Source organism: Kogia breviceps, chromosome 1 (genome assembly GCF_026419965.1).
Source record: "Kogia breviceps isolate mKogBre1 chromosome 1, mKogBre1 haplotype 1, whole genome shotgun sequence".
Taxonomy (NCBI): Eukaryota; Metazoa; Chordata; class Mammalia; order Artiodactyla; family Physeteridae; genus Kogia; species Kogia breviceps.
The window spans coordinates 128,003,985-128,070,274 of record NC_081310.1 but is presented as its reverse complement, the minus strand read 5'-3'; the positions used below and the strand labels follow the sequence as shown (position 1 = coordinate 128,070,274).

At 38.2% G+C, this 66,290-nt stretch overlaps 2 protein-coding genes across 2 annotated transcripts; one reads left to right on the top strand and one right to left on the bottom strand.

The window, feature by feature from the left end:
- The first annotated feature begins 37,912 nt into the window (after positions 1-37,912).
- RPF1 (ribosome production factor 1 homolog) lies at positions 37,913-57,429 on the top strand. Its single transcript, XM_059047549.2, has 9 exons — positions 37,913-38,181; positions 38,991-39,047; positions 41,408-41,488; positions 49,871-49,966; positions 50,549-50,702; positions 55,404-55,486; positions 56,079-56,260; positions 56,435-56,561; positions 57,197-57,429. The coding sequence occupies exons 1-9, from the start codon at positions 37,954-37,956 to the stop codon at positions 57,236-57,238; spliced, it is 1,050 nt and encodes a 349-aa protein (XP_058903532.1). The 5' UTR covers positions 37,913-37,953; the 3' UTR covers positions 57,239-57,429.
- A 717-nt stretch (positions 57,430-58,146) lies between these two features.
- Positions 58,147-66,028, bottom strand: GNG5 (G protein subunit gamma 5). The gene is made up of 3 exons (XM_059047615.2): positions 65,841-66,028; positions 62,145-62,289; positions 58,147-58,448 (listed from the first exon to the last, which is right to left on the bottom strand). The coding sequence occupies exons 1-2, from the start codon at positions 65,919-65,921 to the stop codon at positions 62,164-62,166; spliced, it is 207 nt and encodes a 68-aa protein (XP_058903598.1). The 5' UTR covers positions 65,922-66,028; the 3' UTR covers positions 58,147-58,448; positions 62,145-62,163.
- Positions 66,029-66,290: the final 262 nt, after the last annotated feature.

Below are 66,290 nucleotides of genomic sequence, written 5' to 3'. Positions count from 1 at the left end.
AATTCATTACCTTTGAACAGAAGTTGCAAGAAACCCAACACAAATGCATTTATAAAACTCCACTGGAAGGTGCTCTGTTTGAATATTCACTCAATACAACCTTGTTTCAGATCAGGATTTTGCCTTCCATAGGAAGATTTTCTTTCAAGAGTGCTTTTAAAAAGGTAACTTTAAATGAAAAAGGTAGCCATTTAAATTCTACAGCTTTTGAATTCTACAACTTGTTTCAGCTGGAATTGAAATCTTACTTCATTTAAATTAAGTCTGCAGGTATCCAGGGCTTTGTTGGCAGTGCCAGTGTTGAGGATTGAGGATTTCCCTTCTCCTGCTCTATCAGTATCTTATTAATTCACTCTTAGAGATAAAGGTATTGACTAGGTATGCCATGGAGATCAGAGTCACAGCGGAACTAAATCACAAATCAACTAGAGTAATGAGTTTTCTTGTAAAACTAACTCTCAATTATCCCCTATGTGGATTACTATTTGGTAGATTTTCCACATGGAATGTTAATACCAAGCGGACTTTCTCCTGCTATTAGCACTCTCTCAAACCCACTCTGCCTATCCCCAGCTGGTGAGTGTAAAGTAATTTTAAATGCCACTCACCTAAAGCAAATCATAGCCCGTGTGCCACAACTACTGAAACCCGTGCACCTAGAGCCCATGCTCCACAACAAGAGAAGCCACTGCAATGAGAAGCCCACGTGCCACAACAAAGAGTAGCCCCCACTACTCGCCGCAACTAGAGAAAGCCCACGTGCAGCAATGAAGACCCAATGCAGCCAAAACTTAATTAATTAATTAATTTTTTAAAAATAAAGCAAATCATAAATGGGAAAGGAAATCCTCTACAGGTCAGGAATGCAATGCATCCCAAGGCCAAATAAGCTACTCACTCAAAGTCTTGAATAATTAGCACCACAGTCCTGCTTCCTATAATACAGAAAGACTGGTTGCTAGTAGAACTGTACCTTTCTCGAAGACAGATGATATTTTGGAAGCATACTTCTAAAAGTCTAATCTAGGACCCTGAGTGACACAATACTTGCATTTTCACAAGTGGATTCTGGGAAACAGGGCATGTTTAGGGCCCTTATTGTATTCTGAGAAGTAAAACCAAGGAGCATTCTTCCAAGTGTTGCTTATCTTCTCCTTTTCAGCTTTCCCTGTATTCCAAACCAAAGTTGTGTAAAAGGAAAATCAAGATGGTGTTGGTATTGCTAATAGAGCTCTCTAAAATAGAGCTGGGAGGCCATTGAGGAAGTGTGACAATGTATGTCTCAGCCCAGATGAAATCTGAACTTTGACCACTTATTGTCTTAACACAGGCATCCAGAACATCTTCCCCATATTCCAGAAACTCAAAATATTTACTGGATGCTTACCCTAAAATAACTCATGACAGCTTATCCCTTAAAGATAATATTTCCTTTCTTGTATCATAGTCGATCATAATTCCTGCCAGACAGTTTTAACAACCTTGTGGCTTTTGCCTTTGTAAGCCCCTGACTCTTTCTCTTTCCTGGAACACTCTTTTGGTTCTACCAAATCTGTGCCTCCTGAACTGCGGTCCTTGAAAACCCAAATAAAGCTCTTTGTTCTTTGCAGACTTGATGCTGATTACTGTTGGACATTTGACACGTGTCTTAACTTAATGGAAAGTAGTAAAATTTTCCAATCTCAGGATAATATGGGCATGGCTTACTATTAAAAAGCAGGACTTAAAAAAAAATTTGAACAGTCAAGGGATTTCCCTGGTGGTCCAGTAGTTAGGACTTTGCCTTCCAATGCAGGGGGTATGGGTTCAATTGATCCCTGGTTGGGGAGCTAAGATCACACATGCCTCGCAGCCAAAAAACCAAAACATAAAACAGAAGCAGTATTGTAACAAATTCAATAAAGACTTTTAAAATGGGCCACATCAAAAAAAATTTTTTTTAATAAATAAATACAATTTTAAAAAATTGAACACTCAAAATACTACAAAATCCATTGAGGCCAGATATGATATTTTTCTATTATGCATGAGTTAAGAACGCTTAAAAATTCACTCTTGATTAACAACAAAGACAAGGAAACTGGGGCAGTGGGGAGGCGAAATGAGGGGGAAGTTTACAAGGAGACCTAATGCTTTGCTTCAACATATAAATCACTAAAATTCAAGAAATGAGTCATTGAGTACAGGAATATCCTAGTGACTACTACGTGAGTTTAGGTTGAATGCTTTTGTTAGAGAATATTACTGTTGCCCTTTGTGCCACTGACCATTAATGAGTGTGTATCTGACCATAGCTGCAACATTATTTGCACTCCAGGTTCTTTCCAGAAGTATAATTTTGCACATGCTGCTGCCAAATTCACATTGGCAGCTCACTGACCAGAAATAATATTGAATAAGAGTTGCCCCCCAAAATATGCTGTCCATTTATTTCCCTTGATTAGTGATTTTTCACTTTTTAAAGGCAAAGATCTTTCTTCAAAACAAATCTTATTTAGAATCCCAATTTTTAAATAGATAAAATAAGGCTACCCTGGTTGAAATGAGAGTGGAGGCTCAGAGCCACTTTTACACCCACCACTTCCCAGCCCTCAGACTGCAGAAAAACATCTGTTCAACCCTAGGCTTCTGCAAGCAGTGGTTTGAATCCATTGCTCAAGATACTCTTAATTTTATTACTGGATTAAACCAATGTTCAGAGAGATACATATTTGAAAAGTGATTTGGGCCTTTGCAGAATTGTCTTAAAGTATGGAATTAAATTTATTCATATTGCATTGTTACCTTATTGTTTAATTAAATTAGATTTACTTAAAAAGTAACCCAAGGACCAAGAGTTATATTTAGTATAGTGACCAAAAGTGTAGACTTTGGAACTAGACTGACCAGGTTTCAAATCCTGGCACTCCCATTTACTAATTGCATGATCTCATGCAAGTTACTTGACTTCCCATTGCCTTTGCTTCCTCATCTGTAAAAAGGAGATGAGGACAATAATAGTATGCACCTCAGAAAATGCTGTATTATAATGCTGTGTATAAATGATGAATAAATGAATTTGAGTATATAAAGAAATCAGAAGACTGTTATAAAATGAAATAAAGTGAACAGCCATGGAAAATTCTTTCCTTTAGCCCTCAGTATTAAGAAAATTTATCTTTCACCATACACTGTATATTTTTATTATGAAAACATTGTGATTCTTATAAATGACTATGACTTCTTCTTTATTGTGGCAAAATATAAGGACGTCTCTACTTCTCCCTTCAGGGCCCATGGGAGACAAAACTAGATCACTACTCACTGAAACCATGTTAAGCCTCAGAGTATTTTACAAGTAATCCACATAACTACTACTATGTCAAAGCTGGCATGTAAGTAAAACTTACTACTCTCCCTGGGTTACAAGTGCTCTTTCCATTAAACCACACTGCATTCTAGGTGGAGGAGCAAGAGCAAAGAAATAAATACAAATGGTGAAAAACTGAAACCATTTCCACTAAGATCAGGAACAAGACAAGGTTGCCCACTCTCATCACTATTATTCAACAGAGTTTTGGAATTTTTAGCCACACCAATCAGAGAAGAAAAAGAAACAAAAGGAATCCAAATCAGAAAAGAAGAAATAAAGCTGTCACTGTTTGCAGATGACTTGATACTATACATAGAGAATCCTAAAGATGCTACCAGAAAACTACTAGAGCTAATCAATGAATTTGGTAAACTAGCAGGATACAAAATTAATGCACAGAAATCTCTTGCATTCCTATACACTAATGATGAAAAATTGGAAAGTGAAATTGAGGAAACACTCCCATTTACCACTGCAACAAAAGGAATAAAATATCTAGGAATAAACCTACCTAAGGAGACAAAAGACCTGTACTCAGAAAATTATAAGACACTGATGAAAGAAATCAAAGATGATACAAATAGATGGAGAGATATACCATGTTCTTGGATTGGAAGAATCAACATTGTGAAAATGACTCTACTACCCAAAGCAATCTACAGATTCAATGCAATCCCTATCAAATCACCAATGACATTTTTCACAGAACTAGAACAAAAAATTTCACAATTTGTATGGAAACACAAAAGACCCCGAATAGCCAAAGCAATCTTGAGAAAGAAAAATGGAGCTGGGGAATCAGGTTCCCTGACTTCAGACTATACTACAAAGCTAAAGTAATCAAGACAGTATAGTACTGGCACAAAAACAGAAATATAGATCAATGGAACAGGATAGAAAGCCCAGAGATAAACCCAGGCACATATGGTCACTTCATCTTTGATAAATAGGCAAGAATATAAAGTGAAGAAAAGACAGCCTCTTCAATAAGTGGTGCTGGGAAAACTGGACAGCTACATGTAAAAGAATGAAATTAGAACACTCCCTAACACTATACACAAAAATAAACTCAAAATGGATTAAAGACCTAAATGTAAGCCCAGACCCTATAAAACTCTTAGAGGAAAACATAGGCCTAGTACTCTATGACATACATCACAGCAAGATCCTTTTTGACCCACCTCCTAGAGAAATGGAAATAAAAACAAAAATAAACAAATGGGACCTAATGAAACTTAAAAGCTTTTGCACAGCAAAGGAAACCATAAACAAGACAAAAAGGCGACCCTCAGAATGGGAGAAAATATTTTCAAATGAAGCAACTGACAAAGGATTAATCTCCAAAATTTACAAGCACCTCATGCAGCTCAATATCAAATAAACAAACAACCCAATCCAAAAATGGTCAGAAGACCTAAATAGACATTTCTCCAAAGAAGATATAGATTGCCAACAAACACATGAAAGAATGCTCAACATCATTAATCATTAGAGAAATGCAAATCAAAACTACAATGAGATATCATCTCACACCAGTCAGAATGGCCATCATCAAAAAATCTAGAAACAATAAATGCTGGAGAGGGTGTGGAGAAAAGGGAACCCTCTTGCACTGTTGGTGGGAATGTAAATTGATACAGCCACCATGGAGAACAGTATGGAGGTTCCTTAAAAAACTAAAAACAGAACTACCATACAACCCAGCAATCCCACTACTGGGCATATACCCTGAGAAAACCATAATTCAAAAATAGTCATGTACCACAATGTTCATTGCAGCTGTATTTACAATAGCCAGGAAATGGAAGCAACCTAAGTGTCCATCATCAGATGAATGGATAAAGAAGATGTGGCACATATATACAATGGACTATTACTCAGCCATAAAAAGAAACTAAATTGAGTTATTTGTAGTAAGGTGGATGGACCTAGAGAGTCTGTCACACAGAGTGAAGTCAGAAAGAGAAAAACAAATACTGTGTGCTAAGGCATACATATGGAATGTAAAAAAAAAAAAAAAAAAAAAAGTGGTCATGAAGAATCTAGGGGCAAGATGGGAATAAAGACACAGACCTACTAGAGAATGGACTTGAGGATATGGGGAGGGGGAAGGGTAAGCTGGGACAAAGTGAGAGAGTGGCATGGTCATATATACACTACCAAACGTAAAACAGATAGCTAGTGGGAAGCAGCCGCATAGCACAGGGAGATCAGCTTGGTGCTTTGTGACCACCTAGAGGGGTGGGATAGGGAGGGTGGGATAGGGAGGGTGGGAGGGTGGGAGGGAGGGAGATGCAAGAGGAAAGAGATATGGGGATATATGTATATGTATAACTGATTCACTTTGTTATAAAGCAGAAACTAACACACCATTGGAAAGCAATTATACCACAATAAAGATGTTTAAAAAATAAATAAATAAGTAATCTTATCAAAGGCAAAAAAAAAAAAAGGAAAGGAATACAGAGCATGTTTATAAAATAGTAAATAAAAGACAGCATAGGTTTTTATTTATCAAAGATTAATATTAACTTGTGCACCAGTACTTTAAAATATTAACTATTAATATTAAATAATATAAACCTCATAATAACCCTTTGAGGTAGATTCTCTTATCCTTATTTCACAGGTAAGGAAACTGAGGCAGAGAGAAGTTAGTAAACATGCTCAAGAGCACACAGCTAGTAAATGGTTACTCAGGCAGTCCAGCTGCAGATGAGGCCTCTCTTCGGGAGTAAGGAAGAGAGAATGTCAGAGCCCGGCTTTAAGAGGATTAATCTGCTAGCAGGAAGTAGGATGGACATGGAGGAGTAAACAGTAATAATTACTATTATGTGTTGAATATCTATATGCTACGCAATCTACTGAGTATTTTATATACATTCTGTCATTTAATTTTCACAACAAATCTTTGGGGCCAATAAAATTATGATTCCCATTTTACAGATAAGGTAACTAAGAGTCAGGGAGATTAAGCAATGACACATGGGTACTAAGTGGCAGAGCTAGGACTCAAACCAGTTTTGCCTGACTCCAAACCTGTGTTCTTAACTGCTCACAAAATATGACTTTATGTGACATATATGAAAAACAGGAGTGAAGAAAGAACACTGATATAAGATATATTGCAAAGAAGTAATCCATGGAGTTTAGCAACTGCTCCAATGTATCAGAGAAGTGTGGGGAGGGAAGTCAAAGATGACTCAAGTTTGAAGTGTGAGTAACATAGAGAATAGGGACAGTGTTCAAAGAGAGCGAAAAGTCAGGAAGAGCCGGCCTCTGACAGCATGATGAGTTCATACTTAGACAACACTGCTTCCAGAGCAGGAAAACAGTGTGTAGAGCACAGTGTTATTATTTTCACATTAGTTTATGTTACTCATCCGTCAGATTTTCCAAAAACCCATGCAGAGGCAGGACTGGAACTCCTGCTTCTTGACTGAACAGATTTTTCTAACCTCCTTTACCATTTGAACAATAAGCATGATTTTAAAAGTGGTCAGAAGGAAAAGAAATTAAAGAAAGGTGTTAGTTTCTTAAGGAACAGGGTAGGCTTTTTCTCTAGGAGTCTCCAGTCTGTGTTCAATCATAAAGCAACTAACACATGCTTCTGCACAACAGCTACCAATATTTTAGCAAGAGATATGCAAGGAATATCAAAATGGGCAGTGCCACCTCAGCAGAAATAGAAGTTCCACTTTTTTGTGAAAACTTCTGTTTCTTCTATACTCACCAACACCACAACCACCATCACTAGCACCACCACCACAAGATAATGAGGGGAATTTTTCTGAGAAAAAAATTCATGATTGATAAAAATGTCAGGTTTCTGCTCTTAATTAGTTGTTGACCTAGGCAAGTAACTTGACTTTTCTGTGCTCACCTAGTTCCCTCCTCTATAGACTAGGTAGGTTGTCTAGATTCTATTTATCTCAGACTTAACTTTTACTGAACTGATGCTACAGTTCTTTCCAATGTTTTATATTCCGTTATTCAAAAAAAGGTAGACAGGAGGGACCAAAGGTCTTGAACCTAAATAGAACATTAAAGCTCAAAGTACTGCTACTGTTCATTTCATGCAATTCCGTCAGTTTATAAACCAAAAAAATGAGACACAGTGTCTTTATTCAGCTGGTCAGCAACAAAGTCCACTCTAGAAATGAGATCCTGATTCACAATCTTGTGCTTTTCCCACTACACCACCGTGTCTTTTCTAACTGGCTGGTTTAGAAATATTTGCCTTGGATGAACTCAGAGTAAGTTACTGGGAAAAAAAAAAAACAAACAACAAACAAAAACACACAAAGCCTCACTGACCAGAGAGAGATTTATGTGTAGGACTTAAAGTTCTTATGAAATGAAATCTCATAACACTTCAACTGAGACATAAAAGTATAAGATTGTGTTATGCGAGGTTCTTTGGTGGAGTAAAATGGCAAAAGCCTCAGACAGAACTCCTGGTCTCACCGCTGCAGGCATTGCATAACCTTGGAAAAGTTGCACTGAAGTCTCAGCTCCTGTGACTACAAAAGGAAAGAGATGGTACCTTTCTAACTGGGAATGCCCACAGCCAAATCTGCAGTTGGTTCCCACTTTGACTTTGCTGCTGGAAAAGCAAACGAGAAAAAAAGATGTTCTGAGGTAGGCAGACAGGAAAGAAAGTGGGTGACAGAGGGTGCCAGCCAAGTCCTCCACCAGGTCCCCATCTTCAATTCCCTCTTTCTTTACTGCTGACTCTAAGAAGCATACAGAAATAGAGGAACAGTAAATAGAAAATTCAAAAATGGAAACTCTAGTGAGAGTTAGCTGGCACTGGCTAAGGAGCTTTCTGCAGAAGTACATGCTGCCTGCACCAAGGGCTAGCTCTGCTCACAACCTCTGTGCTGAGCTGTGAGGCTTAATACAATCATCTGGTGGACACCTTGGAACTCCTTAGAGATAGGCACGAAATGAACACAGAAAAGACTAATAAAACTAATTCATTGTTTTTATAGATGGGAGTCTTTTTATCTTCTAAACAAGAGTGAAGACCAAAAGATGAAATTAACTACATATCTCCTTTGAGGTAAAAACAATCTGGAACATAAAATAGCTGTCCACTCTGAACATAAAGGAATATTCCTCCTCTGTCACTTGGGCGCTTCAAGTCTTCCAAGGGGTTCTTTTCTTAATGATGGTCTTTATGCTGTTCACAATCCCAGATCCAATATTCTTAGTATATCTCTTACCCTAAAATGAATTTTTCAAAAAAAATCACACTAATATTCATTTATTCATTCACCAACAAATATTTATGAGTGCCTCCAATGTGCCAGGCACTGTTTTGGGTGCTAGGGATATAGCACTGAATGAAATAGACTAAAATCCTGAGGTCATGGAGCTTATATTCTGGTTGAAATCTCTCTCACTTTATTTTCAAAGTGCCCAATTTGATAGATGTTTGTTGAATAAATGAATGATAAATAGTATTGGGGATAACCTGTGAGAATTAGATGAATTACAGTATAAAGATGGGCTGTGAGCTATATAAACCTAAGATAAAATATATTTTAAAAAAGAACTACAGGAACATCGAAGCACATAACATTTGCTAGCATAAATAATGCTACCTTTATCTCATGGTAGCCTCTCCTTAGAAGGCAAACCCATAGTAAAAGGAATGAACTAGGCTTTCTTTGCCATCACTCTTGAACAAAATACCATTTATATTACTATTGGCTACATTCATATCCAAGAAAAGAGCTAAACCCAAACAAAAATTTTCAAATAATACCAAGGAGATGCAGGTAAAAAAACAAAATATAAACATGAACAAGACTAGAAAATGACTTTATGAGGTCCAGAGTACAAGCTACCTCCATCCTGAGGAGAGTAGTAAGAGGTGGGTTCAAATCCTGATTCCCTCCTTGGGTCATCCTCTCAGGCAGTCCCTCACAAGAAGGATAACTTCACTACCAGTAATGATATAGTAGCTAGAAGCAGTTCTTGTTTAATTAGAGGATCCCAAGTACTGATGAGCAATAGATCTAATATATATATTTAAAGAACATGTACAAAACCATCATTACTTTTGTGAAATGTCCTGTGTCCGCTAAAATGTCCTGTATCAGAAAGGCTTGGGGAGGGGGAGAAAAATGGGGGAGGGGGGCAGGTGTAAAAGGAGGAGAGGAGGCATAAGTGACACTGGTAAAATTTTTTGTTGATGAACTCTAATCTTTTGCCTTTTAAAACTTTCAAAATATTTTGAGTGTTGGTTCTCTTCTTCTTCTCTTTCAAGTTTTCATTCTTCTCTCCAGCTTTCTTTATTGTCTTTTTTTCCTTTTGGTTCCTTTTCCTTCTACTTTGTCTCCATCTTCTACATATTGCAAAGCTCCAAGTTTCTATGGCTAAGAAAGGAATGATACTAGAAGAGAGACTGACAGTGTGACCAGGATTAGAGGCTGAACCATTTATCACCCTTGAGCCCTGCTTCTATGAGAATGACTATATAACCTGGTAAAAAATATCACAGAATGTGGCAGAGATAGAGACTTAGGAAAGAAAGTCCACCATTATAAAGACCAGTCATGAAAAATTTTAAAACACTCACAGTCATTTGTTGCACCTCCATACACTCCATCATTTGGATTTGATATTACATAAAAGCATACAGGAAGCTTTGAATGCCAGAAGGTGTGCATGAAGGATATGACTAAGAACAACACCTTGCCAAAAGCCAATGTTTAAGATGGACAGGTTGTGCCCCATACATTCTGACGGGAAGTGTGGCTTCCCAGAGCTCTTTCCGATGATTTGGAAAATGCATGAATATTGTTCATCTTGTGACATAGACACAATCATTGCTGGCAGTACAGTGACTAAAAACAGCCACTATGTACCCAGGAAAACAACCCAATTACACCTCGTAATAAATCTACAATCTCCATCTATGAGTAATATAAAATGAAGCAAAATACACAAACAGAAAAAACAATAAAGAATAATGAAGCTATCTTGAAAGGTACCATTATTTTTATTGTTAAACTACTGGAATATTTCAAAGTGTTAATCTCTTTTCTTTTCCTTCTTTCTTTTCTTTTCCTCCTTTGTGTCTTTTCATTTTTCTTTTACCTTCAACCTGCTTTCCAATTCAGGCACGTAGAAAATGATGCATTTATTGCCTCCTAGTAGCTTTGGGACAAGATGGAAAGCAGAAGAGGTCTGCAAATCTTTTTCATTATTCTTTCAGGATCTTAAGAGAACACAATGGCTTTGTGAAGGGGATGAATGCTTCTGTGCTAAACATAGAAAAAGTGTTTTGGCCAGAAATAAAAAGGGAAGAAGACTGTTATATACAGAGATTCCCTCTGTTCTAGGTTGGTGGCTGAGCGGAGAAGAGAGAGAGAGGGAGGTCTGCAGGTACTGAGAGCAAAGCAAACCTGAGCCCACGTCCTGCCAGCATACTAATGCAGCAGCGAGACCCAGAGAGAAAAGAGCTGCCTGCTGTGTGTCTAGGCTGGGAAGAGCACAACAATGTAAGTACAAAATTTCCAGGTAAAGGTAAAGCAGATGATCCCTGCAGGTGACGTATAAACTAAGGTTTTTAGCTTGGAAGCAAACTGCACCTGGTTTGAGCAACAAAAGAATGTATTATCTCAAAAGTGGAATTTGCTGGAAGGTTATAGGGAAGTTTAAGGAACCAAAAGCAATCTGGGAAGATCTAGCTTCAGAAAGGGGAAGATTGCAGTAATTTTGATGACCTGAGTAACAGGAAGTATGGGTTTCCTTCACGGTGCTGACACCAAGTACAACAGCTACAATCTTTTCCCATCCTTGAGTCACTCCTCACAAAATTTAAATTCCTGGAGGAGCTGGAGGAAACTTACTCAGATCCCTTGCTCAACTTTCAGCTAAGGAAGGTAGAATAACTTGTCTGATAATTGCAGGAGGTGGTAGGCATTGGAAGGGTTAACTGCTGAAAGGAAAATCAAATGCTGTTACAGAAAATGACAGAAAGAATGGATGCTGGGCAGGTATAAACAATATTTGCCAACTACGGATGACCACTTTATATATATATATAAATCTCATATACATGATTAACTTTTTAAGACATTGTTCATGTGTGACAATCAGCTGGAAGAAGTTGAAGTTCAATTTGTCTGAGTACTAACTTCATCGTGTCACTCCCCTGCTTACAACTATTCATTGACTCTTCATTCTCTCCAATAAAGCTCTAAATTCCTTTATATTTCTCTAATCCTTGCCTATCCCTCCACCTTCAATTTCTTTCCTTCAGGGCACCATACATTCCCATAACACTGCAAGGAACTTGCGGTTCCTTGAATACATTATCTTATTCATATCCACTAGTCTTTACACATGCCACTTCCTTTTTTTGGAAAGGCCTTCCATATCCCTTGTCTGCCTGCAGAGCCCATTCACCCAATTTGAAAACTTCCTCTTTAGGGATACCTTCTTCTCCCTATCATCCTTTCCCCACCACTTCTCTTCTTCATCTTGGTATCCCCAGATAACTTTATTTTACTGTTGTAATTATTTGTTTATATGTTTGACTCCCCTACAGATACATGAGCTTTTGGCGGGGGTAGATTCTGAATAAATGGTCATTGAATGAACTAATGAACTTCCCAATCAGACATCAAAATTCACCCAGGGCCCACTCTGTTTGTAGTCATATACAGGAGGTGTAGTAGGGAGTGATACAGAATGTTTACTACCACATTAATTCTCCATTAAGGGTATGCAGACTACCACTGGGGAAGGAAAAATATTCTAGGTAGGACACAGGTTTTCACTAGAATCTCTGAATATGAATACTCTTCCTTTATCCACTTGCAAGCACAATGCACCATTTTCTGCCTACTTTACTTGCTGATATTACTTCTGCAAATTTTACTTGTCTTCATTTCATTTCTGTAGTGGTAAAGTTCAGAGTTCTAATTATTTATATATTTTTAATTACTAGTGAAACATTGGTTTTATATGGTGGATCATTTTATAGCATTGTCCCTAAGAATGTGGGTACAGGAGCCAGATTACCTGGGTGTGGATCCTGGTCCTGGTCAGGTGACTCTGGGCAGGAATATTTTAACTTCTCTGTGCCTCCGACACCTAATCTATAAAAGTGAGGTCCATAATAGTACCCGACGCATCGAATAGTTGAGAGGATAAATGGGTCGCAGATGTAAAGCACTTAGAACACTGCTTAGCATGTAAAAGGTGCTAAATAAATGTTAGCTACCATTCTTTTTTTTTTAACATCTTTATTGGAGTATAATTGCTTTACAATGGTGTATTAGTTTCTGCTTTCTAACAAAGTGAATCAGTTATACATATACATATGTTCCCATATCTCTTCCCTCTTGCGTCTCCCTCCCTCCCACCTTCCCCATCCACCCCCTCTAGGTGGTCACAAACCACTGAGCTGATCTCCCTGTGCTATGCGATTAGCCACCATTCTTATTGCAATAAAATGTACACCCTAACATATAACCACAATTTTTTTTGGCCATTAAAATAATACAGTAAATGAGAAGTATAATAAAAAGTGCATGAAAACATGAGTTTGTTTCTACAATAGTAGGATTCAGATTCTTTGGTGACATAATCATCAGGATATAAGAAACAATTCAAAACCACTGCAACACAGAATGACCCTTAAGGAACTGATAAATGAATGAGGGAAATAGGGTAAACACAAATCCAAATCCACCCAAGGACACTTGAACATACTTTCTCATGCAAGAGCTTAGTGACTGGGAAATAACCAAATATGAGTCCAATGAGGTTATTTAATTTGAAGTGGTTGAGAGAGGAAGGGAAAAAGGCAGGAGTTTAAAAAATCTTGAACTTTGTGAAAAACAATTTTGCCCAATTTAACATAGGGAACTAGAATGAATTAATGAATCTAGTTAATTCATGAGTCAGTATTTATATTTTCAGTCAGTCTTGTTTCCTATATCAGAGCTACAAAGTTTACTAACCTGTAGTCATGTATCAGAGAATCCCAACTCATTTACTCTGAAGCTGACTTTTGTTAAAGGAAATTTAAATAACTTATCCACTCACTGTAAGTCCAGTTGAAATGAACTTGGTGCCATATAAAACTGGCTTTCCTGGTTTTCTAAGCATTTTGGTCACTCAGTAAAAGTTATATAATAAAATACGCTGTAAGTTTGTTCAGGAGTTTCCAAATTGTCACTCTGTTTATATGGGAAGATGCTTGGAAATCCAAACTTATTTCTGTAGTTTGTGCTTATTACACGTTGACTAAGGACATTGTATGTTTTGGTAGTTATGAAAATAAGAATTGGCCCTAAAGTCCAGGGTCAAAGCCTATTGATTTTAATGATAATCAAGCCTTAAGACTACTGAAATCCTAAAATATTACCTTTCCTCCTCCCTAATCTCTTATGGTTTAGCTTTTGATGGGATGTGTATTAATGAGTAAAATCAGATTACTGGCTAGGGAAAAATAACTGTGCTATTTCAGCATGTTTGGAACAATATGTGAGGATGCCTTGGTGGGTGAGAGAGATATGTTACCTTGGAAAATGTCTTAAGTCAAATGGAATTTGGAACCTAAGGGCTTCTACAGATGATGGTAAAGCAGTAAAAATGAATATTCTTATTTTCAGTTTAGCTAAAATCTCCCCCTATGACCTTACTTCTACTACTCAAAAGGGTCAAAAACTTCCTCAATTTTCCCAAACTGAAAACTACACATCTACATAAAATTATACCAATCCTTTCTTACTTTCTTTTTTCCTAAGGCCATTGCTCTTCCTGTGCTCTGGATCCCACCTGAAATGCCACTCCCTTCTGGCTTGTAGAGTTTCTGCTGAGATATCAGCCATTAACCTTATGGGAGTTCCCTTGTATGTTATTTGTCATTTTTCCCTTGCTGCTTTCAATAATTTATCTTTGTCTTTAATTTTGGCCAGTTTCATTAGTATGTGTCTCGGCATGTTTCTCCTTGGGTTTATCCTGTATGGGGCTCTCTGTGCTTCCTGGACTTGGGTGGCTATTTCCTTTCCCATGTTAGGGAAGTTTTCGACTATAATCTTTTCAAATCTTTTCTTGTGTCCTTGCTCTCTCTCTTCTCCTTCTGGGACCCCTATAATGCGAATATTGTTGCATTTAATGTTGTCCCAGAGGACTCTTAGGCTGTTTTCATTTCTTTTCATTCTTTTTTCTTTATTCTGTTCCACAGCAGTGAATTCCACCGTTCTTTATTCCCGGTCACTTATCCGTTCTTCTGCCTCAGTTATTCTGCTATTGATTCCTTCTAGTGTATTTTTCATTTCAGTTATTGTATTGTTCATCTCTGTTTGTTTGTTGTTTAATTCTTCTAGGTCTTTGTTGAATATTTCTTGCATCTTCTCGATCTTTGCCTCCATTCTTTTTCTGAGGTCCTGGATCATCTTCACTATCATTATTCTGAATTCTTCTTCTGGAAAGTTGCCTATCTCCACTTCACTTAGTTGTTTTTCTGGGGTTTTATCTTGCTCCTTCATCTGGTACATAGCCCTCTGCCTTTTCATCTTGTCTATCTTTCTGTGAATGTGGTTTTTGTTCCACAGGCTGCAGGACTGTAATTCTTCTTGCTTCTGCTGTCTGCCCTCTGGTGAATGAGGCTATTTATGAGGCTTGTGCAAGTTTCCTGATGGGAGAGACTGGTGGTGGGTAGAGCTTGCTGTTGCTCTGGTGGGCAGAGCTCAGTAAAATTTTAATCCACTTGACTGCTGAAGGGTGGGGTTGCATTCCCTCCCTGTTGGTTGTTTGGCCTGAGGCGACCCAACACGGGAGCCTACCTGGGCTCTTTGGTGGGGCTAATTGCTGACTCTGGGAGGGCTCACGACAAGAAGTACTTCCCAGAACTTCTGCTGCCAGTGTCCTTTCCTCATGGTGAGACACAACTACCCCCTGCCTCTTCAGGAGACCCTACAACACAAGCAGGTAGGTCTGATTCAGTGTCCTATGGGATTCACTGCCCCTTCCCCCGGGTCCTGATGTGCACACTACTTTGTGTGTGCCCACCACGAGTGGAGTCTCTGTTTCACCCAGTCCTGTGGAAGTCCTGCAATCAAATCCCACTAGCCTTCAAAGTCTGATTCTCTAGGAATTCCTCCTCTCGTTGCCGGACCCCCAGGTTGGGAAGCCTGAGGTGGGGCTCAGAACCTTCACTCCAGTGGGTGGACTTCTGTGGTATAAGTGTTCTCCAGTTTGTGAGTCACCCACCGAACAGTTATGGGATTTGATTTTATTGTGATTGTGCCCCTCTTACCTTCTCATTGTGGCTTCTCCTTTGTCTTTGGATGTGGGGTATCTTTTTTGGTGAGTTCCAGTGTATTCCTGTCGATGACTGTTCAGCAGTTATTTGTGATTCTGGTGTTCTTGCAGGAGGGAGTGAGAGCACGTCTTTCTACTCCACTATCTTAAACCAATCTACAGTCGCATACTCCTTGTTTTTCTTCTACTATTCTTTCTCAGTCTCTTTTGCTGGACTTTTTTCTTTGTCCTCCTCTATTCACCCTTTACTGTTGGTGCTCCTCAAAATCAATCTTAGACCTACCATTCTTCTTATGCTATAACCTCCCTACTTGTTTACATGCATATGAGTGCTTTCAATTATTATCTATACACAAATGATTCCCAAATTTATACCTCCAGCTCAGACTTCTGAGGTCCAGGCCATATGTCTAACTGCCTACTTGATAACTCCAGTTAGAATGTTCAAAAGGCACCTCACACTGTTCAAAAGGCACCTCACACTTGAAATGTGCAAAATCAAACTCAGCGCCTGCCCTCTACCCTGACTACTTGGTCATTTTTTTGCTTTAACCTTTCCCTGTCTTGCCATCCATCCATTTTCTAGGTCAGTAATGGGGAATCATCCTTGACTCCTTTCCCTCTCACTTCCCATATCCAATATTTCAGGCTGGTATATTGTTCTCTCCCTGTGTTCTCAGAATTGCCACCAAAGCTCCAAAGCTAACAACAACAGGCTCCAAGGAACCCCCATCATCTAAAAAGTGGGTTAATGAGAAGCAGCAGAACTAGCTTTGCAAATGCAAGCATCAGTCTCCCCCACCCTCCCTTTGCATTTTATACACACACACACACACACACACACATACACACACACACACACACACACACACACACACACACACACACACACACACTAGAGTAACATAAAGAGAGTCCCTGGGGTTAAATGATGTGTCTCTTTCCCTCCCCATATGTCAAGGTAAGAAAACCAATCAAATTTCTTGTAAAGACAAGAAACGTGTGGAAGAAGGAAATACAAGGATCTCCTTGCTGCGTTGGACATCTACTTAGGCAGTGGACTTGTTAATTTGCTCTCAGCACCACCCTGAGCAGCAGAGAAACAGAACTGGAGAATAAAGGAAAGTGACATCAGTTCGAGTGGCACAGTGGTTGGATTTCCCAGACGACACCGAAGAAGAAAGCCACACTTGAAGGGAATTCCTGGTAGGTGTCCAAGAGGGCCACAGCCCAAGTGAGGGTGCCCCAACACCAAGAGGCTGTGGTGTACATTGCTAAAGTAGGGTGTCAAAAGAGGTGGTCCCTCTCACACCACGGAACTATGCAGAGGACCTTGCAGGACTCTGTGAGGAATGCCTCATTAGACAGAGGCAGCATTTGGATGCCTACCAAACAGAGTATATCATCAGCAGCTCCAATTAAGTGGGAGACATTTGTAACCTTTCCCCAGCTCTACACTCAGGCCCCATTGGCCAGGGAACAGAGGAAAACCAATAATAGAGAAGGTAAGAAAACAGACCACATGGCAACCCAACTTCCAGAGACATCTCTCAGTCCTTGGGTTATAACTGGACTGAGTGGGGGTGGGTGAAGAAAGGTTTGAATTGGGTATAAGATTGGACTAGGCCAGACAGGACATTTTAATAACAGTAAATGATCTGCAAATTATGATAATCTGCTAGAGATGCCATTAAGGAATTTGAAAGGAAACAGGATCAGCAGGTGTGAAGACAGTAGTTAGCAAGAAAAGTAGAATCTTTTCATGTTTATATCCCACTGAATTCAGTCCCTTCAATCACCTGGTACACAATCAATCATAGAGACTCCTCTCTGCTTCCAGCACTCTTGGCCCTCTCCACACAGCAGCCACAGTGCTCTTGCAAAACACAGATCTGGTCACAAAACACTCCTGGTTAAACTCTTTAGTGGCTTATCATTAACACCCCTGAGATAATGATCTAACTCCTTAACACTGCCCACAAATCCCTTATTCCAGTCTCACCTGCCCCACCTCCCTGCTCTGTACTCCACCCACTCTGGTCAGTCCAGGCCTCAGGCACACCAAGATCAGCCTTCACATATGCTGTTCCTCTGACCCAAACACCATTCCCCACTCCTCCTTTCCCACTTCCCACTCGTCTAGATTTCCATTCATACGTCACTTCCTCAGGGAACTGTTCCTTAAACTAGGCAGGTATTCCCTTGTTACACACTCTCAGAGCACAGTATACATCTTCATAACACTTATTATAATAATTACATAATTATATAATGTAATTATATAATACATAAATAATTATATGTATGTATTTGTTCAATGAAAAAAGAGCCTGAGTAGTTTTATTTACCTTTGTACTCCTGACACTTAGCACAGTAGCTAGCAATGAGAAGGCACACAAGAAATATTTGATGAATAAATGAATGAATGAGTGAATGAATGAATGAATTTCCATGCATTTACCAATGTCATTGAGTACATTTCCAACTAGGCATCACTGATCATATTTTATCCTCAGTAACAGCAACAAATGAGGTAGGGCTTACCCTCAACACAAACATTGAGCAAGTTCACCTTAGCTCTTGTCCTCCCTGGGAAATCTTCTCTGATTACAATAATATACTACTAGTAGTAATAGGAGGTACTTAGTGAGAGCACACTGAGTGCCAGACAGATTGTGCTAAAGTTTCTTTATCTATCTTATCTAATCATCACAACAATACCACGGGCTAGGTGCTTTCACTATCCACTTTTTTTTTAAAGAGAAGGAAATATAGGATTAGAGAAGTTAAGGGACTTGCCCAAAACCATACAGCTAATGTGCATTAAGATGGGACTGGAACCCAGATATGGCTGACTCTAAGACCTATGTTCCTCAACAGTTAAGATATGGAAACAATCCAAATGCCCACCAATAGATGAATGGATTAAAAAAAAGATGCAGGAGGAGGTTCAAGATGGCAGAACAGTAAGACATGGAGATCACCTTCCTCCCAACAAATACATCAGAAATACAACTACATGTGGAACTCCTACAGAACACCTACTGAATGCTGGCAGAAGACCTCAGACCTCCAAAAAGGCAAGAAACTCCCCACGTACCTGGGTAGGGCAAAAGAAAAAAGAAAAAACAGAGACAAAAGAATAGGGATGGCACCTGCACCCATGGGAGGGAGCTGTGAAGGAGGAAAGGTTTCCACACACTAGGAAGCCCCTTTGCAGGCGGAGACTGCAGGTGTTCGAAGCAGGGGGAAGCTTTGGAGCCACGGAGGAGAGCACAGCCACAGGGGTGTGGAGGGCAAAGCAGAGAGATTCCCACACAAAGGATCAGTGCCGACCAGCACTCACCAGCCTGAGAGGCTTGTCTGCTCACCTGCTAGGGCGGGCAGGGACTGGGAGCTGAGGCTCCGGCTTCAGTCGGATCCCAGGGAGAGGACTGGGATTGGCTGCATGAACACAGCCTGAAGGAGTTAGTGCACCACGACTAGCCAGGAGGGAGTCTGGGAGAAAGTCTGGAGCTGCCGAAGACGCAAGGTCTTGCCCCTTTGTTTGGCAGTGCACGAGGAGGGAGGAAAAAGAGCGCCACTTAAAAGGAGCTCCAGAGACGGGTGCGAGCCGTGGCTATCAGTACAAACCCCAGAGACCGGCATCAAACACTAAGGCTGCTGCTGCCGCCACCAAGAAGCTTGTGTGCAAGCACAGGTCACTCTCCACACCTCCCCTCCCGGGAGCCTGTGCAGCCCGCCACTAGCAGGGTCCCGTGATCCAGGGACAACTTCCCGGGGAGAACACATGGTGCGCCTCAGGCTGCTGCAACGTCACCCCACAACCGTACCCCTCCCTCCCCCCAGCCTGAGTGAGCGAGAGCCCCTGAAGCAGCTGCTCCTTTAACCCCGTCCTGTCTAAGCAAAGAACAGACGCCCTCAGGCGACCTACACGCAGAGGTGGGGCCAAATCCAAAGCTGAACCCCAGGAGCTGTACAAACAAAGAAGAGAAAGGGAAATCCCTCCCAGCAGCTTCAGGAGCAGCGGATTAAATCTCCACAATCAACTTGATGTACCCTGCATCTGTGGAATACCTTCATAGACAACAAACCATCCCAATTTGAGGAGGTGGACTTTGGGAGCAATGATATATATATTTTTTTCCCCTTTTTCTCTTTTTGTGAGTGTGTATGTGTATGTTTCTGTGTGTGACTTTGTCTGTATAGCTTTGCTTTTCCCATTTGTCCTAGGGTTGGTCTGTCCGTTTTTCTTGTTTGTTTGTTTTTGTTCTTATTTGTTTTTTTAGATGTTGGGTGTAGGAGTTTATTATTTTTTCTGTGTTGGGTCTTCATTTCTGTATGACAGCTTTCTCTAGTTGTGGCAAGCCGGGGCCACTCTTCATTGCAGTGTGCAGGCCTCTCACTGTCATGGCCTCTCTTGTTGTGGAGCATAGGCTCCAGACACGCAGACTCAGTAGTTGTGGCTCACGGGCCCAGTTGCTCTGCGGCATGTGGGATCCTCTCAGACGAGGGCTCGAACCTGTGTCCCCTGCATTAGCAGGCAAATTCTCAACCACTGTGCCACCAGGGAAGCACCGTTTTATTGTTTTTTGATTCTCCTTTTTTTAGTATAGTTTTAACACTTGTTATCATTGGTGGGTTTGTTTTTTGGTTTGGTCGTTCTCTTCTTTCTTTCCTTCATTTTTTTATTATTAAAAAATTTTTAAAAAAATAATTATCATTTATTTTAAATAACTTTATTTTATTTTCTTGTATATCTTTCCATTTTTCTCCCTTTTTTTCTGGGCCGTGTGGATGACAGGATCTTGGTGCTCTGTCCAGGCATCAAGGCAGTGCCTCTGAGGTGGGAGAGCCAAGTTCAGGAAATTGGTCCACCAGAGACGTCCCAGCTCCACGTAATATCAAATGGTGAAAATCTCCCATACATATCCATCTCAATGCCAAGACCCAGCTCCACTCAGTGACGAGCCAGCTACACCCTATGCCAAACAACTGGTAAGACAGGAACACAACCCCACCCATTAGCAGAGAGGCTGCCTAAAAGCATAATAAGATCACAGACACCCCAAAACACACCACCAGATGTGGACCTGCCCACCAGAAAGACAAGATCCAGCCTCATCCACCAAAACACAGGCACTAGTCCCCTCCACCAGGAAGCCTACACAACCCACTGAACCAACCTTAGCCACTGGGGAGACACACCAAAAAAAACAGGAACTACAAACCTGCAACCTGTGAAAAGGAGACCCCAAACACAATAATTTAAGCAAAATGAGAAGACAGAGAAACACACAGCAGACGAAGGAGCAAGGTAAAAACCTACAAGAGCTAACAAATGAAGAGGAAATAGGTAGTCTACCTGAAAAAGAATTCAGAATAATGATAGTAAAGATGATCCAAAATATTGGAAATAGAATGGAGAAAATACAAGAAATGTTTAACAAGGACCTAGAGGAACTAAGGAGCAAACAAACAATGATGAACAACACAATAAATGAAATTAAAAATTCTCTAGAAGGGATCAATAGCAGAATAACTCAGGCAGAAAAATGGATAAGTGACCTGGAAGATAAAAGAGTGGAAATAACTACTGCAGAGCAGAATAAAGAAAAAAGAATGAAAAGAATTGAGGACAGTCTCAGAGACCTCTGGGACAACATTAAACACACCAACATTCAAATTACAGGGGTCCCAGAAGAAGAAGAGAAAAAGAAAGGGACTGAGAAAATATTTGAAGAAATTATAGTTGAAAACTTCCCCAATATGAGAAAGGAAATAGTTAATCAAGTCCAGGAAGCACAGAGAGTCCCATACAGGATAAATCCAAGGAGAAACACAGGAAGACACATATTAATCACTATCAAAAATTAAATACAAAGAAAAAATATTAAAAGCAGCAAGGGAAAAACAACACATAACATACAAGGGAAGCCCCATAAGGTTAACACCTGGTCTTTCAGCAGAAACTCTGCAAGCCAGAAGGGAGTGGCAAGACATATTTAAAGTGATGAAAGGGAAAAACATAAACCAAGATTACTCTACCCAGCAAGGATCACATTCAGATTCGATGGAGAAATCAAAACCTTTGCAGACAGGTAAAAGCTAAGAGAATTCAGCACCACCAAACTACCTTTACAAAAAATGCTAAAGGCACTTCTCTAGGCAGGAAACACAAGAGAAGTAAAAGACCTACAATAACAAATCCAAAACAATTAAGAAAATGGTAATAGGAACATACATATTGATAATTACCTTAAATATAAATGGATTAAACGTTCCAACCAAAAGACACAGACTGGCTGAATGGATACAAAAACAAGACCCGTATATATGCTGTCTACAAGAGACTCACGTCAGATGTAGGGACACATACAGACTGAAAGTGAGGGGATGGAAAAAGATATTCCATGCAAATGGAGATCAAAAGAAAGCTGGAGTAGCAATTCTCGTATCAGACAAAATAGACTTTAAAACTAAGACTATTACAAGAGAAAAAGAAGGACACTACATAATGATCAAGACATCAATCCAAGAAGAAGATATAACAATGGTAAATATTTATGCACCCAACATAGGAGCACCTCAATACGTAAGGCAAATACTAACAGCCATAAAAGGGGAAATCAACAGTAACACAGGCATAGTAGGGGACTTTAACACCCCAATTTCACCAATGGACAGATGATCCAAAATGAAAATAAATAAGGAAACACAAGCTTTAAATGATATATTAAACAAGGTAGACTTAATTGATATATATAGGACATTCCATCCAAAAACTACAGAATACACTTTCTTCTCAAGTGCTCATGGAACACTCTCCAGAATAGATCATATCCTGGGTCACTAATCAAGCCTTGGAAAATTTAAGAAAATTGAAATTGTATCAAGTATCTTTTCTGACCACAACGCTATGAGACTAGATATCAATTACCGGAAAAAATCTGTAAAAAATACAAACACAGGGAGGCTAAACAATACAATACTTAATAACCAAGAGATCACTGAAGAAATCAAAGAGAAAATGAAAAAATACCTAGGAACAAATGGCAATGAAAATATGATGAACCAAAACCTATGGGATGCAGCAAAAGCAGTTCTAAGATGAAAGTTTATAGCAATACAATCCTACCTTAAGAAACAAGAAATATCTCAAATAAACAACCTAACCTTACACCTAAAGCAATTAGAGAAAGAAAAAAAAAACGCCCAAAGTTAGCAGAAGGATAGAAATCATAAAGATCAGATCAGAAATAAATAAAAAAGAAATGAAGGAAATGAAAGCAAAGATCAATAAAACTAAAAGCTGGTTCTCTGAGAAGATAAACAAAATTGATAAACCATTAGCCAGACTCATCAAGGAAAAAAAGGGAGAAGACTCAAATCAACAGAATTAGAAATGAAAAAGGAGATGTAAAAATTGACACTGCAGAAATACAAAGGATCATGAGAGATTACTACAAGCAACTCTATGCCAATAAAATGGACAACCTGGAAGAAATGGACAAATTCTTAGAAATGCACAACCTTTTGAGACTGAACCAGGAAGAAATAGAAAATATGAACAGACCAATCACAAGCACTGAAATTGAAACTGTGATTAAAAATCTTCCAACAAACAAAATCCGAGGACCAGATGGCTTCACAGGAGAATTCTATCAAACACTTAGAGAAGAGCTAACACCTATCCTTCTCAAACTCTTCCAAAATATAGCACAGGGAGGAATACTCCCAAACTCATTCTACAAGGCCACCACCACCCTGGCTACCAAACAGACAAAAATGTCACAAAGAAAGAAAACTACAGGCCTATATCACTGATGATCACAGATGAAAAAATCCTCAACAAAATACTAGCAAACAAAATCCAACAGCACATTAAAAGGATCATACACCATGATCAAGTGGGGTTTATCCCAGGATTGCAAGGATTCTTCAATATACACGAATCAATCAATGTGATAAACCACATTAACAAATTGAAGGTGAAAAACCATATGATCATCTCAAATGATGCAGAGAAAGCTTTTGACAAAATTCAATGGCTGTTTACGATAAAAACCCTCCAGAAAGTAGTCTAGAGGGAACTTAGCTCAACATAATAAAGGCCATATATGAAAAACCCACAGCTATCATCGTCTTCAATGGTGAAAAACTGAAACCATTTCCACTAAGATCAGGGACAGGACTAGGTTGCCCACTCTCATCACTATTATTCAACATAGTTTTGGAAGTTTTAGCCACAGCAACAAGAAAAGAAAAAGCAATAAAAGGAATCCAAATCAGAAAAGAAGTAAAGCTGTCACTGTTTGCAGATGACATGATACTATACATAGAGAATCCTAAAGATGCTACCAGAAAACTACTAGAGCTAATCAATGAATTTGGTAAAGTAGCAGGATACAAAATTAATTCAAAGAAATCTCTTGCATTCCTATACACTAATGATGAAAAATTGGAAAGTGAAATTAAGGAAACACTCCCATTTACCATTGCAACAAAAAGAATAAAATATCTAGGAATAAACCTATCTAAGGAGACAAAACACCTGTATGCAAAAAATTATGAGACACTGATTAAAGAAATTAAAGATGATACAAATAGATGGAGAGATATACCATGTTCTTGGATTGGAAGAATCAACATTGTGAAAATGACTCTACTACCCAAAGCAATCTACAGATTCAATGCAATCCCTATCAAATCACCAATGACATTTTTCACAGAACTAGAACAAAAATTTCACAATTTGTATGGAAACACAAAATATCCCGAAGAGCCAAAGCAATCTTGAGAAAGAAAAATGGAGCTGGGGAATCAGGTTCCCTGACTTCAGACTATACTACAAAGCTAAAGTAATCAAGACAGTATGGAACTGGCACAAAAATAGAAATATAGATCAATGGAACAGGATAGAAAGCCCAGAGAAAATCCCACGCACATATAGTCATCTTATCTTTGATAAAGGAGGCAAAAATATACAGTGGAAAAAAGACAGCCTCTTCAATAAGCGGTGCTGGGAAAACTGGACAGCTACATGTAAAATAATGAAATTAGAACACTCCCTAACACCATACACAAAAATAAACTCAAAATGGATTAAAGACCTAAATGTAAGCCCAGACACTATAAAACTCTTAGAGGAAAACATAGGCCTAGTACTCTATGACATACATCACAGCAAGATCCTTTTTGACCCACCTCCTAGAGAAATGGAAATAAAAACAAAAATAAACAAATGGGACCTAATGAAACTTAAAGCTTTGGCACAGCAAAGGAAACCCTAAACAAGATGAAAAGATGACCTTCAGAATGGGAGAAAATATTTTCAAATGAAGCAACTGACAAAGGATTAAGCTACAAAATTTACAAGCACCTCATGCAGCTCAATATCAAAAAAACAAACAACCCAATCCAAAAATGGTCAGAAGACCTAAATAGACATTTCTCCAAAGAAGATATACAGATTGCCAACAAACACATGAAAGAATGCTCAACATCATTAATCATTAGAGAAATGCAAATCAAAACTACAATGAGATATCATCTCACACCAGTCAGAATGGCCATCATCAAAAAATCTAGAAACAATAAATGCTGGAGAGGGTGTGGAGAAAAGGGAACACTCTTGCACTGCTGGTGGGAATGTAGGTTGATACAGCCACTATGAAGAATAGTATGGAGGTTCCTTAAAAAACTAAAAATAGAACTACCATACAACCCATCAATCCCACTACTGGGCATATACCCTGAGAAAACCATAATTCAAAAAGAGTCATGTACCACAATGTTCATTGCAGCTGTATTTACAATAGCCAGGACATGGAAGCAACCTAAGTGTCCATCATCAGATGAATGGATAAAGAAGATGTGGCACATGTATACAATGGAATATTACTCAGCCATAAAAAGAAATGAAACTGAGTTATTTATAATGAGGTGGATGGACCTAGGGTCTGTCATACAGAGTGAAGTAAGTCAGAAAGAGAAAAACAAATACCATATGCTGACATATATATATATGGAATCTAAAAAAAAAGATGAAAAAATGGTCATGAAGAACCTAGGGGCACGATGGGAATAAAGATACAGACCTACTACCGAATGGACTTGAGGATATGGGAAGCAGGAAGAGTAAGCTGGGACAAAGTGAGAAAGTGGCATGGTCATATACACTCTACCAAACGTAAAATAGATAGCTAGTGGGAAGCAGCCGCATAGCACAGGGAGATCAGCTCGGTGCTTTGTGACCACCTAGAGGGGTGGGATAGGGAGGTTGGGAGGAAGGGAGATGCAAGAGGCAAGAGATATGGGAATATATGTATATGTATAGCTGATTCAGTGTGTTATAAAGCAGAAACCAACACACCATTGTAAAGCAATTATACTCCAATAAAGATGTTTAAAAAAAAGATGTGGTACATATACACAATGGAATATTATTCAGCCATGAGAAAGGAGGATATCCTCCCATTTATGACAACATGGATAGACCTTGAGCACATTATGCTAAGGGAGATAAGTTAGAAAGAAAGACAAGTACTGTATGGTACCACTTGTTTGTGGAATCTAAAAAAGTTACACCTATTAAAAACAGAGTAAAATGGTGGTTACCAGGGCATGGGAGGAGGAGGTGCTGTTAAGAGAGATGGTGTTCAAGGGTATAAACTTACAATGAGTAGTAAATAAGCCTCAGAGATCTAAGCACAGTAGAATGATTTTAAGAAATAATGTTGTCCAAAAAAATTTTTTTAGAAACCTGTGTTCCTAACCATTATAATACATTGTTTCCAAAACACAGGGTTTTCTCCTCATTTAATATTTAAGATTGTATCTGGAGGTATAATCTTCTAATCCTTACAGTACTGTTCTTTTCCAGTGCTATTTAACACTTGGATTGAGATATAAGACTTCATGTTTGTATGCTTTGATTTTTCATTAAATTTTAACTTACTGGCAGAGAGGGGCCTTTTATTGTGTTTTGATTCTCTGGCTTCCTCACATGGCCCATGGTTGGCTGTGAGGGCTGAGAAATATTTATATAGAATGAATGAATAAATGAGTACTGGAACCACCTTACTTAATAGTTTATATGGACTAAACGTGCTATATTCATTAAACACAATTCCACGTTTAGGGAGACATATTTAATAAAGATGCCTATGGATCAATGCCATGACTCCTATTTAAGTGTTTGATATGATAATATAATGTTCCTCTGGAAATGTTAACATACCATGTTTTCTTATCTAGAACCTCAAACCTGACCACTTTATGTTAGATGTAGTTTCAAAACAATTGCAGAAATGTTTATGTTAATTTGAGATAAAATATTAACTAGAAAATACCTTTTATCAGCTATGTAAAGTACATTAGGTGCATCTTCATTTTGTATAAGGCTAGAAGGCACCATGCAGATAGTAAACCTCCATTTACCTGCTCAAATATTAAATCTCCTCATGAATGGTGTGAATGTAAAATCTTATTCAGGTATTTGAAAACTATTTTGTTACTGAGAAAGAAACCTGGAAGAGAAATCAATAATTCTCCTGGCTTCTGACCAACAATTTTGTAATTGTGTCAACCAAATAATTTTAAATGTATTACTTCACGTCAGGAAATCATAAAGATAATTCTTGGGGCTTCCCTGGTGGCGCAGCGGTTGTGAGTCCGCCTGCCGATGCAGGGGACGCGGGTTCGTGCCCCTGTCCGGGAGGATCCCACATGCCGCGGAGCGCGTGGGCCCGTGAGCCGTGGCCGCTGCGCCTGCACGTCTGGAGCCTGTGCTCCGCGGCGGGAGGGGCCACGGCAGTGAGAGGCCCGCGTACCGCAAAAAAAAAAAAAAAAAAAGATAATTCTTTCCCACTTACTACAATTGGGAACCCCTGAGGTAAATCTCCCTATTTAGTCATAGATATGGGAAACAATACATCAAATATATATATTTTTTGCTTAAATTCATTTTGCCAAAAGTGTATCAAGCTCTATCATCTCCACAATAGAAAACACGGGTTAAAATAATTAAATGAAAAACAAATACTGCTCTCACATTCACTGCTTCAAACTTCATGCATCTGCCTCTTTTAAAGGATCCACATTTCACTTCATCAAGTGCTTTGCTCCTGAACATTCATTGCAGAGTCAAGAAAAGAAAATGAGTTATATGCAGCTATATGAGGTTGTGTTCACTTAATCATTTACTCTAAGTAATATGGAGGGCATGACACATGGTAAGTTAAAAGAGCAATGGCCTAAGAACTACAATTTGTAGTTTAATCTGGATGCTGTTTTAAATCTCTTTGAATTTCTGTTTTCTCACTGGAAAAATGGTGAAATTCCTGCCTTGCATCTGCTTATAGGAATTTTAGGAGGACTGAGATGATATATCAGAAACACTTTGAGAATATCTAAAGTTAGCTGTATCATAATTCTTGGTATTTTTAAGTAGATTTGGCTTTATTTTACATAGATACTACTGAGGAAGACTGGAGAGATAAATGGTTCCTTCTACTACAAGCCTTTTTCAGAATTTCTCAACACATATCAACAACCAGAGCAAAATAATATTAGTGATCCTTGATTACTTTAAAAAACAAAATACAATTTTTAAAAAGCACGAAAGAAGTAAGAATGGTAACTTTCTATTCAGCTCAAAATTTATTTTAGAAATGTTAACTTCACCATGAACTATTCACCTTCAGTCTTAAGTGTATTTCATAGGGATGATTTAAATTTCTGATATTCTGGTTTCCACTGATGAATTCTGCATTTTGACAAGTTTTGATGAAGTCTATTCACTCTAGACAATTAATACAAACCTAACTTGAATAGTTGATTTTGACTTTATCCCCTTGAGTTCCTAGAACTGCCTTGATTAAATTTTAAAATGTAATTACAGGTAGCACATTGAGTCAGTCAGTTAGAGAAATCTGAGCTCTGAATGCCGACTTCCTGCAGCACACTGCATTAAGTGCTCTGGAGAAGGGTGGCGGTAGATGGGAGCAGTCATCGTGGAATGATTTAAGGATTATTATTAACACAACATATCACCAAGTACAAAGTACTCAAGTGGAAACTGTATACACAAAAGTTCAAGAAATGGAGAATAAAGGAAGCACCTTTCTTGCTTTAACTGCCTGTCCTATATATTTAGTAAATGTGTTTTGCGACTGCTAGTAGCTTTGCTGGCATCCCAAGAAAACAAATTAAACAACGTTGGTCTACTTACAAATGGGCAGCCTGGGTTGGTGCAGAGCAGTTCTTTAATTTCTTTTACCTGGTAATACTGCCACAGTTTTGTTAAGTGAAGGGTCAGGGAGAGCTTTTTTTAAGAAACTTTTTGTTTTGGAATAATTTTAGATTTACAGAAATGTTGCAAAAATAATACATAGAGTTCCTATATATCCTTACCCAGTTTCCCCTAATGTTAACATTTTGCATCGCCATAGTATATTTTTCAAAATTTAGAACCAATATTGGTACATTACTATTGACTAAACTTTGGAATTTATTCTAATTTCATTCATTTTCCACTAATGTCTTTTTCTGTTTCATGATTCAATCCATATATCACATTGCATTTAGCAGGAGTGTCTAATGTCTTGCTGCTGCAATTTTAAAAATCAGCCATTTCTGGACAATGAGGCTAATCGTCAAAATATTAATGTGAGCAGTAATAAAAATGAATTGAGTGTCCAAGAGCCACCTGGGCACACCATAGTATCAGATTCTTAACTAACTTTGGAAAAAAATAAATATGATTTTATAGGCAGTCATTAATCTCTTTTATTTACCTAAAGGTGACGATTATATCAATACAAGCTCTATCATCATTTCTAGAGGGGTTTTTTTTGTTTTTTTTTGTTCTGGGGGCCTTTTTTTTTTTTTTTTTTTTTTTAGTATATCCATGAGAACATTTTGATGTGATCATTCTTTTGGTATCACCTAGTGTAGGCACCTAGGTTTTCCAAACGAAGACATGGGAAGAGGCTGATTTGGTTCCCAGTTAAGGAAGCTTACCTTAGACACTAGAAAAATAAAAACCTTAAATGGTCGGCTTATATGTATCAGAAGATAATTATGGATCAAGACCAGTGGGCCTGCAGTTTGGGCATGCACCAGGATCACCTAGAGGGCTTATTAAAATACAGATTTCTGAGTTCCATCCCCAGAGCCTGACTCAGAGGGTCTTGGCTAGCCCAGGCATTTGCACTTCTAACAAGTTCCCAGGTGATGTGATGCTGCTGGTCCTGGTACTAAACTTTGGGAATCACTTTTGTTGATAGTTGCATGAAATAAAAATAAAGCAATTTTGTTCTGACAAGGTATAATCATAGGTCCCTGGATTTATCTGTTGCCTACCAGTCAGATAAGGGGTCTGTTAAATCTCATTTCATGTCTGTGCAAGGACTAAGTTAGAAAAATAAAACAAATATATTAGCTTTCTGCAGTAGTTCCACCAGTCTGTCTTCCCTTCAAGCAATGTAATCATTGAAAAAATAATATTGTTTTTAACAATAATATTATAAACCAACCATAAATTTTTGGCCTGAAACAAGGCCTCTGACTGATCAACGGAAATTAATATGGGTGGGGGATGTAACACACATCTTCAGCAGTGTTTCTCAGACTTTAATGTGCTTATGGATCACCTGGGGATCTTTCGGTTGGCCTGGGTGTGGACCCCGAGATTCTGCATTTCTGTCGAGCTTCCAGATGATGCCACTGCTGCTGTGCCATGGATCATACTTCAAGTTAGCTCTATATGCCTTCTGAAGGTTTTAGCAAATACAAGATGTTCTAGCATCTAGTGCTCCCTGGAGAACCCTGGAACTTCCTAGCATGTCTCTGTCATAGGAATAGTGCCTTTGACTAAGACAAACTTTGGAATATACCAATCTGCCTCTGAACTCTAGATTTTAGAATAAAGAAGGGATAATTGTAGGGAAACTAAATCAACAAAATCTTCCTGGAGGGTACTGGTACATGGTGGAAACATTTGGAACCTGGTCACTTACTGAGGGGTCCTTTATCTCTGATCTCCACTTTTTTACCCTAGTTAATCTAGTAAGTTGGAGTGACCTAGCGAAAAAAAAGAGAAGAGTATAATCCAGTTCTGCAGTTTCTGCCCACATCACTGCTGTGAATGCTGATCTCATGAACACATCTTCAGTTCCTCAGACTGTTCTTGCATCTCCTTACCTCTCTGTCCCAGAGGTCCTACTGGCTCTTATGATGGAAATTCCAGGAAAGCTACCAACTTTTGTTATTTCTCCTAAATGAAGCTTAGCTTTCTTTCAATTTTTGTGAAGCCAAAGGCCAACACTATGTAAGACCTTATCATCCCTACTAGAGTGTAAAGGGATAAAGGAAAAGGAGTCTTTTATCTCTATTTCAACTGGTTGCTATAGAAAAAAAAAGGAAACTTCAGAAAAATTGAAAAGGTTTGTTGATTGCCTCAAGAAGAAGAGTGGCTATGAGAATGCATTCTTTTCCATAGTAGGTTGGAAAAGAAGAAAAACCTTAGTCAGAAACAACTAACAGTATAAACTTTGGCTCTCCCAAGATGCTGCCTAATGATCCATCATAGGGTGGGATGGTGGTGTGCATCTTGCACAAATGAACAGGGTAGAAGGACCCCCACAAAGCACCCCTCAGACTGTCTCTATAAGTAGACTCCCCAAATATTTTCAAGTTAATGATAAGGTGGCTCTAGCTAACTAATGGTGGCAATGGAAAAGTCAGGCAATTTTCAGGGGTCCATAGATGAAAAAGGTCACAGTGAGATGGCCTAGCCTGAGAAATAGCCATGGGAAGTATATACCAACAAGAGGCCCTCACCACTCACAAATCTCCTAATTCCCTGCTTCCAACCCCTGCATTGCATTATAGATACTACCATCAGTGGCCTGGAGCCAAAGGAAGCCCCTATTCAAGAAAATCAGAATTTCAGAAAACTTCTATCCCCCATTGTAAGCTTGGCAGCTTACTAGTACCTGAAGATTTTTCTGATGAGACTAGTAGTGATTTTAACAAACGTGATTTTTTGATATTGTAAAATATAGTGTGTCAACTTTTAGAAGAAATGCATAACTCAGTGAACCAATATTTTCCAGATGACCAATGAATGCATGATATTACAAAATCATGCATGGGTAAAAGATCCATTAAAAATGCAAAATGGACTAATAGATTTTAATGTAACAGAGCATAAAGAGCTGCTTAATATGATTTCAGATTGTACATTGCAACTAATCTTTAAAAAACTTACAACTAGTCAAATTTTAATGTAATATCAAAGATGAACATTCATGGCTATCTGAAGAAGTTCTTAAATACTCCTCCCTTTTCCAACCACATACCTGTTTGAGGCCAGATTTTTCTTTATATACTTCAACCAAAATGGTATGTCACAACAGGTTAAACACAGAAGTAGATATAAACCCAGCTATCTCCTATTAAGCCAGACATAAAAGAGATTTGCAAAGTATGTAAAATAATGTCACTCTTCTCATTAGCTTTTTTGTTTGGAAAAATACAGTCATTTTCATAAAGTGTGTATGTTATCACATAATGGGTTTATTGTTATTATTTTTAAGGAAAATATATTTTTTCTCAGTTTTAATTTCTACATGGTAAATATTGATAGATAGAAACCACATAAATGAAAGTTCTTTGGGGTCCCCAATAATTTTCAAGGACAAAAAGTTCTAAAACAAAAAGTTTGGGGCTTCCCTGGTGGCGCAGTGGTTGAGACTCTGCCTGCCGATGCAGGGGACACGGGTTCGTGTCCTGGTCCGGGAAGATCCCACATGCCGCGGAGCAGCTGGGCCCATAAGCCACGGCCGCTGAGCTTGCGTGTCCGGAGCCTGTGCTCCGCAACGGGAGAGGCCACAACAGTAAGAGGCCCACATACAGCCAAAAAAAAAAAAGTTTGAAAACTGCTAGCCTAAGCCAAGGACTATGCTTCATTAGCTTTCATTTTTAATATTGTGTCTCTGATAATTGTACAGAATGTTTGCTATATTTTATGTTCATGAAATGATACGGTAGAGAATATTTTATTTCACATAGTAATTCTTTCTATGACTATGGAAAATTAAGACAAATATGGGGAAAATAAACAGTATCGGTTGAAAACAAATAAATGAATGAGTATCTGTGTCTCTGGTCTGAGTGATGTAATCACTACATGCAGGTTAATATCGATGGGAAATACACCCTGAGCTACCAACAAGGGACTTAAAAACACACCTAATCTGGCTCTTTGAAGAAGACATGAGAAGAAACTTGGTCTTCATTATAAAACAAGGTAGTGGTTATAGAACCTCTCATACTTTTGGGATTTGCTTCCTTACTTGGGCTCTCCCCACTGGAGTTCTTTGAAGGCAGGGAGTTAGGTTTGTTTGTTTTTTAATTCTATAGCCAGAGGATCTGGCATAAAGTATGACTTAATAAATATTTGTTTAATGAATGAATCAACAGAATACTAGATACTTAGATATACAAAAGCCATTCCAGGCAGATATTTAAATTATATTTACGGTTGCTCCATAGTCAGAAACACCACTCAGAGGCACAGTATACCTTACAAAGATATAAATAAAAGCTCATTTGATGAACTCAAACAATAATAAATCACTTTGAGATGATATTTTAGTGAAACTGCATTTAAAAAATTATTTGTTTTTATTTGGTTGCACTGAGTCTTAATTGCAGCAGGCGGGCTCCTTAGTTGTGGCATGCAAACTCTTAGTTGTGGCATGCATGTGGGATCTAGTTCCCTGAACAGGGATCGACCCCGGGACCCCTGCATTGGGAGCATGGAGTCTTATCCACTGCGCCACCAGGGAAGGCCCTGAAACTGCATATTAATTGTGGTGTCGCTTTCCTTGGTCAGGTAAGGATCAGAAATATGTATCACCATTTCTGATATGGTGGAACTCTATGCGCTCTGGAAATATTAACAGGCAGAAAAAACCCTGTTTATTCAAATAGCTCACCTTATTGCTAAGGATAAAGCTGCTTGGAAAATAAAGAGAGCACTGTCCTTGCATCCTACACCATCATGGCCAAGTTTAGGGTCCACTGAAAAGTTAAAGGTCTCAAGGAAATGATCAGAAATTATTCCAAAGATACAATCTAAAGATTTATTTCTGGAGGAAGACTTCTGGTTTCCTAATATATTTTTGGTTTCTGGAAAGGCCAGGAAATGCATTATGTCTATTTCACAGTGTGGAGTATATAAGGATGATAGTATTCACCACACAATTACTCTCCAGGTTTTCAGTATCTGAGAAGTCCCTGTATTTGAGTGATTCTAATTCAGTTTTAGATAGGAGGGGGTGTGGTTCTAATATCCCCTCACAAAACTGTATTCATTCTACTCGTGTGGACTTTAACTTCTTTCAAAGGAGAGCTGACATTGTGAGAGTCCTATTGACACTTGGAATCCTTGTAATAACTTCTCAACCAACTTCCTGTGTCAGTACAGTCTGGGAAACAAACCTCATGAGTCACGATGGTAACTTAAGGTATAGAATACTGTAAACGAAAAAGAGAACTCTCAAACTTCCATGAGATAAGTAGTTTAAGTGCCAAAAACAGGTCTTGGGTACCAAGGAAACATTCACAGATGAGACGCTAGCTTTGTAATAGTTCTATTGTTCTGTCAAAAGAAAATTTGGAGAGCTTTACTTGATATAAACATTTTATCAAGCAAGAAACACTACTCACAGGGCTTCCCTGCTGGCGCAGTGGTTGAGAGTCCGCCTGCTGATGCAGGGGACACGGGTTCGTGCCCCGGTCCGGGAGGATCCCACATGCCGTGGAGCAGCTGGGCCCATAAGCCATGGCCGCTGAGCCTGCGCATTCAGAGCTCGTGCTCCGCAACAGGAGAGGCTGCAACAGTGAGAGGCCCGCATACCGCAAAAAAAAAAAAAAAAAGAAAAAAAAAGAAAAAGAAACACTACTCACAAACAGGGCGATTTGAGCTGAAAGGTGGTTAGAAGCTCAGCCTTTAGCAGTTACAGCTGAATTTATAAAGCATGGATGAAGGAGTACATTTTTGTGTGTGATTGGTTACTAGAAACTTAAAGTCTTTTTATGGGAGTAGCACTGTGTACACTGACCTGAAGAAAGCTTTTTTGTTTTAGGTCTGAGTCAGTACTTTGGGGAAATCAGGATAGTTTAAGTTTTGGTTATTTAACTATGAGTTTTGGTCAAAAAGTATATTCAAAATGTGGCCTCTGTTTTGGTTTTTCTTTTAACAATTCTTAGCAACAAACTGAATGGCATAATTCAAGCTCAGAAAGCATTAATGTATTACTTTGTGTTTGTCCAAGGGTTATACCACATTACAAATAAAAAATCTTCCATCCCTAAAACTGATATTCCTTTTTCTCATGCAATGGATTAATATTTTGAAATTTTGGAATGGTTTCTGTGATATAAACAGCTTAAGTCATATTGTAAAATACAGATCAAATTTTCTCAACAGAATCTTAGGTCATATATTTATTTGGATCACTGAACTCACCTGGTGTCCAAGTGTCATATTCCATGGTCTCCCAAATGTCAGAACTAAAACAAGTAAAAAATATTTATTAAATATCAAAAATAAGTGTTTTATTCTAAAATAATGTATACTCTATTAGAAGTGGGCCCTGAAAATAATGAACAGTTACTGAGAAAAAACAAATGGAAGAAATGGACCTCATATTAAGCAGCACTCTACACTGACCACTACTGAATACTTACACTAGAATCGTGTTTTATCTTCTTCTGAACTGTAAGGTACTTGAGGGCAAACATGATGTCATTTTTTTCTCAACAATGTTTAGCTTAGTCTCTAGAGCTAGACGTAATAAAAATAGCTAGTTCATTTATTGGGTGTGTGTATTTCTTTAACGTACATTATCTCAACAACCTATGTGGTAATATAATTAGCCCAGTTTACAGATGAAGAAAATGAGGCTCACAGAGATTATGTGATTGAACTGAGATTTTATAGCATCTGAGTCAAAATCTGAACACAGATCTGAATATAGAGCCCACTGTTTCCATCATACTTACTCACCCTATTCATTTATTGAGTAGCATTAAATACACATTTGCTGAATTGATCAATGCTTTTGTGATTTCTTCCAGATAAGAATTTTATTCTGATCATAGAAATCGTCTTATTCAACCCAGACAACTATTATTACCAGTAAGCCAGGAAGGCAGTCTCTATAAACAGCTTTTGGTCTCATTTGTATGGCACCACTGAATAAATTTAAGACAGTTATCTAGTTCAGGATTATTTTGTATTCTTATAAGGAAAGAATGTATTATATGTAGGGAGATAAAATATTAAAGCTAGAAGAGACTTCCAAAATATTTTTTCAGTCTATGTTTTTTAGATAAAGGTTGGTTTGTCTCCTCCTACTGCCCCTCCTCCTCCTCCTCCTCCTCCTCCTCCAACTCCTCGCTTTTGATCTGATTTTTCCTCTTTAAATAAACTACATAATATTTTATAAATTATTGCAGCCAAACCTGTACATCAGTGATTTTTTAGCTCAACACTATTTGTTCCTTTCTATTGTATTGTACAATTCAAATCCAGTTTTGGATCTAAACATGATAGGTTTTGTCTTCTAATCACAATTTTGCAGTTGTGGCTTGGTAGTAAGTTTTGGTGGGACTCATATTCTAAAAGACAGTTTTGATGTTTTTAATGTCCTGTTTAAAAGAACTTAAAAAGGTGAAAAACGCAGTATAGACACCAAAATGTTGGATTATCAAAACACCCAATGTCAATATTGAAATATATAACTTGAAATTAAGACAATTTCTGGAAAATCAAGTGCTGACCATAAACCAAAAGGAATTGTTTGGAGGGCATTTTCATAAAAAATTAAAATGAGAAATACAGCAAAATTTAACCACTGGGGAAACACTTTCTTCACTTGGCTTCCATGGCACTCGGCTCTCTTGTTTTTCCCTTCTCATTCTCCTTTACTAGGTCCTCCTTTTCTCTCCAGCTCTTCATGTGGGACTGCTCCAGGGTTCAGTCCTTCATCCTCTTCTATTTTTCAGTTCTTTATCTACACTCATTATAATGGTTTGAAATACTATCTGTTTGCTGATGACTCCCTAGTTTTGCTCTCTAGCCCACATCTCTCTCTCCTGCTGCAGAATCACACATCCCAACTGACTACCTGACAACATGATGACGAGTAAGCATCTGAAACTTTATATTCCGTTACTGAAGTCTTGATCTTACCCTTCAAACTTGCTCCACCTGAAGTCTCTCCCATCTCAACTGATGGTAACTCCATCCTTCCAGTCACTCGGTTAAAAAATCTTGGAGTCATCCAATACTCTTCTCTTTCTCTCATGCCTTTTATTCAATCGTAGGAAGAATCTGATCACTTCTTACCACCTCCACTAGAACCACCCTGGTTCATGACATTCATTTCACCCCTCCTGTCACTTTCCCTCCCCTACAGTCCTTTCTCAAAAGAAGAGTCTGACTGATGCTTTTAAAACGTGTCAGGTCACGCCATTCCTTTTCTCAAAATCCTCCAAGAAATATTCATATCACATAAAAGCCAAAGTCCTTACAAAACCCTACACAATCTGGCACGCTAACCTCCACCCCACCCCCGCCAGCACTTACTCTCCTCCTTTCTCATTTGACTCCTGGCTTCCGAGGTGTTTCCTGAACAAGCTAAGCTTGCTACTGACTAGCAGCCTTGAAGCTGTAAATTTCCTTTGCCTGGACAGCTTTTTCTCAGATTAACAGATCTTCCCCCAGTTAACTGCATAGTATGCCCCATTACCTCCTTCAAATCTCTGCACAATAATGAAGTCCACTCTGAGAATCCTATTTAAGAGTTGTAATCTACCCCTCTATCCCCTCATCTTCTTTTATCCTGTTCTATTCTTCCCACACCGTGCACTACTTAATATTAATAGCTTACCACACTAATTATTTGGGAGCTCATTTTAGTCTCTAGTAGAATGTAAACTCTATATACTTCAAAGATTATTTTGTTCTTAGGTTTTAGGGGCTTGGCACATGGAAAACGCTCAGTAACAGATTCCACCATCTCATCATTTCACTGTTCACACGGCTGGGCAAGCTCCCTAAACTCTCCGTAAGCCTAAATTTCAGCACCTTCTTAAACCGCTACAACTCACGAAACTATACATTTTCCTTTAAGAACTTTCCGACCCCGGAAGTAATAGCTTAAGGACGGGGGTCGGAGGAGAAAGCTACTTCCGTTTCCGTACAGACCACAAGGAGCAAAAATACCATGGCGAAGGTCGGCGATAAGAGCGGCTGCAGCAGAAACAAAGGCTTGAAACGCAAAGGTGCTACTGAAGAACCTCAGGAGGCTGCAGTCGCTGAGGATGGGACGACGGAAAGTGGTGTCCAACCCTCGAAGGCGGCTGCCTTTCCTCCAGGCTTCAGCGTTTCGGAGATTAAGAACAAACAGCGGCGACACTTAATGTTCACGCGGTGGAAACAGCAGCAGCGGAAGGTATGAGGCGCTGAGGCGCCAGAGCGCATGCGCGATGTCTCTTTAGCTCCCCTGGGGTGGAAGTTGCGGGGTGGAGGGGATGTAGAAGGGGCATCTAACCCATTCTGGTGTGCAAGTATGGGGGAAGGGTGCCCTAGAAGACTTCTTGGGACTATAATTTCTAATCCGAGATCTGATGGATTGAGGGTCAACAGGCTCTGGGGGGGGGAAAAAAGACCTATTTTATATTGTGTGTCAAGCATTCTGTTCAGAAGTCGCCAGAAGTGACAGATTTACGGTACATCTTGCCGGCTCTTGATCATTTTAAAAGCATATTTTGTTTATAAAATATTTGAGTAACTAGTGATGGTTTTATTGGAAACAACCTGAAAACTCCTCTCTCATTACCATTTATTTTTAGTACTTTTCAAGGCAAGCAACCAGCATAGCTACGGTTTTCTTTAGGAGGCAACTTGCTACGAATGCAAAACAAAACAACAAAAACTAGTTAACTTGTTTAGATGTACATTTTGCACTTTCACTTAATTTGATGCTTTATAGTAAAAGGTAAAGCTAGTGAAATTTTAAACTTGTCAATTTAGATTAGTGTTTTGAAGGAGCAGGATCTTTGTTAGAGAAATCTTATTGATTGGCTAGCTCATTTGATTTACAATAACAGCTATGAAAATCTAAGTCAGGATGTTTATTTTAATACATTTCTAAGATTGCTCAGTTTAAATATTCATAGCGTTAGTAATTTGTATCTTCAGTATTTGTTTGTGATATAACTGGTGGTTTCTCAATATTCTTTTCTTTTTCAAATCCTTTAGGAAAAGTTGGCAGCTAAGAAAAAACTTAAAAAAGAGAGAGAGGCTCTTGGTGATAAGGTAAATGAAACTTAGTCCTCTGCTTTCTGGCTGGTATTAAGGAGTGCTCCCTGATACTTACATTGAATCACTTTCTTTTAAAATTTATTATGAAATATTTTGGATATATAAAATGATATAAAAATAATACAGCATACCCTTTTCTATCCTTTACTCAGCTTAAGAAATTATGCATTAGTAGATAGTGTTCAAGTTCTTGTGTACTTCTTTCTGATTGCTTTCCCCTCCAAAGAAACACTCATTGGGACTTCCCTGGTGGTCCAGTGGTTAAGAGGGTTAAGACGCTGTGCTTCCACTGCAGGGCGCACCGGTTTCTAACTTAGATCCCGCTTGACATGTAGCATGGCCAAAAAAAAAAGATAAGCACTCATGAAATTGCTCTTTATTGTTCCCATGCACTTCCTTTTTCCTTTATTACCTTTACTATGTTTGTGTCCCTAAACAGTAAACCCAGTAGTGGTGTTTTGCATGTTTTCAAAATTTCAAAATGGTGTGTCTACTTCAACTTGCCTATTTTACTTAACTTTATGTGTTTGAGAGGCAGAGACACATCTCCCTGACTGGGAATGGGGAAGATCCCCGGTTTAGGCCTGTAACTGGAGCTTTCTGACTTGATGCACTTTGTTATGCAAGGCGGGGGAAAGGCTGGGCACATGCTCTTCTGTTGTAGGGTTGGGGCGTGTAAGAATGAGAGCTGACTCTGAGGATAGGAACCTTCGAAGAGTGAGAATGGGGAGTGGGAGGAAGGGGATTATGGCAAAGAAGAGAGCAGAGATAATGCATCAAGAAAGGATTTGGCTGTTTTTGTGATAGTAACAAAAAGTGAAATCCTTCTACTGAAAAATTTTTAAAGAACTACTAAATACTTCTGCATTATTGCACAGCTAAGTTATTTTCATTTTAGTTTCATTTTATTTATAGTTAGTTCTAGGTTACAGTTTATATTGCAAAATTTAAAAATGTTCAACTTTCCCCCCCTCCCATCTCTTAAGATGAGGGACCAAGAAATAAGAATTTTTGAGAAAGGGAAAAATAATAGACCATATATATATATATATATATATATATATATATATATATATATATATATACATACACAAATACCGCATACAAACTGAACACTTCTTTTTCATGAATTCTCTTTAATAGTATTAGGTTAAATCACAGGAAGTTGCCAATATTAGACTGTTTTGATCTGTGAAATCCTATCAAGCAATGTTAGTCTTTTTTAAACTCTCAATAATCAGTTATAGCAAATTAATATGCTGATCACCATTTGAAAATATCACCTTTCTTGTTTTTTGGATTGAAAGATGACTTCCTAGAACTGCCTCTCTTAGAAAAATTACTTAAAATTTAATATTCATTTCATAGAATAATAAATCCTAGTTTGTCAGTTCATATTCATCTCTGTTGGTGTACATGTATTTTGGATTAGTTTTAGTCAGTATATGGTTACAGTTCTGTGTTCCTGCTCCTTAAAATTTCATTTACACAATATTTTGGTCTAAGCAAACAGTATTGTGCATGATTGCTGATTCTCATGGTATTCCATTATGCTGGAAATGCTGTAGTCATTATCCTATTGTTGGACATCTGCCCTATTTACTGTTCATTTCCACTAACCATAGTGATAATACATATTTCTTTGTATAAATTGCTCCCCCTTTTCATTCCTTACCATAAATCCCCCAAACTAGAATTACTAGTTCAGCAGATGGAAACAGATTTATTGCTTTTCTTATATATTTCTGAATAGCTTTCTGAAAGTATTGAAACAAAGCTACATGTATATATGTACCTTTTTAATTTTTTCCCATTTGATATTTTTCTTCTTCATGCATAAGTATTTTGATTCCAGTTGTTCTCTCTGCTACTTCTGCCTGGTTTTAAGCCATTTTATTTAGTGTCAGCAATTCTTCCAGTATGTGCGTGTGTCTGCTCAGAGAATTAAAAAGCCTCTTACTCAATATTGTTATTAGGATTGATGTAGCAGTGGGTTGAAATGAGGAACAGATTGAGTTTTGTTGTTGTTGCTGTTGTTGTTGTTTTGGGTTTTTTTTGTGGTACGCGGGCCTCTCACTGTTGTGGCCTCTCCCGTTGCGGAGCACAGGCTCTGGACGCGCAGGCTCAGCGGCCATGGCTCACGGGCCCAGCCGCTTCACGGCATGTGGGATCTTCCCTGACCGGGGCACGAACTCGTGTCCCCTGCATCAGCAGGCGGACTCGCAACCACTGTGCCACCAGGGAAGCCCTGAGTTTTTGGATTATTTGCAGATTTCCGTTATTCTTCCCCAATCATAATGCAAAATTATTAATGTAAAATGCTCCTAAGACTTAACCCTTTTTCTTTTATTTAGGCTCCACCAAAGCCTATACCGAAGACCATTGACAACCAGCGAGTGTATGATGAAACCACAGTAGACCCTAATGATGAAGAGGTAATGTTAGAAGTCTTAAATGAATTTGGATGACCACACTTGATAAATTGTCTGTTCGTATGTAAATGTTTAAATTAAAGTACTAGCTGGTGAAGATGTATAATGGACTGATTCAACTGTAATGTTGGCATATTATCATTATTTATTGTAGATTATTTCATAATTGAGTTTCCCAACAATGCTGTAGAAAAAGGCAGTAATTATTTATTTTCTAGAAAGGTACTGTATTTTATGCCTAGGTAAACTTATTTGTCATTTAATCTCTATAATAGTTCCAGTGTTTTTTAATATCATTTGAAAAGCATTCCTCATACTATAGATTTTTGTAATATTTGTTATACATTTTGACACCTAAGGATAACATTTGATGATATTTTTGTGTCCTCATAAAACTCTTGGTTTCAAGATAATCTTCCACTTTTCACATTTTCCCTTTAAATAGTTTGCAACAGTACAGTGAGAGAATCAAGGTTTTAAAACTTTGTATATGTGTGTATTCTTTGATTTGTGTATGGGGAAACTCGTTTTTGTTACATTTATTTGCTTTCAAACAATGCTGTTACCAACATTCTTTCACATATTTCCTGGTATAGCCATTCATTCATTCAGTTTGTCAGTCAAGTTTCCAGCAAATGCTTCTTGATTGCCTGCTATGTATGGAGATCTGTTTTAGGGACGTGGGATTCATCAGTGCACAAAATACACATATACACACAAAATTTCTGCCCACCCAGAGCTTAGAGAGACAAACAATGAACATAATAAAATAAATTATCATAGGTTAGCAGATGGTAGGTTACTAAAGTTAAATAGGGTAAAGGAGATTCAGGACAACTTGGTATAGAGCGAGTTTGCAATTTTACGTATGGGGGGGTGCATGAGAGAGTATCTGTGTGTGTGTGTGCCTGCATTTTATTTATTGCAACATAATTTCAGACTTAATAGAAAGGTAAGAATTCATGTATACACTTCACCTGGATTTCCTAAATGTTAAGTTTTATCACACTTCATTTTCATTTATGTTCTTTCTGAAATGCTTGAGAGTAAGTGGCAGACGTAAGCCCCTTTACTCATACATTCTTAGTGTGTTTTACCTATAAACTGTTTTTTTTAATAAGCACAGTGTACAGTTTCCAAAATTAGACAGTTAACATTGATATACATTATTATCTGATCTGTACAGCTTACTCAGATGTCACAATGATGTCAGTTTTCATAAAAGAAAAATCCCAGTTCTTGCGTTTCATCCCATTACAATGACTCTAACCTCCTTTAGTTTGGAACAGTTCCTCAGAATTTGCTTTTAATGACATTGACATTTTTGAAGAGTATAGACCAGGTATACTTGTAGAATGTCACTTAATATGAGTTTGATGTTTGCTCATGATTGTATTCAGCTTATGTATTTTTGACAAGAGTACCACAGTTGTGATGTTACATTCTTTTCAGTGCTCTTAGCAGGAGTCACATATTGTTGATTTTCCCCTTACTGGTTATATTAACTTTCATCACATGATTAAAGTGGTGTCTGTCAGGTTTCTCCACTATAACTACTATTTTCCCCTCTGAATTTAATATTTTGGGAGGGAGATACTTTGAGATTATATAAATAAATATGTTACTCTTTAAACTCTCACTCAAGATTTTGCAATTACAAATAATTTTTTCCAGTCTGATAGGTGAGAAATTGTATTTCCATGTAGTTTCTTTATATATATAAAAATTTATTTATTTAATTTATTTTTGGCTGTGCTGGGTCTTCGTTGCTTCACAGGCTTTCTCTAGTTGTGGCGAGCGGGGGCTACTCTTCATTGCGGTGCGCGGGCTTCTCATTGCGGTGGCTTCTCTCATTGCAGAGCACGGACTCTAGGCTCGCAGGCTTCAGTAGTTGCAGCACGCGGGCTCAGTAGTTGTGGCTCACAGGCTCTAGAGCACAGGCTCAGTAGTTGTGGCACACCAGCTTAGTTGTTCCGCTGCATGTGGGATCTCCCCGAACCAGGGCTTGAGCCCATGTCCCCTGCATTGGCAGGGAGATTCTCAGCCACTGCGCCACCAGGGAAGCCCTCCATGTAGTTTTAATTTGCTATTCTTTCGTTATGCATGAGGTTGGACATCTTTTCATGTTTTCTTCCTTTTTTTAAATCAATTGTTTGTTCATGTCTCTTGCCCATTTTTCTGTTGGTTAGGGTTGCAATTTTTATACAATAGTTAGGGTAGGCTTCATTGAGGAGATGACCTTTTAGCAAAGACTTGAAGGATGTGAAGAAATTAGCCATCTTTGGGCAGAAAGTAATCCCGGGTAAGGGGACACGGCCAGTGCAAAAGCTCTAAGGCAGGAACATGCTTAGTTTATTTTTGAAAATCAATAAGGAAGCCAGTATGCTGAAATTAAGTGAGCAAGAGGGAGGGTTGTAGAAGAAGTGCCAGGAAAATACAGGGAAGGGAAGAGGCCAGATCAGTGACTTTGCCGGCCATTGTGAGGACTTTGGCTTTTATACTTAGTGAAATGAGGAGCCATTGGATGGTTTTGAACAGGGGAATGATGTGATGTATTTAATTTTTTTAAGTAATTGGTTGCTTTACTGAGCTAGCAGTCAGAGAGGTAAACAGACTAGTTAGGAAGCTAATCCAGGAAAGAGATTATGATAATGATGGTGGTGGTGGTGATGATGATGATGATTGGGACCACAGTGGTTACAGTGAATGTTGAGAATCAGTCGGATTCTGAGGTTTGAGTTTTTGGCCTTGGTGTATCTTGAAATTAGAGCCACTAAGAATTTCTTGATATGAGGTGTTAGAGAAAGAGGATTCAATGATGGCATTGAGGTTTTTAGCCTGAGCAATTAGAAGAATAGAATGATGGGATTGTCATTGACAAGATATGGAACAGGCCTTGGCTGGAGATAAATTGGGGATCAAAGACATGTAATGTAAAAGTTTCCCTAAATATTTACATAGGGGAGAATTTGTTAGGTCATGGGGTGTATAAATGTTCAACTTTACATGAAAGTGCCAAAATGTTTTCCAAAGTAGTGGATGTATCATTCTGCACTCCCATGGTGTAAGAGCAATATTCCTGGTCATCCACGTTCTGACCATTGCTTGTTATATTCAGGTTGGTGATAAAGGGCTATCATTGTGGCTTGAGTTTGTACTTCCCTGATTCCTAAAGTGGTTGAGCATCTTTCTGCGCATGTACTGTGGTTTTGGTAGAGATATGCCAGCTCATGTCTTTTGCCCTATTTTCTATCCTGTAGTGTATTTTACTGATTTGTAGAATTTCTCTAATTTCTACTAATCCTTTACATGTATTACAAGTATCTCCCAATTTGTGGATTCTCTTTTTACTTTCTTCTTTGGTGTCTTTTGATGAACAAAAGTCCTTAATATAATTGGGTTTAATTTTTTTTTTTGTAGTGAATGCTTTTTTGTCATGTTTAAGGAATCTGTCTCTATCCTGTAATCATATGATATCATATTTTTTTTCCTAAAAGAACTGGAGAGCTACTTTTCACATTTATGTACTTAATTATCAGGAATGGATTTTTCTGTTTGGTGTGAGAAGGGAAACCAATTTCCTTCTTCCACTGCTCCCTCCTTCCCCCTCATATGTAACCAGTTTCCCCAGCACCATTTTTGGAGCAGTACAACCTTTTCCCATAGTAAATTGTAATGCTGTCATATATTAGGTATCCATATATGCTTAGTCTTTTTCTGGGCTATTTTTTTGGTAGTTTGTTGCTGGATCAGTTCTTTACTTTCTTAATTATTTAGCTTCATGATAAGTTTTGATACCTGTTAGGGCAAGATGCCCCTCCCCATTGCCATCCTTAAATCCCTCTGTTCAGGGGTGTTCTCTTCCTGGACCTTTGGTCTTCCATATAAAATTATAAATTGTACTAAATCAGATCAGCCTGAGGAGATATATATATATATTGCTTAATTAGGTCTTGTTTAAATACTGAAAATGTATTTCATTGAATTTCATTGTTTTCTTAATACAAGTTGTACACATGAATCTTGTTAGAGCTATTCCTGGGTATCTTACATTTTTTCTTATTAGTGTAAAGCACATCTCTTTGAAAACTGTTTAAATTGCTGATTTACAAAAATGCAGTTGATTTTTTTAATACATTTAAAAAAATATCTTATCTATCTATCTTTGCCTCTGTTGGGTCTTCGTTGCTGCGCGTGGGCTTTCTCTAGTTGCTGCAAGTGGAGGCTACTCTTCGTTGCGGTGCACAGGCTTCTCATCGCGGTGGCTTCTCTTGCTGTGGAGCACAGGTTCTAGGCCTGCAGGCTTCAGTAGTTGTGGCGCACGAGCTTAGTTGCTCCACGGCATGCGGGATCTTCCTGGACCAGGGATCGAACCCATGTCCCCTGCATTGGTAGGCAGATTCTTAACCACTGTGCCACCAGGGAAGTCCCTGCAATTGATGTTTGGATCGTGATCTTCTAACCAGTAGTTTACCTAAATTCATTTCTAATAATTTGTCTGAATGTTGTTTTCATTTCATGTTTAATCATTTCTGCAAATAAGTTTTTGTTTCTTACTTTCAATCCATTAACAGTTTCTTTCGTTCTTACTTAGAACCTCCAGCTAGTCAAATAAATAGAAAAAGTAATATTAGCATCTGTGCCATTTACTGATTTTAAAGAGAATACTTCGTGTATCATTATTAATGTTTGTGTCATTAATGGTAGATTCTCCTTATGAGTTATGGGAATTCCATTTATTCTTTTTTTGCTGGGTTTTTTGTTTAATGAATGAATGTAGAAAGTTAGATGCTTTTCCTGCAAATATTAAGATAATTTATGTACTTTTTCTGCAGATATTGAGATGAATGTGCAGTTTTCTCCTTTATTGCACTAATGTAGTAAATGAAATAGGTTTTCTAATCTTAAACCTCTTGTATTCATGGGATAAATCCAATTTAGTTAAAATGACACAGACCTACTAGAGAATGGACTTGAGGATACGGGGAGGGGGAAGGGTAAGCTGGGACAAAGTGAGAGTGGCACGGACATGTATACACAACCAAACATAAAATAGATAGCTAGTGGGAAGGAGCCGCATAGCACAGGGAGATCAGCTCAGTGCTTTGTGACCACCTAGAGGGGTGGGATAGGGAAGGTAGGAGGGAGGGAGATGCAAGAGGAAAGAGATATGGGGACATATGTATATGTATAACTGATTCACTTTGTTATAAAGCAGAAACTAACACCATTGTAAAGCAGTTATACGCCAATAAAAATGTTTATAAAAAAGATGTTTTATCTTCTTAACATATTGTTTTGGTTTGTTAATACTTTGTTTAGAACATGTATGTTTAGAACATGTTAATACTTTGTTAGAACATGTACATGTGTGCTCATGAGTGAGACTACAGTAATGTCCTATTTTCATTCCTAATTTTATTTATTTGGGCTTTTTACCAGAGATGTATCTGTTTTGTTTTTCTTTTCAAACTGTTTTCTTTAATCTTCTCTATTGAATCTTTGTTTTGTAATTCATTTATATCTCCTCTTACCTTTATTTCTTTTACATTCTGAGTTTATTGTTTTTATTTTTTTGATTAGCTTATTTTCATCTTTTTTATTATGAGCAACTAAGGTCATAAAATTCACTTTTGCTATACCCCCAAGTTTTAAGATGCATTTCTTTCATTATTGTTTAAATCTGAGTACCTCTTTCAATGAAAGATGATTTCTTCTTGTTTGCTGTATTTTTTTATTTCATTAGTTTTCCCCTGATCCTTTTTATTTCTTTCCTTCTGCTTACCTGGAAGATCAAATGAAAGCTCTTCCATTGCTCTTCTTTTTCTAGCTTCCTAAGATGGAAGCTTAGATTATTATTGATTTTATACTTTTTTCCTAGTATAAGCATATAAAGCTCTGGTTTTCCCCTAAGCACTGCTTTAGCCACATCCCATACATTTTGGTATGCTTGTTGTGTTTTCATTTTCATTCTGTTCAAGATATTTTCTAATTTCCCTTGTGATTTCTTCTTTGGCTTATGATTTTCAAGAAGTGTCCTGTTTAATTTCCAAATATTTGAGGATTTCCTATTCCTTTCTGCTGTTGATTTCTAATTCAATTTTATTGTGGTTTGGGACATATTTTGTTTGATTTCAGTCCTTTTTAATTAAAGAAATGTCCTAGCATTTATGTCCTAGCTTAAATAAGATCTATTCCGAAGAATGATTTATCACAACCTACTTCAAGTAAATACTGACACGATTCTGGTAAAATACAGCAAGTTTGCACCAGTATAGCTTCATGACCCTCCACTCTTACTCATGCTATTGTCAGCACACAGTGTTACATATTACATCTGTCTATGTTATAAACGCAGTATTGTAGTTACTGCTTTAAACATCCTTATGTTTTTTTAAAGAAATTAAGAGCATACACACACAACACACCCACTTTTATGTTTACCTTCATCATTACCTATTTACAGTGCTCTTCTTTCCTGCCTCTGGACCAGAGTTACCATCTGGTATCATTCTCTTTCAGCTTCTAGGAGTTTCTTAAGCCTTTGTTTTTACAGCAGGTCTGATAGCTAATTATCTCAGTTTTTGTTTATCTGAAAGTGTGCTTATTTTGAAAGAATTTTGTGGGATATAGAATCCTTGGTTGAATTTTTTTTCTTCTAGTACTTTGAACTTGTTCCATTGCATTTTGACCTTCATTATTTCTCTTGAGAAAGCAGCCATTAATAATCATTGTTCCCATGTACATGGTTTATTGTTTTCTTCTTTCAAAATTTTCTCTGTTTTTTGGCTTTTACCAGTTTGACACTGATGTTGTTGTTCTTTCTTTTTATTCTACTTAAGGTTTTCTGAGTTTGGACCTTAAGTTAGTTTTTCATCCTTTATTCGAATTTTTTTTTCTGTCCTTTTCTCTCCTTCAGGGACTTCCTTTTCACACACACTGTTGAAATGAGTGTTCTAAAAGTTTCTGCAGCTTTTGCGATGATTGTGTTCTCCATTCTTCGTATTGGATACTTATTAATCTATTTTCAAGTTTATCAATTATTCTGTATCTTAGATCTGTTATTAAGCCTGTATTTTTCCTTAATTCCTTGAATATATCTGTTATAGCTGCTTTGAAATTTTCACTAAATTCAACATCTGGGCCCACTCAGTTTTTATTGACTTCTCTTTTTGTGATTATGTCATACTTTTCTGTTTCTTTGTATATCTGATATTTTGGTTGAAAATTGGATATTTTAGAAAACATTGCAATAACTCTGGATTGTTTTATTTTTTTAAGGGTTATTGATTCTTTTTGTTTTAGTAACTTGTCTGGACTTAAACTGGAATCTGTCTGACAGTAGCATTATGTTACTACTCAGTTTTTGGGGGTTTTTTTTTTGTGGTACGCGGGCCTCCACCGTTGTGGCCTCTCCCGTTGCGGGGCACAGGCTCCGGACGCGCAGGCTCAGCGGCCATGGCTCACGGGCCCAGCCGCTCCGCGGCATGTGGGATCTTCCCGGACTGGGGCACGAACCCGTGTTCCCTGCATCGGCAGGTGGACTCTCAACCACTGCGCCACCAGGGAAGCCCTCAGTTTGTTATTTTTAACATGCCTCCCTAGGGACTGTCCCTGTGTTTGTGTGGCTTAATGGTCAGCCAGTGATTTGGGTAGAGGTTGTGGTGTGACACCATGAACCTCTAAGACATATATACCCTCTGCCAGCTGAGCTGTGTGTGGATTGAATAATGCATTCAGAGTTGCAGCCATTTCTCAAGTCTCCCTTGCCTTTCAGGTGCACTGGATTCTCAGGTCTCTCTCATGTGTAGTTTAGCTGTCAGTCAGGGATTTGGGGAGAGGTTATGTCAGTCCCTCTATGATTTTTACTTCCAGAGCTCTCATTAAATTTTTGGCTGGTCCACATCCACCCTGAACTGGGCCTGTAACCTTGGATTGGCAAAGGTAGGGTCTTCACACCTGCCCCTCCTTGAATCTGGTCCACCACCTCAGGATTCAGGATTGCTGGTTCTCGCCTACTATCAGTCCTGAAGTTGGTAAAGTTACTATTTTCACCAACCAGGTTGATAGAGGAAATGGAATAGCTCTAGGCAAGATTCTTGATGTTCTTGCCCACAGATGTATCCATTTGTCAAGAATAAATGCATCTCAGTGTGTGTCTTGAAATTGTTTTTGACAGTCTTTTTCCAGTTTTTATATTAGTATTCTTCAGATAGAAAATTACCCAACCTCTTCATGTTGCCATTAACCTAAGTCCCTCCTGGGCTTTCTTTAAATCACCAGTCAGCTAGGTAGTCAGTGTTATAGAATCCCTACTGGAACTACTTTTAAAATGCTGGCCCAGTAGAATGTTTGATGTAAAATTATCTCTCTTTCTGTTTTCAGGTTGCTTATGATGAAGCTACGGATGAATTTGCTTCTTACTTCAACAGACAAACTTCTCCCAAGATTCTCATCACTACATCAGATAGACCTCATGGGGTAAGCATCAATTAGTATAGCTCTTGAATTCTTAATTTTCTTACATTACTTAGATTATTTAAAAGAACTCTGTTCAGAAGAGTTAAATTATTAGTAATTATCTTAGATTATGCCTGTAAATAAGCTAAATAAAATGTAATGGTGATGTGATATAGGTTCACTAAGCATGATTCTTCAGGATAGGCTTTCTCAGCCTCAGCACTGTTAGTAATTTGGGCTGGATAATTTTTTATTATGCAGATTGTCCTGTTCATTATAGGATGTTTAGCAGCATCTCTGGCCTCTATGCACTAGATATCAGTAGCAGCCAAACGCCAAAGTACCACCAGTTATAACCACCAAAAATGCTTCCAGATGTTGCCAAACATCCCTTGATGGCAAAATTGTCCCTACTTGAGAACTACTGCTTTAGGTTGATCAGCCTTTGATGGATGAAACATTGTTTAGGTTTCACTCTTTCCCTAGCCTTGCTCTCTTTTAATAACACTATCTTACAATAATTACTTCTTTGCTTATAAATATATGCTACACAGATTTGTATTCTTTTTCACTTTTGAGGATTTTTGTTATTTTGTTTTATAGAGAACAGTACGACTCTGTGAACAGCTCTCCACAGTTATACCAAACTCACATGTTTATTACAGAAGAGGACTGGCTCTGAAAAAAATTATTCCACAGTGCATCTCAAGAGATTTCACAGACCTGATTGTTATTAATGAAGATCGTAAAATACCAAGTATCCTTTGTTTTTTTACGGAAGTTTTCCTGTCTAAACAAGAGACAGCTTCAGGGAATTCATAATCTAGTAGGAGAAAAGAAACATGTAAACAAACAAAAATATAGTGTGGATAGTACAATTAAGAGAGAAATATAGGATACAGTGCAAACTCTAGTAAAATCTGCCCTGGGGATATCAGGGAGGAAACACTTGATAGAAAAAAATGCTTAAACCCCGTCTAGGTGGATATGGGTGAATGAGGTAAGGAAGAGGAAGAGTAACTACTGCAGAAATAACCATTTGGAAAGATAGAGGCGTGAAGGTGCTGACCCAGTTGGGGAGCTGCAACTGTCATTTGATATGACTAGATTTTATGGTGCCAGAGGTGGTATCACAGGGTTGCATTTTTGAAGTAGGTATTTGGGCCCATATTATGTATTAACTAGTATATCAGATGCCAAGAATAATCTGTCCTTTTACCATGAATCACAGATCTGAGGTGAATGTGTTCCCTAAACCCTAGGTGTTTCTTCCTGTTGTGAGGTAAGAGATCATATAAAGGATGCCTAGATTTTTTGTCATTGCTATTGTTTTACTTACTCATCTCATGGTGGCCTGTGAACTCAGTAACTTTAAAGATGGCCAGTTGAATGAGTCAAAATTATTAAAACAAGATTATTAAGGACTTATAAACAATGGGGACAGTACTTCTCTGCTGCCAGGGTAACATTTTTTTTCCTAAATCAGTGAACACTTTTTAAAAAATAGTGGTTTACAAGCTGTTTTTTTTTTCATCTAAATAAGTTTTATGGCTTTTATTGTTTTCAATATAAGTTAGACTACCCATTTGTACAGGTTGCTTTTCAGAGACTTTTAAGACTAAAACTAGCTTTGTATTGTGGTATATTGTTGGTCATTTTATAATTTGGCTGGATCCTAAGTTACTGTAACAAAGTAACAAAAATCTCTTGAATACTTAACTATTCCAGAAGAGATCTGTTTTAAGGTAGTTGTTGCCTTTTTAAAACTACCCTCCCAACATAAGGTGGCAAGGTCTGCGTTCCTCTATTTTTGGCAGTTAAAAACCCATCATCATTTCATTACTAGCAAGCCTGCTAGTAACTCTTTGCTAAGCAAGCATTTATCAATTCAATAAACATTCTATCCATCTCTTGCCTTTAGAAAGCTTATATCCTCTTTACAATACCGTGTTGTCTTTTTACCCAAAATATATTAATATTTTTCTGTTTATCATATTGGACACCCTAGAGGGTAAGTTAACCATCAGGTAATTAAGGTACCATCAGTATACAGACCTGATTTAAGGAAATAGGCTACTTAAGTAATCCAAATGTGAAACTGCTTACTCCTATTCATATAAACATATATATACAGTCTGCCCTCCCTGTCCACGGGTTCTGCATCTGTGGATTCAACCAACCGTATTGAAAGTTGGAGGGCTTACTCTACTATGTTAATTTATATAAGGGACATGAGCATCTTTGGATCTGCCCTCCATGGTGGGTCCCAGAACCAGTCCCCCACAGATACTGAGGGAAAATTACCCACGACTTTAATTTTTGGATACAGAATCATGCAGCAGTTTCTAAAAGTCCTCATGATTGGAAGTTTTATAAGTATAATCCTGCCTGGATGTTAATTTTTATAATTTCAAAGATGTTTCATTTTCTTTTCTGATTAACATCTAGTAATGCAGCTGATGTCAAAGTATCAGTGAAAGACACTAAGAAAACAAATCTCTTGATTTGCTTGATCACATTGAATGATCTTCAGCCTAATGCACATTGGTAAGCTGGACTGGAAGTCCATCTTGGATAAAGAGATTGTAAGATAAGGCAGAGAATATCTGCAGAAACTTGTAAATGAGACTGTTGCTCTGAGGAAGATATGAGACAGGTAAATGGAGGATAGATAGTGGCTAATCTTTGCCATGACCACACCCCCCAAAAAAAATGTAGAATTAAAAGGAGAATAATTTGTAAGCACCTAATAGAAATGGTGAATCCTAGAGACTTAACATGGGCTCACAAATAACAAATCATGACTCCTAATGATGGCACTTGGAGAAAAGTTGAAAGAATTGAAGATATCCAGCCTGGAAGTAAGAAAGTGGGAACAGGACAGCTGTCTAAAGATATATTGACAGTAGGAAGGGCTACTGTGTGCCATATGGTGGGAATTTATAGGGGTATACATTTTTGACTTATTCTAGAAAAGAACTTTGTTATCCTACCAGTAGCCTTGTGGCTTTGGGTCAGGCAGATGTGATACCAAATTCAGAGTTCATTACTTGCTATTTTTGTGAATTTAGTCAAGTTTCTTAGTTTCCTCATATTTTAAATATAGGAAATAATACCTATCTTTGGGATTCCCACAAGGATCACATTAAATGTATTATGTTTCAGAGGCATAGTGCCTGGCCTGTACTAGGCATTTTGTTAATTGTGGTGCAGTGGGAAGCATGAAGGCTTTTTCTGGAGAGACAGACTTCCTCTATTCATTATTTCTAAATGGAAATTTGAGGTAGGATAAGTCTGTGCTTTTGGCAGCTTATAGGGTGTTTTACATTTCTAGCCTTTGTATCAATCGTAACAAAATGCCTCTATACATTTCTAAATGGAAATTACCAGTCAAGGGTTTGGGCTCAGGTGTAACCCCACCCCAGTTGAGATCTACTGCCATGTAGCACTGAAACTTGGGTTGAATCTACCTGACCCTTCTCAAACTCTTCCTCATTGCTAAAATCAGTATGACTCCTATTTTACATGGTTTGGGTTGGAAATTAGCAATAACATAAATAAAGCCTTGTGTACAACGCAGGTACTTAGGTATTGATACATATGGATCCTGTAGTTTCTTTTGACACAAACCACAATTTAGTGGGAATGTTCTGGAAGGGATTCAAGCCTTGATTTAGGTTGAAAGAAATGACTTCTACCTCTAATCTGCTACGTAGTAGGCACTAGTATCTGTCAGAAATTAGTTAATGGATTTGTTGGGAAGAAAGGCATTTTACATGACTATAACTCAAATGACAAGTGCTGTAGTAAGTGAGATCGAGAATATTTAGAGCTTAACTTTGACTGTAAAGAGGTGGCATTTGAAGTGGGCCTTAATGGATGAGTAAAATATTGTAGATATTTGAAATAGCATGAGCAAAAATCACATGATAGGATTAATGTGTATGGTGTGTGAGAGACTCTCATTGTCTACCAGCTGGGAAGCAATGTGGGGAGACAACAGGTTAGAAAGGTAGTTTGGAGCCACAGTATGACTGCTGTGACGATGTCTTAAATCTTATAGATGAGTCTGTGGTGAGAGTAGTTTGAAATTAGCTACAGCTGTCAAACTCTCACAGTATCCAGTTTTTCACATAGCACACGAGGAGCTATGGTACAGATACAGTGACACAGCCGAGTCCCATAGCTTAGTAACTGTAGAACCAAGGCCTGAATCCAACTTGATTTAGTCTGTATTAGAAGATGTACTTGAAATGGTGAGAGAGGTCAAACCAAGCAAAATACTGTTTTCCTAATCTGGGTGAAAATCTCAAGGACCTCAATTAAGACAGTAACAACTGGGGTAAAGAGGAAGCTGTAGAAGTGAGGAATTTAGGAAGGTAAAAGCAGTAGATAGGATTTGATGGGAGGAGGAAGGTGATGATGATAACCACCATAGTTTTTCAGTAGATGAATGGGAGAATGTTGATGGTTGTTTTTTTTTTTTAATCTTGGATTTTATTTATTTTTTTATACAGCAGGTACTTATTAGTCATCCATTTTATACATATCAGTGTATACATGTCAATCCCAATCTCCCAATTCATCATGTTGATGGCTTTTAAATATGGCAACATTTGTTTTATAAAACTCATATTGTGTGCAGATAGACTTAAAACAGTCTAATTCTGACCTCCTTTTAAGGTTAAGTATTTGAAAGAATCAAGTTGTGCTACAAAGACTTGAGGTATGTTGTGTAGTTTAGCCGCATTCCAAACCTTTAAAGCCCTTGGGCTGCTAATCTTGCTGATTGTAGGTCGTTGGCTTATACTTCATTTGTAGTTTAGAGTGTCTTGCCTAATTGTTTGTGGTAGGGTCAGTAAGTGGTTAATTAATTGGTTGATTTTAAATTGTGGTACAGTAATCCCAAGAATTAAGACCATGTCTCTTGAGAACCTTCATTTCCAGAAGAGAGTTTGTCTCTGGTCTTGTAGGATGATATTCAAAACTGCATATCCTGACCTTAACAAATGTGTAAGATGTATATATATGTATGAAAGTGTGCCTTATAAGGGTTATAAAGCCTCTGAACGTAGAGGTAAACTTATATTCCATTTGCAATGCTACATACAAGTATGCTAGAATCTCATCCTTTTAGAGTATTAGAGTGGATTTTAGCTCTTTTCACCTACTTCAGTTGAATGCCAAACATACCCTATAGCTATTTACCATATTGTGAAGAGAAAAAGTAGGATTGCTAAAGTTTAGTCTATTTTTCTGAAAGATTTAGGTTGACTTCTGTGTCTTGAGTTTTGGGTATGGTAAGAAAACCTGTTAAGCCAGAGGAATACATGCACCCACCTATTTACCTAGCTACAGATTTTAGGAGGCTTTGGGCATACAAAGGACTAGTTATTTAAACAATTTAAGACTTAGATTACAGAATGTAATCTAAATGTGTTCTTAGCTTTGTGAACAGATGGATTAATTCTGAGTCACTTGCCAAATGGCCCAACTGCTCATTTTAAAATGAGCAGTGTTCGTCTGCGTAAAGAAATTAAGGTAAGTTTTATGCATTCCTTGATTGGCATTGGTCTCCTCACAGTATTTGATCAGTGAATGCTATAACCTATATAGATCTAATTGATTTTAATAATGGTATTTGCTCTTTTGGTTAAAGGGATAGTTTTGTGTACTGACTGTTTTCTTGTGAGATTATAATTGAGTTACGGCAGACAAGCAGTAGCCTTCGTTACTATGAAACGTCACTTTTTTTTTGCGGTACGCGGGCCTCTCACTGTTGTGGCCTCTCCTGCTGCGGAGCACAGGCTCCGGACGCACAGGCTGAGCAGCCATGGCTCACGGGCCCAGCCGCTCTGCGGCATGTGGGATCTTCCCAGACCGGGGCACGAACCCATGTCCCCTGCATCGGAAGGCGGACTCTCAACCACTGCACCACCAGGGAAGCCCCATGTCACTTTTCAGTAGAACTTTCTTTTTGGTGCATTCATTGTGTATTAAATAATTTTAGATAAATCTTATTTCATGGGTTTGATTAAGCCATTAAGATAACTAAAATGTTTCAATGTCATGTAAATTCTAAAACTTGAAATTGCAGTGAGATCGTTATTGTGACTTTTCATCATTTTTCTAGAGAAGAGGCAAGGACCCCACAGAACACATGCCTGAAATAATTTTAAACAATTTTACAACACGGCTGGGTCATTCTGTTGGACGTATGTTTGCATCTCTCTTTCCCCATAATCCTCAATTCATTGGAAGGCAGGTTGCCACATTCCACAATCAGCGGGATTATATCTTCTTCAGATTTCACAGGTGAGAAACTCTTTGGACTTCAATGATGAAATAATTTTACACACAAACCTGTTTTCTAATGTATTCTGACAAATATTGTAGATGAGAAATTATCTTTCAAACTGTCATATTAAAGAAATAACAGTTTGGGTTCATTCACACTAATTTCCTTAACTCTCTATTTTATCTTTGAAGATACATATTCAAGAGTGAAAAGAAAGTGGGAATTCAGGAACTTGGACCACGTTTTACCTTAAAATTAAGATCTCTTCAGAAAGGGACCTTTGATTCTAAATATGGAGAATATGAATGGGTCCATAAGGTATGTGCTTACTGTATGAAAAGCCATTTAGATAATTTTAAAAGGATGGAATGAGAATAAAACCACGTACTTTAAGCTTTGTGTGTTTATACCTTAAGTTAGGCTTCTGAATTTCTTCCCAGGAGCTAGCAATAACCAATCTCTGATACAGTGTTCTGGTCTAGAGATTAATCCTGGTTCATCTGAAATATCCCTAAAGATCAGTGGTTCTCAAAGTGGGACCAGTAGCATCACCTAAGAACCTGTTACGAAGGCAGATTGTTGGGCTACAGACCTGCTGAATCAGTAACTTAGGGAGTGGGCCAGCAGTCTATGAGCCTGTGTTATAATGATTCTGCAGCATGCTTGAAAATTATTGCTATAGAGGTTTTATAGAAGTTTGGAGATCATTTTAAATCATAAATGAAAACTTTAACATACTTTAATACATAATTTTTCAACCTAGTAAATATTTCATTTAAGTATGACTAAAATTTTATATATATTATACACACACATATTGGAACAGTAATTTCCAATACCTTTTATATTAGAGCTAAAGACTTAAATTGTCTCAAAGACAAACCTAGAGGTCCTTTTTTTTATAGCACTGTTACAGATTGTTTACTTTTGTTGTTGTTTTTTCTAATTTTCAGCCCCGGGAAATGGATACAAGTAGAAGAAAATTCCATTTATAAAGTACTGAGGGGATAGTATTGGATTGTGCTGAACAGGCCTATCTTGAATTTATGAAAGAAGACCCTTTTCAAAATGGCATTTACTGATTTCATAAGCCTTCTGTCATGTCTGGATAAAGTACCAATTGCCATGAATTGCCACTCACTATTTATGTAGCAAATAAAAGGTCATTTTGGTAAGAGTTTATAAATTCAAGTTTCCTAAAGCTTAATTCTCTTATTTTTAGGTAATTGTTAATAGCTGAAATTGGGATCAGCATTTGTACTTTCATGGAACATGTGGGCTGGAGAGAAATACAGTGCTTGGTAGATACTGTGTAGCCCACTGTTTTCTATCAGACTGATCTTCATAGTTTTAATTCTGTTTCCCGAAAATACATATATTGGGGTGTGAGGTTTCTAGGATGTATTAACATTTCCATAAGCCTTTCAAGAAGGGTAGAAATTTTTAAAGCAAAGTGGTTTGCCAATGACTTAAAGCAAAAGTTGCAAATTATTGATGCTAGTTTTTGGTTCCCTTTTCCTTGGTACTTCTTTACCTCATTACATTGTACTGTAGTGCTCCACTCAGGAATTACCTCGGGCTCTGAATTTTTTCTCTTCCATCTTGTAATGGAATTCTTATATATCTAGTCTTTACTATCCTTACTAGGAGAGCCATCTGTTATGAAGTAAATAACTTCTAGGTGTAATGGCTAATACCCCACAAAGTAGTTAATTAGAAAACAAAGTTAACCCTTTAAATAACTCATGAATAAAAACTAGTATTATTAGCAGCCTCCTCCTGACCTTAAAAGAATAAATTTGCAACATACCTTTAATTCTCTAGCAGTCTTGCAAATGTATGGCATAAACTTATGTGAGATGAGTTGCTGGAACAAACACTAAAAATCTTAACCCCTTAAAGATGATGGGAAAATTGTCATTTTTTTTTTAGGTGTTCAAAACAAATTAATATTGTACATAGTATATTTAATACCAGTAATTAATCCAAAAACTTTTATACTAAGTATTTTATTGTATGCCACCACCAGTGTATATAAAATAATTACCCTTGTGAAACAGAAATTCATGAATATTCAGAGAGGTAGACTGACAAAAGTAGAAGTTTGTATAGTATGGCACATGTTATAGAGACAGGCTTTTGTACAGGCTTCAGATTTAGCTTTCCTTTGAATAGTCACCGGTTTATGAAAAGTGGTTAAAAAACCTGAAATGAAAAAAACAAAAAAAACTAGTGAATTACGGTAAAGTATCATAAGAACAATAGCTTTTTTTCTGAATAGCAGTACATCTTACATTACATTTAAGGCATTCATCTGAATGTCAGCTTATAAAATGCTTTCAATTAAACTAAGCCTGTTTAAAAAAGAAAAAAAAAATCACAGGGTTTCTAGGGGATAAAATGAGAAACAGCATAGAAAATGCCTGTGTTGTAAAATGTAACTTTCTCTTAACCACTCTCAAGTATTTATAACTTATGATTTATAACCACTCTGAAGTATATATAACTTAGGGTTTAGAAATAAACAGACTTAAAGTTTGAGTTGCCAATATCATTGCCAAAATACACTCTGGATCCTAATTTTTAAAAAGGTTAATATAAAAATCTCTGAAGTTGAGAAAAATCTGAACACCTCTAGGAAGTGAGCAATAGTATCAAGGAGAGCAAGATGCAATCCCTTCTATTTACCCACATAAACCTATATACAAAGAGAAATGTGTACATGGATATCGACTATAGTAATGGTTTAACAGCAGAGGACTGGAAGTAGCTTAAATGCAACTCAATAAGGCAATGGATAAATAAACTAAGGTTCATACACATGACAATACTATACAGCAATTAAAATGACTAAACAATCTATGGATTAACACAAATCTCAAAAGTATGCAGTAATAGTTGTTCCTTAAAAATAATAGCTATGGGGCTTCCCTGGTGGCGCAGTGGTTGAGAGTCCACCTGCCGATGCAGGGGACACGGGTTCATGCCCCGATCCGGGAAGATCCCACATGCCGCGGAGCGGCTGGGCCCGTGAGCCATGGCCACTGAGCCTGCGCGTCCAGAGCCTGCGCTCCACAACGGGAGAGGCTGCAACAGTGAGAGGCCCGCGTACCGCAAAAACAAACAAATAAAAAAACAAAAACAAATAATAGCTATGTTTTAAAATTATAAAACAATAAATACATATAAAAAGTAAAAACGGGCATAACAACTTCAGGATAAGTCATCTATATGGAAAGGTAGGAAAAGTATCTTTTATTTCTTGAAAGTTGGGAATTCCCTGGCAGTCCAGTGGTTAGGACTTAGCGCTTTCACTGCCAAGGGCCAGGGTTCAATCCCTGATCTGGAAACTAAGATCCCACAAGCCACACAGTGCAACCAAAAAAAAAAAGGTAAAAATTCAGGAGAGTAGACACCTGGTTTTTTACACTTATTTTAAAATTTGTTACTTCATTACAAAAATGTTCAAGAAGCATAAACAAAATCAGTGGTGAAAAAAACTGTTTAGCCTCAGTTAATCAGTGCAAATTACAAAAATGAGATAGGCAGAAGAAAGTAGCAAAGAATCTGAGATCTGTTTGGCAAGGGCTCAGCAAAAAAGTACTCCTAAGCTCCAGGTGGAATAGCAAAGTTTAATTTGGCAGTTTTCAAGGTTATTACATTTTAAATGTCATTCCTCATTTTTACTTCTGGGAATTTATCTCAAAGAAATGGGTAAAGTATACGTATAGGTACGGTACCAAGATCTTCGCCTCAGTGTATCCTCAAATTTGGAAACCTCAATATTCGATGAAGTATAATTTAAGTTATAGTACAACCACAGAAAATCTCATTTACAAGAACTATTAAATGAGAGCACCAAATCCTAACCTCTAGACCACCAGGGAACTTACAAAGAATATTAAATGAAATAAGAAAATTCAAGTGTAGAAAAAAACTGTGCATACTATGATCACTATTTTTCAATGATTGTTTTTCCTCTTAAAAGGAAGTATCTGTTAACGGTGGTTATTTCTAGGTATGTGGATCATGGTAACTTCTATTTTAATACCTTGTACTATCTGTTGCTAAATTATCTATGCTTTTAAAAAAATTATATAAATATATATATATATTTTTAAAAGCTATGAGTATAAAGACTTAAATACAGACTGTTTGCATCCTTGCCACCCAGTGTGCCTAGGAAAACCAACATATCCCAGACCTACTTTCAAGTTTGAGAAGAAATGCTTTTACATCCAAATATTCTTTTCCTAGCCAAAAGTGTTTCAAATCATAATATCCACAAAGGTAAGGGTTTATTATACTGCCAGAATTAACAGCCATTATTTTACTTTGTAATCTGGATTCTTATCCCAACCATATTTTAACCTTGAGCAACTCATTAAACACTTGTCTGCAGACTCCTATGAAATGAAACTATTAACAGCCAGTTAAGAAGCCAGGCTTAACAGTATTTTAAATGAAAATAAACACTTTGTGAAGAGAATACAAGAGGAACCGTAAAAATACGAAAACTGCCATGAATAATTAATACTGCCAGGAGCAAACTACTTTTAAGCTGTTAAATATGAAGGTGCTAGACTGTTAAAAAGAATTACTTCCCTTGAACTCAGAGGCGGGTTTTTTTTTTTTCCTGTGTTTCGAAAATCTTAACCAATTCAACCAATCATTGTATTTACTGGAAACATGTACTTACACAAACTTCCTGGACACTCCCAAGTCTACAAAGTTTAATTAGGGAGGGCACAACTATGTAACATGGTATTTTAGGAAGCAGCTTCCTGCACGTTGAGGAGTCAGAATGTCTGTAGATGGTATGTGCCATACACAGTCTTTTTTTTTTTTGAAGCACTATTTAAGTTTGCTTCTCGTTGGGCAATATGAATAAATGCTCTGACAAAAGTCCTATGGATTTATGAAGGTAGTACCCTTGGATTACATTTTCAATTATCCACATCATGTTTTCTTGTCACATCTCTTTTGGATTAACATATGTTTTTGCATACACTGACATTTGTTCTGTAAGTTACAGGTTAATATATAAAAGTATGCTTTAAAACAGCCCAAAATTTAGCTTCTTAATCCTCTGAAAACCAATCCACTGTCTGCCACCATGAACATATATACACTTCATTTCTCTCATTTTATCTTTACCTAACAACAATAAAATTAAAACCTGTTGTTCCCCAGTCCAAATACCAACACCATGTCAGTTTATTCAGCTATCTCTTCAGTTTCTCTTGCATTCACAACTCCCAATTATTTTCTATGCTGTTCTATTAGATCATCATTAATCCAAATCAGTTGATAGTACTTCAAAAACCACCACCATGAACACTGCAGATTTTTTTTAATGTCTAAATATTTTTTTTTTTAATAATGTGCTGTTATTTACTGATTTATCCCCCCCCCCTTTTTTTTGGCCGCACAGCATGTGGGATCTTAGTTTCCAGAGCAGGGATCAAACCCATGCCCCCCTGCGTTGGAAGCATAGAGTCTTAACCACTGGACCAGCCAGGGCAGTCCAATGTCTAAATATTTGCTAGATACACAAAAATAAAACTAAACTAGTATTTGGGGACACCAGAATACACCATTAGGCCAATGCTATAAAAGGTAACATGACTTGTCACAGCAGTGAAAGTTTCTAGTAACTCCTATATCCTCTTTATGGTTATTAAATCCTCTACTTAACCCTCTATGGTAAAATAGAAACTAGTCTTTATGACTACTAAATCAGCAAATTTCATCAATCCTCACAAAACAAAGACTGGAAACTCTAAGTGCCAAACAAAAGTGTATGGGATGATTTTGCTCAACTTATAAGTGCTTCAAAGAAAGAGACTTGACTAGTTATTCCTGTGTGGGGCTTTGTTGTTTTAATTTAAGGAAACTTACCTTGCAAAGATTCATTTTACTACAAAAAGGAACAGACTTTCTGAGGTCTGAAGGGATTTGTACTTGAAGATACTCCAGTCAGCAGGGGGTCATGTTGAGCATTCTGCAGACAGAATTGTTTCAAATCTGCAGCTGCCTGGGAAACCTGTATATAACAAAGGGTGGGGGAAGTGGGTGGGAGGTGGTAACAATGTATTAATGAAGTTTTTCTCAAATCTTTCTTCAAAAATACCTGCCAATAAACACTTCTCTTAACTCAAAAAAGATATATACTAATTGAAGCTCAATAGTCATATACTGAGCTTTTATACTTAAAACACTGCATGTAAGTAAGTACGAACAGTACAATTCTGTTTATTTGTAAAGCATAGCACATCCTGCTAGTTTATTAATAAATAGGTTGTTCTAGTGTAACCTTGAGGGTACTCAACATCTTGTCTTTTATTAAAAGCAGAACACAGGATATTATAGGTTAAAAAGTGTTAAAATGCTAGTAAACTATCACTCTATCTTGAAAGCAGTATGGGAAATGGGAAAATGCTACTCTGAGTGAAGATCATGTTCAAAATCTGAACCATTCAGTTTATTGTTTTGGTATATGTACCATCAGCTGTTTAATGTTACAAAACTGGACAGTGACAGTTTCTGCTCAGTGTCATGTGACTGAAAGGCTGATTAGCAAACTTCAGTTTATTTTAACAACTTTACCAAGCAGCCTGCCTTTAAGAAACTGTGTATGCTTTAAGTGTGATTTAATAATTTTCATATATGTATGCAAAGCCATTTAAACAGGAGTTAAGGAACTTCTGTGGCATAGTTAAAATAACTTTATATCATGTATCACTTAAACATCTACTATTTGTATATATTCTGGTAAGGTGTGATACAGGACACCAAAACAATAAACTGAATAGTTCAGATATATAACATGAATGAATAAAGGATGCCTCAAATACATACAATATCCTAACTCTTGAACTGATGTTTAAGAAGATGGAGAAGATAATCATTTATTTTATTGTTTTAACTTCCCTTAAAGAGGGTGAGAACAGGTGTCCAGTCTGGGTGGGTAATATTTAGCCTTTGAAAGGGAGCTTAGGGCATCACAAATGCTCTCTACAAAGAATTTCTGCACATGATAGCTGTACCCCAGACATTAACCTGATAAAAGGATCCATCATCATGAGGTGAATCTAAACTCTTCTTGGAATCTAATTTATATGTTTGGCTTATATACCAATCCAGGGTAATGAGTTCCATAAATTTATTTAGCAACTGTGTGAGTAAACAGTTTATAAATACCTGGTACCAAGTACTGTAACAAATGGGTACCCTGCTCCCCTAAAAGGTGCAGCTACAGTGGGGGAATGGTGATATAATTTTTCACTGTCTTTATAACATGGTTTCATTCATTCACATTAAACAGCAGTAAAGAATGTGTTAATTATCTGCCTAAAGTGTAGGTAGGCTCCGGCTTAACTCCCTTTCACAAACTTCTCGTCACCTCTATGTGCCAAATATAATTTTAGGCACTGTGAATATGTAAGAACAGCCAGATCCCTGCTGTTATGGAGCTAACAGTTCAGATGAAAAGAGACAAGGTACTCTGCAGAAAAAGAGTGGTTTTTTTAGATCAGGACCTAAGAGAAAGTGTCTTTGAGGAGGTGACATTTAAATGGAGATCTCAGTGACAAGAGATCCAGCCAAGTGACCATCAGTGAGAAAATGATCAGTGAGAATTCCAATCAGTGGGGAAAATGGACACAAAGGCTTAAAACACTTAACAAGCTTCTAGCTCGTATGGCACTGTAATAATCACCATCCAGGAGGCTGAAACCCTATAATCCTGGCATAATAATCAGCGCCCTCTTTCACTCTCAAAAGTGCCCTGGTTAAATGTATGGTTACCCAACAGTGGGAGAGTCTGTCAAGCATTTGTGATAATTTCTATCAACTACTCAAACATAAAGTTTTAAAAAAATAAAGCTGTGGTAATTCAAAAGTAAAATATCACTACAAAAGCATCTAGCATAGAGTCAAGGGTAAAACAGAGCACAAAATGAAATCGAACTAACCACATTTAAAGTCCCAAGGTATGATGCCTCCTCTCCTTGCTACACACAGCCCTGGCATCAGACAAATTGAGATTTCTAAAACCAAATCACTTGTGCGTTTAATGATTCCGACCAAAACCCTCCTAATAGGAGGAAGGCATCATGCTGGGGAGTTATTGGAGGGGCTAGAGTTTTCATGGTAAAGCCCTCTCAGAGTATTTGAGCCTGAGGACTTCAACTCATTTTCTTTGGAGATTAGGGCTAAATACCCCTACTTAACACTTTCTGCTTTCAACCAGCATTTTCCCCCTCCCCCCATGTTCTTCTTTCCCGGGCTACTCCAATCTATGATAAAAAACAGGCCTGAATGATAAGATAGTGATTTCAAAGTTAAATCCAGCCAAGACTAACCATAAATCACTGGGATGAGGTAAGAATCTGGAGATTAGAGAAATGGATTCGAGACAGCAATGGAGTTTATAACACTTAAAGGACAGGAAGAGAGGAGAATCCCACCCCAAGACTGATGGGAATTTCCCTTCCCTCCCGAGATGACCACAGCTGAGTAAACTAGGTCCTTGACATTTCTACTTAAGGAAATGGGTAAATAGGAGACCATCTTACTCCACAAAACATTTCAGGGGGAAGTAAAAACTAGCCTAATGAGTACAGAATCAAATTATCTTGGAAACTGGCTTTTTCTTTCTCTGTTTCTTTTTTAATTACAAGTGTTTCACATGTACACTGACCTGCACAAGAAGCCAATCCACGCAGGATTTAAAAAATCAGGAAACTCGAAATAGCACTTGAACGTCAGGTTGTCGTATCACCACACACAAAAGGCCTTTTCCCCAAAGTAAATACCCCAGGACAAGATCAATGCTAACCAGATGCCAAAATAAACAACACTGGTCCACCCTAATTACTTTTTCGGGTACGCGCGGACCAGTAGATATACGCAAAGTCACAACACAGCAAACGGTGCCAAACAGATACGAAATGCACGCTTTGTACGAGGTTGTACAGGGCACCAGTGGTAACCTTAGACATTGCGAACGTTTCCAAAACAGGCTTCTTTAACCTACAGTTAAAGTTATGCAAGAATTCGTTTTCAAGTGTGTGTTCGGTGAATGAGAGGAACTGGAAGTAAGACTCTTCTACTAAAGGGAGTGGATTTGGGAAAGTTCTGAAATGCAAAGAAAAAATACTTCTGAATCAAAAGTCGGATAAAACCCCGTCGGGTGACAAAAAACAGAGGAGCTGGTCGAGAGGCCGGGAAGGGTGCGGACTGCGCGCGGAGGAACAGCTGTTGGCGAGCACTGCCGCGGAGTCACTACGGAGGGAGGGAGACGAGGAGGAGGACCGGAATGCGGAAAGCCGCTGTTCAAGCCAGGGCCAGCCCGCCTTGGAAAGTCTTGGGGCGGAAGGGCGCACTAACCTACCCCCCAAACCACAGCGCCGACCCGCGCCGCTACTTTTCTAAAGCTGGCCGCCGAGATCGCCGCCGCCGCCGCCGCCGCCGCCGAGAGCGCGTCCTCCCTCGGGGTGGCGAGAGCCGGACGCGAGCCTCGCCCGCCGCGCCAGCTCGCCTGCCGGATCCCCCCCGCCCTCCCCTCCCCCTCATCCGCCCGCCCCCACTCACCTTCACGCGGTTGAGCCCGGCCTCCAGCCGGAGTTGTTGAACCACTTTCTTCATAGCGGCGACGCTGGAGGAACCAGACATGGCGCACGCGAGAGCTGGGCAGATGGGCAATCCGTCGGTGGATCGGTGGTGGGTCAGCAGAGCCAGACTACGGGACGACTGAGCGGCGGGTCGGCAGAGCGGGGGGCGGGGCTCGGAACTTTGTCTCTAAGTTTCCGGTTCTTTGCCCCGTGGCTCCACCCGCGGCGCGCATGCGCGCCCTCCTCCGCCTTCTGTTTCAGCTTCTCACCCGCGCGGGAGCCCGAGCCTCAGGGGGGTGAGGGGAGAGCCGGGAGCGGGAAGGGGCGGAGCGGGCGGTGGGCGTGGCAGCTGCGGGATGCTAACGCAACCAGACACCCATCCTCTCCGCTCTCCCTTTCTGGAGAGGATGATTTGGGAGAGGTAAGGAAA

What these genes read in the sequence shown, in the direction of transcription:
- RPF1 (XM_059047549.2), top strand. Translation starts at nt 37,954, where the DNA reads ATGGCGAAGGTCGGCGATAAGAGCGGCTGCAGCAGAAACAAAGGCTTG. An exon ending in GTCTGCGTAAAGAAATTAAG is followed by an intron (nt 55,487 to 56,078) that starts GTAAGTTTTATG and finishes TCATTTTTCTAG; the next exon opens with AGAAGAGGCAAGGACCCCAC. An exon ending in AATATGAATGGGTCCATAAG is followed by an intron (nt 56,562 to 57,196) that starts GTATGTGCTTAC and finishes TCTAATTTTCAG; the next exon opens with CCCCGGGAAATGGATACAAG.
- GNG5 (XM_059047615.2), bottom strand. Translation starts at nt 65,921, where the DNA reads ATGTCTGGTTCCTCCAGCGTCGCCGCTATGAAGAAAGTGGTTCAACAA. An exon ending in CCGGGCTCAACCGCGTGAAG is followed by an intron (nt 62,290 to 65,840) that starts GTGAGTGGGGGC and finishes TGTTATATACAG; the next exon opens with GTTTCCCAGGCAGCTGCAGA.